The following is a 72,089-nucleotide window of genomic DNA, read 5'->3' on the forward strand; positions in this document are numbered from 1 at the left end:
TTTAGGGAGCTGCCCACTGTTACAGTGAATCAGCAGGTTTTTTTAATCAATCAGTCTTCTGTTTGATCTTTTATAAAGAACACTGGGAAAATTCTGGCATCTTTCCACTTCTTTAATTTATGCCTTTTTTTCCAAGGACAAATTTGGAAATGCATTGAAGTTGTTAGAGAAAGAAGAGGAGTAACATTTGTGGAGATATTTTATTGACTATTTAATTCTTTTTTTTTTTTTTTAATTGGAAATGAATAAAAAGGAGTCAGTGGGAGAAATATTTGAAACATTGCTTTCCAGGAGGAAAAATACAAAAAGCTTTGGGGGCAGGGGGGAAGCTTGAAAACTGTTGTGTTTTGGTTTTTTTTTTTTCAGATTTACAGACATTGGGTTTTTTTAAAGTTTCTTCTTTCCTATGTTTGCATATGTTCCTTTCTTTTGACAAAAGAAAAAAAAAAAATCTATGAAAAGTTAGAAGACCAAACCCCAATCATCCTTATTATAGAAAGGATTTCCATTTCTATTTTATCATTGTTGAAAGTGAGGACAAAAATGTACAAATTATCTGGTCATAAACCTTTGGAATTACTTATGAACATTGTCCACTGATGGCAACGCACTACTCCATCAAGGGAAGTCAAAGTCCTTGAGTTCTGCACAATTTTCCATGGTCAAAGTTTCTGTGTTTTTGCAGTGCAGGAAAGTTGCACAGCTATTCCTGCTGCCTCAGACAGTCAGAAAAGGGTTAAACCCTAAAAGCTTATTCAATACTATTAGCACAGCTAAATCCTACAGAAGAAAGCAAACTCCAGCACAAATTCAAGTTCAGAAAAATACATATAACCACAAAATGGGCAACAGTGGTGACATACAGGGACCAAGATTTCCTCTCATGTACTGCCCAGAGAAGTATTGTCCCCTTATTTTCAATGATAGTTCAACCCTTGGCTGTTGCTGTCTTTTTCTATCTTCCGTAGCCTTGGTCAAGACATGACTTCTATACAAAATACTGTGAGAGTACTCTGGTGAACTTTGATGTTTCTTCAACTATAAGAAAGAATTACAGGATTTATGCTTCCATAATGGTGAAACCTACTTGAAAATGCCCTGGCACATATAGGAATAATTTATTTTGTTCCAGTTAACATGTGGAGCTATTTGCATTATACTGCATATTCATTTAGCTGTCATCACTGTGGGTGGGTTTCCATTTTCCACTGTATGTCTGAGTAATGAGTTGCTAGAAGACAGGTACTTTGGGAACACAGGAAAAAGTGATCTACAGTAGCCATAAAAACAGGCTAGGTGGAAAACCATCTTACCTACTGTTATTGATATTTCATTGCACACTTCAATCCCTATTGATCAATCACTCATAAAAATAAAATGCTCTGGTTAAGCTGGCAAGGACTAGAAATGCCATATATATTGCAGACTGCAGTCCCGGGGAAGTAACAGTCCACTGCTCAATTACAGTCCCATTGTGCATGAGATGTAGGTCTTACACGCCCCAGATAGCATTCCTGGCCTGGAATGTGGGTTTCTGCAAATGGTAAATATGATACAGGAAATAGATAACAGAAAAATCAGAGATGTGAGGATCCCATATCCTGAAATGGAAGTAAAGATGGTATTTCTTACTGAGAGGTTTCTATTACCAGAGGGAGAAGAAAACCAACCCTCCAAGCCCCTATTGCCAATATTGCAATGAATCCTTTGCCTACGTGGTGTTCTCTGTTGAATTCATTACTGCTAATAGAGATGGAACAGAACCAAAATAGTTGTTGCCTATGCAAAGATTTATTTTTCGATATTCCTTAACAGTACAAAGTTAAGTATATGCATTTAGTTGATTTGAATGATATTTATGTTGCCATTTCTTTTGCTGCGCTTGTTGTTTATTGTCTGTGCACACAATGCTTAGTGCACGTGCAATGCCTATCCCTTATTCTGCCTGTGCCACTTGGGCAGTACCACTATACAAACAAATAAGCATTCATCCAGAGTGAAATTTTTGTAGTAACAGATTGAAATATGACAACAAAGCACTGAAACAATAAATTTTTCTGAAGGTTCAGAGAGTTTTCTGCTTCAGATTTTATTTTAGCTGTGATATTTTAGAGGTCCAGAAAATTGCAGGACAAAGGTTTCTAGTTTTCATGTGGGTTTTGTTGTGTTTTTGGTTTTGGAATAGGTATTCTGAACAACATGAAGAATTATTCGCTAAAGCCGTATGTGGCCAAGAGAGCCCTACAGGATATTTGGATTCCTCCCATAATTACATCACTTCTCGGTAAGCCTTCTATATAAACATCTTGCTGTTTGGAAAAGCATTTATTTTGGTCTTCTTTATTCTTTGCCTGTACACTACTTGCGTGACTGAAAATCTTTCCTGAACAAAGCAAATTACAAAGTGTCATTGGAATGTCTAAATTCCATGGAAAAGGCCCCCAAATAACAGACTTAGAACAACCACAAAATGTTGAAAAAAAAATTGCACAAAAGTAGTACCTTTTCTATTCCGGAATAAACCCTACTGTGCTAAGGAAAGAAGGTGGAAAGCAGAGAAATGTAACAAATTCATTCTACAATCAAACAATCTTCTGTCTCAATGTTAAACCCTGTTCCATAAATGTATTACTTTGTTAAAAAATATTTTTCTCATCGGCTTGACATTCAGAGCAAGATAAAGTTGAGAAGTAATATTGTTGAGTTAAACCTACTAATTGGGAATAGACAGTCTTGGGTAGGCAAGCTCACTTAGCTGTGTTAGGTCACGTACAATCCTCATAAAGAGTGGTGCAGACCAAGACAAGAGCATTTGCAAGCACTCACTGCTCTTTCTGAAGCCTAAAGGCTTTCCCTCTGAGTGGGTTTGAGCTCTCTTACAAAACCTTACCAGTCTAATAACAGTGAGTATTGAGAGATGTACAAGAACAAAAAAACCTCCCCAAACAAACAAACAAAACCATCAACCCCCCCCAAATCCTCTTACAGAGAAAATATTAGAAAAGCTTGTATGTATTAAACTACATTTAACAAACATATTAGAACAGTAATCATGGAAGTAAATGGCATTTTTACTTTTTCAGGAAAATACTGTTTTCAAATTCAGCCACACAGGAGGTGCTGGCCTCTCTCTTTTTGTTTAGCTGTATAGGTTTGAAAAATACAAGCTACACATTGAAAATGATATGCCATGTTGAACAGTTGTTTGATTTCACTTTGTCTTACCAAAAGATCAACTTAAGCCAGAATTGTATTTTATGTTAGATCCCTGTGGCCAGTTTCAGACATATGAGATTTTTTTGTTAATGACGGTGATTATTTATGCAAAACCAGCACATTGCCTCGTAGCAGAAGGCATTGGAAGCCGTGCACTAGAAATGGAGACCCAGACAACATGCAGACATAGTAGCCCCATGCATTTACCTCACACAGCAAAAGATGTTCATGGGTATCCAGAAATTATAAGTGGGACATACAACATAGGGCTGTGGTTTCCTTGGCAATGCTGAGACTTATTTAACTTACGTGATGGATGGTTTTATTATAAGCGAAGAGAGAAAGAAAGGGATCCAAAGTGTAGCCTTGAGTTTGATTCGGAGTTATCCAAACTAGTAGTAAAACAATTGCTTTCTATGTCTAATTTGAAATAGGTTTCACTGGTTTTGGCAAAGTATACAACTAAGAAATGCTCTTCTTGCAATACTCCACTAGCTTACTTTCAGGGAAATTCCTAAAGCTTGTACTCTTATGAAATAATTTTCTTATATAAAAACTGTATGTAGATGAAAATACTGGGTGCTCTGCTCCAGCCTATACATTTTCACCTAAAAATAAATTAAATTGCAGCAAGAAGTCTATAAATTTTTATTTTACAACCCAATAAAAACATTATTAGTTTAACAGTAGATGTTTATTTTGAACAATAGTGAGTACTACATGCATTTTTGTTAAAAATATCCTCCAAGTGGACTGGCTAAAAATTACCTGATTATAATGCTAAATGCTTTATATTTGTGAAAGGTGTGAGCTGCTTGTGATGCAAACCCTGCAAAGGGCAGGCGGTGGCCCTGACGTGGTCCCTACGGCAGCTGGTCTGGCTTGGTGTCAGAAGGACGACTCATCCTTACAGGGTTTCTGTTCTTGCTTAAGGAGAACTGAACCATGGGTAAATGTCGTGGTTTAACCCCAGCTGGCAACTAAGCACCACACAGCTGCCCGCTCACTTCAACTCCCAGCAGGATGGGGGGAAAAGAATTGGAAGGGTAAAAGTGAGAAAACTTGTGGGTTGAGATGGGAACAGTTTAATAAATGAAATAAAATAAAACAATAATAAAAATTGTAATGAAAAGGAAAATAACAAAGAGTGAGAAATAGAACTGAAGGAAGACAAGTGATGCAAATGAAAGCAATTGCTCACCACCAACAGACCGATGTCCAGCCTGTCCCCGACCAGCAGCCCCCGGCCAACCTTCCCCCAGCTTTATAGGCTGAGCGTGACGTCCTTTGGTCTGGACTGTCCCTTGGGTCAGTCGGGGTCAGCTGTCCCGGCTGTGTCCCCTCCCAACTCCTTGTGCCCCCCCAGCCTGCTCGCTGGTGGGGTGGGGTGAGACGCAGAAAAGGCCTCGGCTCTGTGTGAGCACTGCTCAGCAATAACGAAAACATCCCTGTGTTATCAACAGTGTTTTCAGCACAAATCCAAAACATAGCCCCACACTAGCTACTGTGAAGAAAATTAACTCTATCCCAGCCAAACCTAGCACAACAACCCATAATTTAGGTATCAAGACCAATGTCCATTTATACTTTTTGGAGGCCTACTGGTTGTGTGGTTTTGCATCAGATATGAGTCAAAAAGTATGTTGAGTTTAGCCAAATTGCTTCACTTCTGCACACCCTTGGGTAAATGTTTAAAAGATATCTTTCATTTGCCTATTCTTCCTTCTTTATTCTCTCATGTATCCCTTCCTCCTCTCGAAGTCAGGGTTTCCTTTTCTCATTGGAACCGTTTCTTCCCATCAACAAATACTTTCTCACTGGTTTTTATGCTCTTTCTGCTGGTATTTTATCATTATGCAGACCATTAAAATACACAATCTCTCCTCTATCCTTTTGTCTTCAATTAAACCGAGTCATGTTAGTTATAAATTAAAAAATGTGGCAAATGGAAGTACATTAAAAAAAAATCTATGCTTCAAATTTCCTGTAAAAAAGAGAAGAATCATTTTGCTTCTCCTATGGAAAGCAAGATATCATAGACAGCTATTTATTTTCCACCTATTTAAAACTTCTAAAAATTAATAACAATTTTATTTCATGGAACTTCAATATTTAAGCAGGCACATATTTTCCTGTTGAAAGGCTATGCCACATTCGGGTGTATACTACAGCTAATATTTAACAGAAAACAAAGGAAAACATGTTTTATCAAGAACTTTTTAGCAGAGCCTTAGCTAATGGACAAACTCTTTTTGATAAGTACAGGCCTGAAGCTGCATCACTTCTTGATGTCTAGCTCTAATCCCTCCCCCTCCTGAAATATTTTCAATGGAAGTTCAGTTAAGAGCCCATTGTATTCAGGAACCAGGTGTGTTGTGAAATTGAGCCATGGAACAATTTCTGTCTCTTTAAGGACTTTTTCCACCAAAACGTTGGAAGAGATGCAGGGGAAGAGCACGTCAGACTTTCAGGAAGGCATGCAGGCTTTTTCAGCTGTGCGAGAACACCTACCCCGATTGTTCAACAACCAGAGTCAGTCTGATCTTGTCCCCCTTGTAATGCAAACCTGGAGCAGCATCGCTATATGAACTAAGACATGTAAAACACATAAGAAACAGGATCAGTCAGTGTGATTATTTTCACTAATTTGTGTTATTTTCACTAATCTTCACTTCTTTCTCAATATATGTAAATCACTAAATACATTGACCAATTGCATATTTTTGTAAGAATAAGATACATAACTTGAACATCTGAGCTGTGGAAGGGGATGAAGTCCCATGGGAAGTGAGTATACCTTAATACCTTTTATTTTCTGTCCAGGTCCCACATATTTTTAACTAGTGTCTGTATGTCAGCTAATATCTGTCTGTCTGAAGTTGTGCATATGCTAACAAAGTCAATAATTTCAAAAGTAGAAGTTTTCAGTAGGACTTTGTTTTCCCAAAGCAATTCGACAAAAAATTTTCTCTTTTCTGTAATTAGTCCATGGTCGTTTCCATGCTCTTTTACTATGGAGTGAAGTAACACAGCCTCATGCTGTGGCAGAATAATAATGCTCAGATGGCCAGTTAGGTTCTAAGATTGTTGTAACTGGGATATATATCCAGTATTTGCATTGCTTAGTTTGTAAGAACAAGTCACTAAAATATCTTTAACCACTCTTCAGACATGACCTTGGAGATTAACCTCGGATTAGTTTACTGACCTCTGTAATTTAACTTTGTGTTCCTTGTTATTGAATTTATCTAAATCCCATCAGAAAGGGCTGGTTTGAGATCTGAGGCTGTTGAAAGACCTGCAGCTTGATTGTACCTCTGTTCTTTTTTCTGATGCGTGCATTTTCCAACAATTGGAGGGTATTGCAGATGGGTACGTAAGTCTGCATAGACACGATTAAGGATATAGCAATTGGGTGACGTCGTCCTGGCTTCCCTTTACAATGGCAGACCCAAAGGACACAGTCACAGATGCAAGGCTGAGCAGATGCACACACATTTGCAGTCTGATATTGCTACAAGTTCTACTGAAGAAGTGGGACCTGTAAGTGCTGTGTATACCTCGTAAACCCCATCTAAGATTATAAATTCAAATACTTTGGGGATGACAATAAGGTATGTGTACAAAACCTAAATGTCTGGAGTAAGCGAAACGTAGAATTCTCTCTTCTGTCCTTAAAATCTATGAAATTCTCTGATGCTTAAGAAATAGTAGCCACCCAGTGGGATGGTGAGGGAAGGATTCAATGAGGACAGAAGAGCCGAATGTTGCGGCTGAAGAGCAGCAGAGCTGAGGGACTGCCCTGAAGGCAAGTAAAGTTGTGCTGACTCTGGTTACTCTTTCAAGAGGCCTGAATCAGACCTTGTCACACATCCCACAGGCCACCAGCTGCCTTCCTCCACCTGCCTGGGGAGCCATGCTGGAGAGACAATCCCATTAAAAGTAATACAATTTTTAAAACATATTTTAGTTGTAATCAACTCATCGCTGTGAGCAGATCAGCACTGGCATGGCACAAGGAAGGGCTCAGTAATAAGAGGCTGAGCGGGAATGAGGGGCAGGCAATGCCATTGGTAACATGACAGATCTAGATCAGCCCAAAATAGTAATGAAGCTTCGTCCTGCCAGTGTCTGTGTCCATCTCAGAAGAAACTGTGCACTTAAAGACTTCTGAGGTATGTGGGCTTTGACAAGGTAAAGCTAGTTTGTTCAAGTGCAGAGGGACATAGATAAGTAACAGAAAAGCTGTGCCTCATTTAGAATAGCATAAGTCAAAAGAAAAAAAATACATCTCAAAGGCCAAGGGAAGATAGAGAATAACTTGGCAAAAGCCAAGGTAGACCCTGATTTATTATACAGATAATGTGCTTTGGTAACCTACAGTAAAGTGATGAAGAAATTTTCTAGGCTGGGACCTTATTTTATACCAATTTTTCAATTTGTTTAATTTTGAGCTGGGCATAGGAGCAACAGAAGAAGGACACTGCTTGAAGGAGCCCAATTTTCTGTATGAATTGCATCTAATAAAAAATTTATGATTTTTATGAGTCTTTATATGCTTGTATCTTTCCCCTATCAAACTTTATTTTAATTATTTGCCACTCTCAATAAGCTGTTCCTAGCATATTTGCAAAAGATGCATGCAATGCATTATGCTGTGCAAATTTCTTCCAAGGTAGCTGATGAGAAAAACTAACTTACCTAGAAACAATATTTTTTTTACTTTCTGTTTCAGTGGTCCAGTCCTCATTCCAATCTTATTGTGAAATATATTACCATAAAGGTATATTATGACAACTCTTCTGAAGATGTGTAGAGAATAATTAAAAAGAATAGCAATTAACCTGTCTTAGGGAAAGCATCGTAGTGTAAGTGCTGCTTCAGGGAAATTTCTATCATCATAAAATCAAAAGGATACACAGGGAGCAAAATAATATTTAAGGCAAGCTGCCAGTCAAATTAGGTTCAGACAAGTTCAGTACAGTTGATTTAATGTTCCTTGGCCTTCCTAGTCAGAGCCATGGTTTTGAGGAATATATTAGGAGCATTTGAGGAGAGAAATATGGGGGATATAAGATGGAATAAAAACAACATTGCAATTTAGGATTAGAAAAATGAAATAGATTGGAAAAAAAAATAGGAAATCAAAACAAGCCTGATGTACTTAGGCTTAGTTATATTATTTATGGAAGTCTGTTTTTTATCCTTTTTACTGAAGAAATTGCTTACTTCTCTGAGTCATGTTGGTAAAAACATTAAAAATGGCTATACTGGGTAAGACCAAAGGTGCCAGTATACTGTCTCTAGTAATGACCAAAAGCAGATGCCTAGGACAGACCAAACATGAAATCAGAAACCACCTCAGTCAGAGAAAGTTTTCTTTTTTTTTTTTTTTTTTTTCCCTATTCTTAATAGTTCCTAACATTTGGCTTTATTTTTCTACTCTCTGAGTTGATGTTCTCATGGATTGTGTTTTACTCTGCAAGACACATTCTGCAGTACTTTAGAGCCCATCATGTTATATGTGAATTAGCATTTTTCTTTCCCTCATCTATATCATTTCACATTTACTTTGTTGAATTTTATCTGCCACTTCAATGACCAGTTGCCCATTTCAAAGGTGGTTTTTTTTGTATTTCTTTATTGAAGCCTCAATCTTTACTCCTACTCTGTTTTAAGCTCTTTAATCCTTCCCTTTTGGTGAGGAAGATTTTGAGGGTGTTTTGGAAAGCCAAATAGGTTATATCAAATGGATCTCCTTTATCACATACTTTTTGATCCTTCAAAGAAAACAAAGAATAAAGACTCACATCTATATTCTAGTTTATCTAGAATCTCTATTTCCATTTTTATTGTACTTTCTAATGATTTTTAATGTATGGACATCAGATTTACTGGCTTGTAATGCTGTGGCTTTCCCATGACACACATTTGTCCTATTTTCTGTCTTTCAGCCCTCAAGTACCAAGGTGGTTTTGAGCTAGAGGTCATAAAACAGACATGATTCAGTTATTGCAACCCAGAGTAACTTTAGAATGGCTGGGGATGGTCCTGGCAAATCTCTCTTGCATAGAATAGCCCGTTGTCTGGACTGTAACTGTTTTTACTGATGCTTATGTTAATATGTTCTTAACTATCCTTAGATATCTCATATGTATTGTACACTTGAGTTTTCACTGCCCTGACTCCACAGACAGGCAGTGGACATAGGAAGCGCCATAGTTCCCTCCCGCTGGGCTGTTATTGCTTCCTTTAGTGAGCAGAATGGGAGCTGAACTGCGCTGTAAAGCAGGAAGGCCCTCTCGTGCTCTTGAGGGGAAGTCTGGCCTCTGCTAAGCTGACTGGAAGTTTTGCTGCTCATTTCAATGGATATAAGTTGCCAAATTCCAGAAGTTACTTTTCCAACTCAGTGGCCAACGAATAAAAGCAATAGGAAAATCACTTTTACAGACAGAGGAGCAGCAAAGTGTTCTTTCCATTTCTCTTTCTGCTCGTTGAGAAAAAAATTGCCTGCACCCACAAGCACAAATATTGAGGAAGTTTAGTACTGAAAATCCAGTCTTTTCCACTGAAGAATATGGACTCTTCTCCCAAGAAACTCTGGAATTGTTGACAAGAACAAGAGTACCCATTTCTCATTCATCTGCCTTACTTGAACAGTAACAGAAAGAATACAGTAGAGCTCTGATCTAGCAGAATCTGTCACTGTATCTCCTTTAATCAAGAAAACCCTTCTGTACATCTTAAACACAGAATGGTTTTCCAACACTCAGACAGAAAATACTCATAATACCACAGCCTACAGCTGCACAAGCTGCATGAAATATTACAAAGGGTCCTTGCTAATATAAAAAATACTATCGTTCAGCAGCAGAGACCATGAGCTACTTAGCTGTAATGACACACAATTAGGTTTAAGGAGAAAGGAATAACTGCAATGTTTTTTCAGTAAAAAAAAAAAAAACCAAGATAAAAAAACCTCAGGAGAGTAAAAGAGGAATTAGAATTTCTGCTGCAGGATGAGTCAGCTATCGTAGGGACAGTGAAACAGCTACCATGACCAAGACATAGGCAGATGGTATACACTGTTTCGGAATTTATCTGGAGCCAAAGCACTTTGGAGAATTACTGTAGATTAATTTCTGTTGGTGTTGAAAGGTGCATTTGTCCTAAATCCTTCATCTGTTATGCCTCTCTTTTACTCAAGCAGACTGGAAAGGGATAAAGTTAAAAAGACAAATATTACTAGAGAGATAAATACTGCTGGGATCTGTATCATCATGAGATAATTTAACTTCCCAAACGCAGACTGGAGAACAGGTATTGCCAACAGGTTCAGTCACTGCAGGTTGTGACAGGTGAAAGAGTTCTTCACCATTTCCAGAGCAAAAGGTGCTGTTCATTCAGCCATGAATTTCAGTGAAGGGATTAGTTTGAAACTGATGGCTGCAGAAGTGATGTAAATTGAGAGCTCACACATTAATTTTGTTTAAATAACAGCAAATAGTAAGCTTCAGTTTCAAAAGGGCAAGCTTTTAGAAAGTAAGAGAAATGGTTAATAAAATCAGGAGGGATGGAGAGGTTAGGTTATTTTTAAAATAAAGGCAAAAGTTGTCTGAAACCTGTATCTCAGTAAGATGTGAAAATTAGTAGTTGAAAGATTGTTGGACAAATAACCTCCTTCAGTAGGACAGCAAAGAGCAATCAAAACACCTACATGGAATGGAAAAAGAGATTTATTTGCAACAATGGCCAAATCTTGAAGATTTAGGCAGAGAAAGGGTGATCTAGGGAGAAGGAGTGAGGAAGTGAAAGTTGCCAGACTTTGCAATGGAAATTAAGAATACAATAAAAACCTTGGATAGCCAAATGAAAGAGAACAACATAAGATGGGAGATTTAAGGCAATGCAGAGGGCCGCTACAGGGTACGAGGACATTACATTATCAGTAGGAATATGAACGTAGTTTATGGATGTGAAGATAGGCTAGCTAATACAAGGGTAGATTAGCTAGAAAGTGTGACAGCGGAGTTGGCAGTCAAATACAAGGCCCTCAATACACTCATACTGAAGGACTTGCTATTCCACCCCCACAGCACTGAAAAAGCTGGCATGTAATGTTGCAAGACTATAAAAAGGAGTTTAATAATTCTTTCAGATGTGGGTGTAAGAGGGAGATGATACCTCGTAGCTGCAAATATAAAATATGGCAATGACACTGAATGGAAGGAGACAGGGAAATGGGTGGAGGAGAAAGTTATGTGATGACTGTCCCAGCCAGGAGGGCAGTGAAACAAAAGGCGAAGGAAACAGAAACTGAAGACCTAGCGGGAAGAGGGCTTGAAAAGCAACACTGAGAATGCCAGAGCAATCCACTCCTCTCTTTTAGACACGCGGTAACTGTACATTACCTAGATTTTAAATAAGGCTTTGATATGTAGCTGCGCTGGAGCTGGGAGTTAAGGAAGGGGAGGTGAGCTGAATGTAGGTGCTGTATGCCCAGCCAGGAGGAGGGAGGTGGCCGATCTGCTTCGGTTTGGGATGTTTGCTGAAGTCATGAGCGGTCTTGCCTGCAGCACCAGGAGCTGGATCCAGTGACTGTTCAGCCCTTCGCCTTTGCTTTTGGGTGGATTTCTGAGTTGTATCTCAGGTCAGGAAACTATTCTAGTGTGGAGTGTGAGCTCTTCTTTTCCACGTATTAAAGAACTGCACCCGTTCCCACACTACGTGTTACCATGCACCTTTAAATATGTATTCACGTGGACCAGATGGTCATAGATATTTAGGTGCTGACAGGCCGCAGCTAGTATGATTTCTAAAAAGTAATGAGGAAAGTTTGGTGCCTAATCTCATAACAACATTGGCCCACTAAGATGGAGTGCTAACGTTTATAGCCAGTTATGGTGTAAGGCATTCTTTTTGGACTAGACAGATATCTATTACATTTGTCTATTTAATGTAGACATTGTGTTGCCAAGCAAATATGTACAAACGACAGTAGCAAGTTTAGCAATTATTTTCACTTTAATCTGTGGATTTTGATCTATTTGACATTTCCCATTCTGTGGTCAGCAGGACCCAATCATTTTTATCAGCACTTCAAGTGCTACAATATGCCACCAAGACTGGAGAAAAATGGGCATATAAAAGCAATCTGTGCAACAAGTAGGGGTGTTTACATATAGATAGCATGTTTAGTTTGATAAATAATTCTTCATGTAGTCAGATATTTTTCTAAATATCTGCTATCAAGAAAACACCTGGAAGGTGCCAAGTTCCATTTCTGTTTTCTAGATACAGCAAAATGGACTGAATTTATAAATGCCATTTGTATGCCACTCGTTTACTGACATTAAGTTCTGAAAATTTTGAAGAAGCATAGCAAATGAGAGGCTATTTCATTTTAATATAGAAGTGACAGTCTGTGACCTTTCTATGTCATTTCTCATATGATCTCACCAAGCAGCATGAGTGAAAATGACATTTGGAATGAGAGTCCAGCACGGTGAATGTAGCGACAGCTTGTTGTTTTCTGTTTTTCCCAGACATCTGTTTTGAAAAAAAGGGAAATCTGAAAGTCAAAAAACTGAGTAAAGCTTTATGACAGATTTTACTGTACTAGTTCACCCTGCCAAAAAAAGTAAGTGGGTTTTTGATTTCTTTGTTCTTGGTGTTATTTTGCATTTCTGTGATGACCTTAATTTAAAATAGGAAAAGATATAGTTTGTTCTGCTAAAAGAAAATGTATAAATACGTAGACACAGTGTTAGCATGATAACAAATCCAGACTCCTAAATTTACCGTTGCATTTTTACATTTTTTTTCCCAATACAGATTAATATTATTCCAGGTTAGGAAAAAAACAAAGACTACAGCAAATATCATGTAGAAGACATAGAAGAGTGTTTCAAGATTGTTTTCAAAGCATAGTGTTGGGACATGGTATGCAAACTACATGGGTAGGATATACCTGCTACACTGTGTTTGTCTGATTCCTTGTAAATCCGGATCTGATCCTCTACCTGTAGCAGCGATGATCCAGCTAAAGCCTAGGAGGGAGCTCACGCTTGATCAGCATCTGTCCCCAAGTTCCAGCTTTAGAGATGTGATACTGCAAGCAGGTCAGCAGAGTTTTCATAGCTTCACCCCGGGGTAGCCATGGGCCTGTCCAATGTTACGTGGTGCACAAAAAGCAAATACTCAGTGAGCAGCAGCCCTGCTTTTCTGGGCAGCAAGGAGCACGATGCTCGGTCCCTTATGCTCACACTGCGTTGGAATGAGTGTTCGCCCTCCCCCCAACATAACATTTTTCAAAATGCAAGAAAGAATTGATCGGGCCCTACAGCCTTTTTTATTGCTGGTCTTTCTCTTCTTGCTAGTTATTTTATTTGGCAGATCTTTTCCTTTTCTTTTTTTTCCCTTTCTCTTCTTCCATCAGATCCTGCCCCATATTGGTTGCAGGCCTTTGCAATTTATACAAGTAGCCAATGTTAGGCTGAAGCACATTATAACTGACAGCTATAGTTTCCTCCCAGATCTCAGTTTTTCTGCATTATATATATATCTATAAATACATACGTAAAATACATACATATGTGTGTATGTTACATATAGAGAGATACATATGAATATGTAAGCAAGCATTTATATACGTACATACAAGAAACCTTCAAAAGAAATTTTACCTTCTGGATTTCTTTCCTGGAGATTAAACTGATCTGAGTGCATTCTGATTTATAACAAGATACTCTGCCAAAATCAACAGTACAGTAATTGATTATCTTCAGCCAGTTGTAGTTTTTGGCACTTTACCACTTTATACTATTGATGGTCTAGTTTATTCCATTTTAAAGATGAAATATCTACCATTCTAGTTTGCAATAGGATCCACAGAGAATATCCCTTTCCATAGCAGGAACATTTTTGCAAAACTGATGCAGACTTTTCTTTTTTCCTATTTTTCATAATAAAAAAAGACTGTCTTTGCTAGAGGGACTTAGGGGAGGGAAAAAAATCTTTCCCTATTGGTTGCTTTTTTGTTTTACTTTTTAATAATCTATTTATTAACTGTATCCAAAGAAGCGTATTTGTGTCTTTATTTCAGTATCTTCCCTTAGCCTCCACGGTTGTTACAAGACTGAATGGCATTTTTTTGGGTGTAGCATTTAGATGAACCTCAGAACAACTTTTTGGACCAGTCATTGGGGTAAAGTACTAGGGAGGGAAGGAGGAGGAACTCGACTTTCCCTCACACTCTCTCTGCCATCATTTACATAGGAAGGAGCGAGGTCCCAGGATTTGGAAGAACTGCAGGGGCTTCTAAGCTCCCTCTGGGCCCAGTTCCACCACCCTCCCGCCCTGGCACATTCACACGCCTGGGCAGGGGAGAGGGAAGCAGGGGGCAGGAAGGGTCAGCAGACCAGAGCAGTATTTCCCCAGCAGGCAAGTCCCCTCCTTGCCTTTTGCAGCAATTCCCATCATCATGGTGCCACAAATGTACTATAACCCAATAGAAAAACTGACAATTTTTTTTTTTAATGAAACCATATAGGTTATTTTCTCAATTAATCCTTTCCAAGAAAGGATTAATTGAGGTATCTATTTTAACTGATCATAGCCTGCTAGTACAGGCTACAGCTGCAAAAAGGTTTTAGCAGCCTTCCCAAGCTAAATCTTATTTTTCACGGCTCATTAACTTTCGTGAAGTCTGCTCCAGGCTGAAATTTTACAAGATTCTAGCTCTAAAATATTTTCTTTAAAAACTGATAAGAAAAAATGGTTGGCAAGTTCAATGTTATATAAAAATAAATAAGTTATTAGTGTTAGAAACTACTTATTTACAGGGCTTGAAAAAGTCTGACTAAGAAGAAGGTGGCAAACAATTATCACCGCTATTACCTTTCAGCTCTTTTCTGTATACATTCATCGTAGCTTTGAATGAAGTGGTACTCTTCAATGCATATGAAATAGGCTAATATTATTTTGTAAAAATTTCAGTAATAATGTCTTTGTCAAAGGTAAAGGGTATTCAAATTTCAAGCAGAGAATTATCTTAGCAGTCAGAAAACTGTCTTTTCCCTCACCCCCTCCCAGCGCTGCGCAAGAAAAGAAGTCAGAGGAACACCCGGCAAGCTTTCCTCTTCCCTTGGCCAGCTCATTGAAGGCAATGGTCACACTAGGGTGTTCACAGCCTTCGCAGCAAGCCTTCACAGCTCACCACGCCTGCCCCAGAGAGCAGCAGAGCCCTGCCCTGTCCTTCTCCTCCCAGGGCAGCGAGGCCAGGGCAGAGCCCAGGGAAATGCCCCGCAGCGTGCCCAGGCCTGTCGCCGGCTAACTGCGCTCCCCGTCACAGCGAGCGGCAAAACACAGCAGTGACTTTTCAATCCCGGAATCAGAAATCATTCACCAGTCTGGGCTGCATGACTTTTCTCAGCTCCTCACTCAAAGGTAGAACAAAATAACTTTCTAGTCATGCAATAATAATTAATAAAATGAAGACTCAGTGGTGCAAAACATCTCTAAATCATCATTGAGTATATAGTGGGACCCTGCCCATATATGACCACTATTGCAGATGGAGATCGCTAGATTATTTAATGCAAAGGGTGTGTTCTCCCACCACCTCTCCCATCACCTCCAAATGTGCAATTGCAACGTTGCTCCTCAAATAACCCTGGCTCTCCTGACAGACCACAGTCTAATACTTGTGGGGCAGGGAAGGGCGTGTATTTGACAACGCTTAAATTATTGCCACATACTAAGTGTGACAATCCGCATGGCTGGGTATAGGCCAGGGCTACTGAAAAAAAAAAGTCAAGAATACAATTAACAAGATTTGTTTCTGCCACTATGCTTTTACTTTCCATTTTTCAGATACTGACAGAGCTTGGCCTTATATTTTCTCCCCCAAATTATTAATAGTTGGATTTTTTTTGTACTCCCTTTCAAAAAATGATTTGGGATTTGTCTTTTGAAGGGGGTGGGGAACTAACTGCTTCACGTAAAGAAACAAGGACCTTTATTTTCAGACAATAAGGGAAATGCTTCTACTATCAGTTTGAAAAAAAGCTTTGAGAGGAATGTTGCCACAGAATCCAAATCCAAGTCAATACGTTGTCGTATCACAATCAAATTATGTTGTAAAAGTAATACCCATTTCACAGAAATTGAATTTATTGATGAATAGATGGGAGGAAGGATGTTCCCCAGAGGAAATATTTTTTAAATTTTTTAGATTTTTTTCTTCTAGGTTTTTTATTTTGGAGCTGCTTTTTATGCTATACTATATATCATACGACTGAAACTGCTTGAAAGAAAGTAAAATGGTTTCAATACGTATGAGGAATTTCTTTCGATATGTCATCAGAAAAAAAAATGTTTTGAGAACTGTTTTCTCATGGGACAAGATTTGCATCTTCTGAGATGCAGTAACATAACACCAACTAAGCTGTGAACGGCAGCAGTGTTAAGTAGCCAGTGAGGATGACTGGTCCAAAAGACTTTCTTTTCTTAAAAGCCAGCTGTAATGCCATTTCTCATTTTGCTCGTGACTGCCAGTCAACATTTCTCTTAGATTTGAATAAATATGATCTATATAATGATTTCTTAGCATTTTAGCGTCCTTTCTTCCTCTCTTGTCTAGCAATTCTGTGCTTTGTTATGTTCCTGACTGTGATGTTTGGGACCTGGTTTTCTTCCTTTCCATTTTTAAAGATGACCTTGCCGGTAAATCTGCTTTCAAAGGTCCTTCAGCTCCATTTAAAATCCAGACCTTTAAATGTGGTCTTTAATAGTTGTAAAATGTTCTCATAAATTCCAAACTATGTATTTTCTATATTGTTTCTTTATGGTTCATTTAGTGTGACATTATATAAAAATTTTAAAAAGGCATTTCCTTCTCAATCATTTTTGAGTGAAGTGTCTGGAAAAATTACTCTCATAACTTTCTGCTTGAGCCATTAATTAGCACATCACTTGTTAACTGCTGCTGTAGCTTTTGATTCACTGGCACCAGCACACTTCTGGTGTGATGGATGTGCTGGAAATGCTTAGATAGATAGGCTGAAATGTATTTACATGTCAAAGTAAAATGAGATATGACATTCACTTTCAAAATGATCTTTATGGGATAATACTTCATAGAAGTGATGATGTCATCCTGGATACTGCAGTTTTGTGAGTAAATACAAATAACACTCCATGTGTTTTATCAGCCTTTGTCAGTGTAACCTTTAACATAAAATCAAGACAAATTCAGTGCAGTATTTTAAGATGAAAGGGGCATTATCACAGATAGCATAAATAACAAGCCGAGAATTTATGTAGGCAGCTATGAATAAAGATATAAAGGTTTCCTGAACATAAGAAAGAGTCTGCTGTGAGGGAAAAATCAAAAAGCCATGTGGAAGTGGAAGGAGCTACTGGAAATCAGACTTCTTGAGATGGAGAGAAATTTAATGGATCCGATTTTATTTTGACTCTTCTCCTATAAAATAAAAAATGTTTCAATATTGACCAACAATTTTCTATGTGAAGTGTATAACAAACTGTGGTGTAGAAAGCTTTTTGTCTAATTAGCAACAAAGAAAAAGAAAAAAAAAAAAACCACAGCGGGAAGTACGTCATGTTACCACAGCACTGGCCACCACCCTCTTTCTTGTCCTGGTGAAATGTCAGGCCTTAAGACACTTGTCTTGTCTCCCAAATGTCCTGTAGCACTGTCATGGTTAATACAGTGTGGACGCAAGGCTTCTGGTTACCATAAGCATATCCACCTGCGCAAACTCATCAGGAAAGTGGCTATGGTGAGCTGAAGGGCCATGTCTACCAGAACAGTACTGAGTACCGACCATGGTCCAAGCACGGCACTACAGACACAAAACAGAGTGCAAAGCTTACCCAAGAAGGTGGCTGAGCAAGCTCATGCTGAGCTCTGAGCTGTCAGCATGTGCATTAACCCTTTTTGAAGATCTCGATGTGCCATGTTGGTGCTTGAGATGGCCTGCTGCAGATGCGACACTGGATACGGCTTTGAAGCTTCTGAGAGATTAAAGGCAATAAGGTGCTCAGATGCCACTGTAACGAAAGGGCTACAAAAGTACCTCGGAGAGGAAAAGCAGCCCATGAACAACAGAAAAACCATAACTGATTACTGTCCTCGGTTTTGTTGGTCACCAGGAGCTATAACACAGCAGCAAACAGTAAGGCTTAGGCAACATCTGTTGTTTGGCCATAATAAATGGGCTTTGAAAGCAGTGCTACTGCTGGAGTGAAAAGCCACCCTGGTGCTGTGATTTAGCATGGAGGAAGAAGGCTAAACGAGTAGCTGGCTCAGCCCGGGCAATGCCGGCAGTGCCCTCCTGCTGGAAGAGAGCTGTTCCCGCAGGGCTGCTCCTGCAAACCCTCCTTCTCACAGAGCGACAAGAAATACAAACGACATTAGTAAGGCTAGAACTAGATTTCTCAGAGAATTACTGGGGACATTGATGAATCACATAGGCACTTAGACCTTGCTCCATGGGAGCTGAAAAGTGAAAAAGCAATTTCATTCTGTAGCAGGTTTTCAAAATACCTGGGGGCAGACATTTCCCTGGGTCAAGGCCCAGTCTTGCTAACTTGCCTTTGCAAACTCTTTCTCTTTTTGGTTCTTATGTCTGGTGCTCTTGTATGGGCATAATAGTAACACATTTGGGGTAAAGAAAGCTTCCACTGACAGTAATAGCACCAAGCCTCAGTTATGGGACAATTGTGCAGGATTTTCTTTTGGTTGTTACAAGTAGAATTAATGAAAGGCCAAAAGGACAGTGTTGAAAGAAATACAAAATGCTTTTGAAAGCTAGATGAATCTAGTGCATAATTTCAGCCAGAAAAAAAAGGAGAAAATGTTGTCAATGCCACATCTACCTTCTACAAAACTTTAATTTTATATTTTTAAGAAAACTCAGACGGCTGGGTTTTGGCAGTCAGCATTAAATGTAACTTTGTTGCTGTGCATCATCTCAGGACAGAAAAGTATTATACAATGCTTGACTTAAAATGTATTCTACTTATGTCAGTCAGTAAGTGATAGCATGCCCTATCTAATTAAATCCAGATTGCATGCACATCTCTTCATTTACTTACTGTGCAAATAATGAAAGCTAACATTAAAGTATTAAAATCAGATAAAATTGCATTTCATATTAATACAGTGCGTGAAATTGTATAATTTAAAATATATCTTATGAAATGTAATCTCTTTTACATATTGCATACAGCTCTGATATTGATCAAGAAATTCCTGGGAGTGTATGATGAGAGAAGAAAATGAGTACGTTCCCCTTCCTCTAGGGATCAGTCAGCTGCTTGTTGGCTTCTTTGTTTTCTTCTTTTTGTTGTTTAAGGAAGGTTAGTTTCAAAAGAGAGTACCAGAATTTAGTCGGCTTCTCTCTAGTCAGATATTTTGCAGAGCAGTAGGTGAGCAATCCATGGCCTCTTCAGCTCTGTCCATTTTCTGATCCCACTGGAAATGAAACACTCTACATCTGGTATATAGTTTCCTAAGACTAACTTTGCTTTATTTTCCTGCTTTCAGACAAACAAAGGTCCAGGCCAGCCAACACTGTCTCCCTGACAAAGGCACAGACAGTGGCTGGACTCTCGGTTTGAAAGCAGTCCTTGGCAAGGGGAGGGCACTTTGGCGTGCTGCAAAACAGACAAACTGCAGTTAGTGCCTTCAGGTAAGGAGCACGTGGACACCTTGAATTGACAGGTCAACGTATTGCAGAAGGCAGCTGCACTTTAACTTTGCTTCCAGTTTGAAAATTCAGCCTGTTTAGAGACAGAAAGGCTTTAAATTACTTTCCTCAACACTTCAGGACAGCGTGTTTAAGCAGGCTAGACCCAACCATTTTTATTGCTTTGGTTCTCATGTCATTCACGCTGATGTAAATCCTCCGGGGTCAATGGAAATTGTGCTGGGCACAAATGCAGTAAGATTCAGGTCCTGTACATTCATGTGCAGGATCTTCTCTTTTCCAGAGTCTGCCATACCAATGATACTTATTTGTGACTAAGGATTTGGTTTTTAAATCATAGTTTTTATTTGTAACAGAATCATTCAAATATAACCACACTGTGCTAAATACATACACATTTGTAATTAAAGTTCTTTAAAATAATTCTCTCTTGTTCCTTATGGAAATATGTCTAATAATAAATTCTGTAAAACTTCCATATAGGTAGACTTGAGGTAGACACTCAATACTATTAAAATTAAGAAGGGCTTTCAAATTTAGGAGACATTATAATATTACAGCCTTATATTTTAATATCCAACATCAATGCTCCAAAGAAATTTATTCAAACTGGTACACCAGCAATAGGGAATGTGACAAGTGTCCTCCTACCTTGGTATCTTCTGTCTGGGGACCAAAAGCAAAAATTATTGATGCAGGAGTCTGAAAACTTAAATAAAAAAATGAACCAATAGAATGATGACATTAACATTGCTTATATCTCTGGAACAATAATTGTTACAGTTGTTCAGATTTTTTAGCTTTTTTATGAAACAGTTGAAAATGTTCAAAGAACAAGATTATCGAGAAAAAGGAGACCTTAACTCTTTTCACTCAGTGTTATGTTTTCCCTTGGAGAAGCAAAATTATCTGCCAAATGTGGGATGATTCTTTTGGTTAAATCCTGACTGGCAGGAAAAAAAAAGTCTGGTCTCTGCTAAAATTGTCTAATTTTGTAGCTGTCTAGATATGTCTGCTTTTATCAAGTGATGCCCTTTCTTCCTTGCTGGTGGAATACTTACTGTGCTCCAAAAACAGTCACTTTGCATTATGTAGATTATTTCACGAGAAAAGTGAAGAAGTGGGCTTTTGACAATGACGGAAACAATGAAGCGTGAAGAAATCAGAGAAGATCAAAGATGCTCATTAGTTTAGATGGTAAGAAATAGAGCCATTAACAATAACACAGTATCTTTCTTGTTACTGTTTCATACTCTATGAAATCCCATAATTGTTGCATCAGAAAAAGCCTCATTTACTTTTCAATAATCAAATATTTAAAAGAAATCCTTATGCTTTATATCACATGTAGTAGAGGGACCTCCTCATTTATTGTATTACTTTGATGTATTTTTTTATTACTTGAAAGGCCAATTCAAATTGCAGAGGTTTTATGAATATTTTATAGACTCTGTTCTGAGTGATCAGAAATATCGCTCTCTGATATGCTCTGGGCTTACATTTCTGCTGTGCTCAAACTAAACCCAGCACAGGAATAGACCGAGGAAGCAAAAGCCCAGTTAAATCATCTTGCATATTCCTATATTTCTAGTCAGAGCATTTATCGAACAGCTTCAGGTGCCTCCCATATGTATATAGCTGAGCACATCAACAGTGCAAAGTCATTTCTTTTTCACATCTCTTCTCTGGTAAGACATACTTTTGTTAAGGGAGAACTTAATTTGGGCAACTTCATGTTATAACCTTTGACTTAGTTCAACCTAAAACGAGTCTTGATCTTATTTATTTTCTTGCATTAAATTATAAATATCTGTAAATTTCCTAGTATGTGGTTTAACAGTTTTAATATTACCCTTTCTCTGCTTCATTTGAGTTTGAAGGATAACAATAATACAACTGGCTTAATTAAATTTTTACTACTTCTTTATGTCTGCCTATGATTACAAGACTGGTGCTGTATAGATACTGAATTGTTTTTATTCAGTGGTATATCAATAGTTATTAAATTTTATTCACTATGGGCTTTCTCCCTAGATATCCTGCTAAAGAAAAAGAGAGCAGTGTATTTAGGATATTGTGAGGAAATATTCTAGGCAAAGCAGTGGCTATACATTAAAATTACATTAAAATATAACCTCAGCATCCACAGCAAGCAAAAACGCATACTAAAAAAACTAGTCAGAGTGCCACTAAAACCCACGATACATATATTAATCGCTTGTTAGTATTATAATGGATACAGTCTGTTCCTTTCTATTTTCTAATAGTGACAAAAACCTCATCAAGCCATTTCTGCTAGCTCATACAAGGTCTGTGTTGTCCACATTGCTCAGAAGACTTGGCGTGAACCACTTCAGGTATTAGGTCTCAACTACATCGTAACAGCGTTGAGAAACTAGTCTGCAGTCCTGTTACACAGCCAATGCTCCACCTGCTCATACCAATTTTGTATGTACTAACCAGTAAATCACTATAAACGGTTTAATGACATTTTGCATTTACTTGAACCACAAACTTACCAATGTTATTGGGTTTGCACAGCAACGGCTTCCCATCATCTGAGCTTTAGTGAACGCCAGAAGCAGAGAAATTGGTGTCGATGCTTTAGGAAGACACCGTGTTTTCTTCTTAATGAACAGACTGGAGGCTAACGCTACTCTGAAGTTATGGGAAACATCCATACCAAAGAGGCATGGGAGGGTTTCTGCAGTTCCTCTCCTTCATATTCTGCTGTTGCAGAGTCTACAAATAGCTGCCGATGTGGTTAACCATTAAAACCAGCAAAATATCAACACTGGTAAATGTATGCAATAATATGGGTGCACTGTGAGACAGAGGGAGAGAGGGAGAGAAACAGAAGGCAGATTTTAATTACCTGTGTCTACTCCCAAGGTAGAGACATACCCAATGTCATTCAGCAGCAGGAAGATGATATGTTTTAACAATAATCTTTAAAATGGTGGTAAGAAATATAAATTAAATACTGCTTGTCTGTGCTCCAGAGTTTGATAAGAAAATTAGCTCCTGCATCATTTGCTAGGAAGCCTTAGCTTACTCAAGACAAGGGGATATGAAGCCACAGTATTGCATTGTTAAATAGAGTTAGTATTCCAGTTAGGTACTAAATTTCCTTTAATAAATGTTAATACTTGGAAGAATTCTACACTGTGTTAAAAAAACACAATTTCAAATTCCTTTCTAGCCTTTTAGCTTACCCAAGACTGACACAGAAAGGAACCTCTGAAGCACATAAAGGCTAGGGGATTTAACTCCTGTTTACATTTTTCCTAAAAAAATTATTAAAACCATGCTTGAGTAACCATTTTTAATGAAAGAAAGTATCTCTGTGAGTTAAACGCTCATCATAAGCCTGATGTTGTGAAAGAAGTGCATCTCAAGACTATCATGTCTAATTACTGCATTTTTCAAGACATCATTATTAAGGCAAGCAGATTTTAGTGCTGGTTAACTGTCACACTGCTGATTTGCAAGTGTATGCAACTCCTTTATATTTTTCTCATCCTGTCTTCTGATACTTCTTTCTCACTGTACCTCAGTACATGGGACAGGATCCTATTTTCAGTAGGGTTTATTGTCTCCTATCCTTGCAACTCCATTAGCTAATGTAAAAAAATGGTGAGGGACCTATGTATGTATCATGCCCTGAAACACACATGTAAAATACCACACTTTTTTCTGTTAGAGTTTTCATTCATTCAACACACATATAAAGACCATGCTGAAAGGTGAGATTCTAATATGCAAGCCAGCTATGAAATAGCAAACATACTGGTATTTTCTCTTCTCCACATATTGGCTCAAATATTGAGGGGGTAGGGGAGGGAAGGGAAATCTGCTCCATAATAAAGATTCTCCCAACTCAACCTAAGGGCAGAGACGTTTTTGTGATTCTGCGATCCAGTTCAGTCACGGGCAAGATCAGAACTAGACAGACGGATCAGACTGAGCCAGAACAAGCCCAGCAATAAAAACCACAAAGAAATCTTCCAATCTGTATGTCCCAGGCTCTTCAGTATGCTCAGGGCATCATTACTCTGTAAGTTTTAAAAAGGAAAGCACAAGAAACAAAGCCATTTGACTGCCTTTTTACTGAACCCTGCATCATGCTTTCTTTTATACAAAGCAGCCTCCATCTAATGACTGTAGCCATCTTACAACCTGCAGGCCATTTTCCGCCTGCAAGCTGTGATGAATTTATAAAGTACCCAGGAAGAAAAAGTCAGCCCAGAGCAGGATGCAAAAGCTGCTGTAGCTGCCAGCCCTCTCCCAGGTGCCCCCTTTTTTGGGCAGCAGTGCCTCCATACTCATGACAGGGAGTGAAAAAAATACCTGAAATAAAGTCATCTCTTTAGATAACAGTAATGTCATCACTAAAACTTTTATGAAAAGTGTTACACTTCACTGATTTCAGGGCAGTCAAAATTAACTTACAGCACATCTGAATTTAAATACAAAACTCAAACTGTGTCACCTTTTAAATAATTTCTTGTTCTTCGAGATACTGGCAACCTGATACCAGAAATTCCACATCCCTTTATCTGTCTTAAGAAAAGCTTACAGACCTAGAAGTCATTTTCCCGCTCTGTCACAATTCTACAAAGGACATGAGAAAGGTCAGAAGAAAAGCTCCCATTTCTCTGACTTTGACCACACAGCCCTCCAAAAAGCATATTGAATATCACTGCACCCAAACAGAGAAACATCATACCATCATCTATTTGTCTATGATGGGTGGCATTATATGGCAATAACAGAGCAATACAATGGCAACCTTGTCTTTTTCTGGGCTTCATGTAAACCTAATCCCCCAAATAAAGCCCAATTTATAAAGAAAAACAAAGAGAGTTGAACTTTAAATACCACTATTATATAAGCGTGCCAGTTAATTAGAGTCCTTCAAGGAGTTCCTTTTTATCTGAAAGCACATGCAAGTTCAAAATCCAAATTCAGATAACCATATGTTTTTCTCGGGGTGGTCTGTGTGCTTTGGTGTGTCTCAGGCTCCTAATCATGCAGATCAGGAATCGCACCAGAGAGGCAATGTTGGAGCCTGCATGGGCCTGGCTTCATTTCCCCTGGAAACCAAAGTGCAGGGAGCAGAATGAAAGATCTTAATAGTTTGCACCAGGGTCTCACCTGTGTAGATTGAGGCCTTGTGAACCAGTACTTCTGACAGGCAAACACATATCCTTCTAGAACATAGTGCAATAATCTTGCTGTAAAGCGTAATATCCTGAAGCTATTTTTAAATTTGGCAACTAGTCATAACAAAAAATTATGAAAATATTATCTATCTATAATTACACCTCTGCAGATTTTCCTTAAAGGAAAATTTAAGGACTGAGCCATGCTTATTTTATAATGACACTACGAAAGTCTTAAATGTCTCTATACTACATTGAAAGCACAACGTGAAGGTATGTATGGTGAGGTTTAGGGGTGCCATGTAGACGTGTGTTCTGTCCTGAACAATTACAATCCTTTACAGAAGAAATTGTGAGTTAAATTAATTGGTATGTTCTATGTGTATTTGGTGTTTTGTGATTTGCAAATGGGTGGAAGCACAATAACACACTGCTTATTAGTGGCTTAGCAGGCAGTAGTTACCTGTATGTGAGATGAAGTGTGCCTGGGAGAGAGGGAACTTTCCTGTGAGTCTGCAAGGTAAGATGGAGACGAGCTGTGGGTTAGAGGAAGTTTAGTATCAGAGTAACTGATGCTATTAAAAAAAAAATAAAGTTTTAAGTCATAAAACATGAGAAAAAGAATGAACTGCATTTCTGAGCAGTTTAGAAGAGAAAGAAAAATTAATCCAACCCCTTAAAGCGAGGCACTTAGAAATGGTTTATAGTTTTAATACTCAAGACTGGCAATGACAGTAAAAATTAAAAACAAACTAGACACTATGTGCTTTATCATTCTCCCTGCTTACAGTCATGGAAGATATTTGTGCCTATTGTGTGTTTACCAACACCCAATTTTCTGAAGGCTGTAAATATTGATAACTAAAATGCAGATGTTAAATCATAACAGCACTGTTAAGCGAAGTATATTCATCAGGCTCTCACCTCAGAAAACAAGCACTCCCTACAGATGGCCGCAGCCCATTCATGGTGCTATTGGTGTGGGATTTCTCAGTTTGGCGGAAAGGGACAGGTTGTGGACTTTGCAGTTTTCCTAAAGACACGTTAAAGGACGTATTGACAGATAGCTCTCCACAGACTTCGGGAACTCAAATCTTTATTCCCTCCACCACGCAAATTGAATGCAATGCACTCAAAAACTGAACTTTTTACATGGCAGGTTCAGTAATCAACAGAAAACCAGCTGTTTTTTTTGGTTGTCTTAAAGTAGTAACCAGCAAACTCCCAAATCTCTACATAAGTACTCAAAAGTTGAAACAGTTGTGTCTAGGTATAAAACACTCAAAGTCTTGGACTTGTACAGAGTAATTGCTTAGTCCTACATAGTACCCATTTATTTCTTTCCTCATGAACAGTAACGCCTGTCAGATATGCATTATCATAGCGCTAGAAGCAAGAAGCTTTATTGTTGCTTTCTTTTTAGGCAATAAATGAAGTGGTGCCATTCACATTTTACAGATAAGGATGTTAGCTATAGAGAACTGAAGTGTCTTGCCTAAGGTCGCAGAGGAATTACTTAGTCTGATCTGGTGATCACTTATCTTAGCCGCATAAAATAATTTGAAGCAAAGAATACTCAGCAACACTGTCATCATTCAACAGAAAGACATCTCGGGGGGTGAGTCATCACAAACTGGAGTTCTGCAACAACAGGGCCTTTTAGCAAAAGCAAGGCCAGAGGCTAAATATTTGAGTTACAGAAAGCATGTTATAAAAGGGAGGTTACTGAGAACGTACCTAGTTTCAACAAGAAGTGGATATGGTATGAATCACATCACAGGTTTCAGATTCTTATGGCTGCCTTGGTATCAGGCTTAGGAAAAACAGTTCTGATTTATGGCTTTATGTTGAAACCATGTGAAACTACCCCTTTTGTATTTTGATGTGAATACCAGACTTATGTATTTCAAATGTTTCAAGGCTTTTAAATTCCCAGACTCAAATAAAAACTCAGGACAGCTAAAACTGCAACACTTAAGACCAAACCAAAATTTTACAGGAGACCCTGTGTGTCAAAAGATGGCTGAACTCAGCAAACTTCCACTGAATATACAAACTTGAGTATGTAGTCTTAAAGGTTTCTACTTCTGTAGAAACCATCGTTTGTACTGCTACAGTAAGTACACCTTATCACCCAAGCTGAGCTGTAGAACTGACCTAGCAACATTACTTATTGCTACTTCATTGGGGTTTTTTTGTCACTGGCAAATTTTACTAGCAATGATTTTATATCACTTTTCAGATACTTGTTATACTTGTTATTCAAGAGATTTAGTTACTCTGAACCAAGTGTGTTTCTGTGGAAGGCTTGTTATAAATTATGCCAGTGAAGATTTCTTATTTAAGGTAACAATTTGTAATCTAATAGTTGATCATTCTTAAGCTACTTATATTGAGATATATTAACTTTGTATAGACTTGTTTGAAATATGTTGTTTTCTATGTCATTAATTTCAAGTATCTTGAAATTTTAGATGGTTTGGTCATTCAGACATGAGTGTTTGCTTTGAACTTCATTATTCTAACTAATGGGCAAGTTTGCAATTTGATGGTCAGATGCACAGAAATAACTGACATTTTTATTCTCCCATAAAATTTTAATATGAACAGTAATAAACAGCTCAACTAGAAAACGTATTGTTATTTTTAAACTATTTATGCCCTTTTTATTACTATGGTTTTAGTGCCCTCTTTAATTTTTACAGTTATGGTATTTTTCGGTACTAGAGGTTAATTCCTCTGATAAGAAAAAATAGCACATGCAATAGAAAGTATACACAAAGATTAATTTTATTGCAGAAATGCTTCATCTTCTAATCTTTAGGATGAAAAAAATCCAGATATAAATTGCCATGAAACAGTTTATTTCCTAGACTTGCAGAAATTCTTAGAATGAGAAGAAATGGGAACTCCATTGACAATGAGTACTTGGTGATGCACAGGAATACCTACACTTTTCCAAGCACCTCCAAACTCTGAGTTTGCATAGCCACTACTGGTTTTTCTGCCAAGGCAACAGCAAGGCTGAGCAGAGCCTCTAAGCCCACCCAACACCGACTCTGAGCCCACAGGAGAGCAGAAATGGCAATTGCATACATTTGCTTTACACCCTGTCCTTCTGCCCCTTCTCGGATAACGGAATGTTTATCGAGTCAATCAGAGAAGGTAGTATATTTTTCTTCAAAAGATTCTTCTGAGGAACAAATACATAAACCAATTTACTCTGACTGGAGATATGTGAGCTATGTGAGAGTCTACAACAGGCAGACAAATTGGCAGGCTACAAGTATTTAGGCTGGCTATCCGTATTTGCTGACGGCATGTTCTTTCAGTGCTCCTCTGGCTATTCCTTTCAACTGCTGCATCTGGAGCCTCATCCAGTGCTTCTTAGATTGAAATGTTTACATTACCTAAGGAGGAAGAAAGGTGACTGAAGAAAGGAAATTACAGGAGGAACACTGCAAGAGAAAAAATATACTTTAAATGCCACTTACTTAAATATTATGTTATTTTCATGATAAGAACTTTTTGATGCCTATGAAAAGAATTTTATCAGGATCCAGAAGGAGATTGGTAGACAACACCAACATTGCAAAGCAATGCATGAGAACTCAGCTAAAGTCAGAACTAAATACTACTCTGCAGAGCTCCCATCGTCATAAATGTGACGACAAGAGCTGGAATCCTTTCAAATTATATTCAGAAAAATAAGGAAAGCTCTTCAAAGTGTTTAATAGCAAATTAAGTTATTTGGTACAGGTAATTACACATTAGTTTACATCTATCAAACACCTAACTATTCATTTTGATTTATTCTCAGAATTCTGATTTGAGTCACAAAGTTCTGGTCTTACAGTGTATGCTTTTATCTTCCATCTCTTTCAGTGTGTAAATGCATGCAACACTTTTGTAACCTGGTCTCATAACTCTAAATAGCACTGAAGGGGTTTTGTGGCTTTTATTTGTTTATTCATTTGTTTGGTTTTTTTTTCCTGGCTGTTCTCTTCAGGAAGAAAATAAGTTTTGTTAAACCAGTTAATTTAAAAATGGGCTGGGAAGCTGCTGAATTGACAGTAATAGTGTATTGTTGCATTTGCTTATTTGAATAACAAACTATTTTGATTTCTTTGTAATGAACAAATGATCATAGATTATTTTAAGTCAATGTCGCAGCTCAGAGAAAACTATAGAGCTTGCTGAGTACGAGTTGACAGAAAACTTCAGTCTGTTATCTTTGTTAGCTCAGGCTACTAGTGATTTTTCACTGAGTTTTTGGTAGGTCAAGTACAGTTCAAAGGCAGAATGATTTTTACTCACCACGTTATCCTACAGTATGTTATTTTTGAGCAGATTTGAAGCTTAAAGCATGTAAGTGGAAATATAAAGAAGAGCAGTCACATCTGGATTATATTGATCACCGTAAATAAAAAAATTGTTTCTGAATCTAGCAGAAAATAATATCTAAAAGTATTCAGAAAAGACTTCAAATTATTCATCGTAGCATTTTTAGATACAGTCAGAGAGCTCAGCCTTGGTGAGCTGTATTCAGCCTAAGATTGAACAGGTATTAAGAAGACTCAAGGTGGCTTTATACCAATTGTGTCTTCTATGAATCCAAGGTGTTAGAAAAGGGCAATTTGGCTTCCTTGCAAGTGTTGTGTAAAAGCGAGTTCTGAGCTGCCTAAATCACATCTGTGGGATCTAAGAAGCTGTACAAGCCAGAAACCAGTAGTGACATTTGGCTGCTTCCTACTTACCACATTGGGATTTCCAAGAGACTCTTATAGGTCATTGGTTTCCAAATGTTGAGCAAAGACGACAGCAAAGAGGGAGAGGTGGAGGCAGTTTTTCTGCCCATCACTTTCAACAAAGTCTAACCTTGTTATATAATAATGTACTTGCTTTAAGTAACAACTCAATATAGCTCGTTATTTATGACCCAGGCAAGTATGAATTAAAAGTAATGCATTTATGATTTGTCTCTGGTTCTTTTTGTTAATATAAAAGAAAATAAACTAACCTCAAAGAGTCATGGAAGGAAACTTCTGTGTAAGTGACTTGCATGGGTTCATCAGCAGAAAGCTCTACAATAATAAAAGTGAGGTAATGTCAAAAACATCTACCAGCTTCTTCAAAGAAATTACTTGTTTCATTGCCATCTCACTTTTTCAAAACAGCCTCAAAAAAAATTTCCTTCTAGCCAGGGTATAATGCAAAGTATCATTCATGAGAATGCCACAGAAAGGATTACTGTCTTTTACAACATGGGCAGCTTACGAAGCATCCTGGTATGCATACTGAATCAAGCAAACCCTTTTTTTTTTTTTTTTATATTTCTGGTGGTTTTATCAAGCAAATGAGGAAAAAATGTTATAAATCCTTTTTTATAATGCTCTATTTGTGCAGATTCAATACAGTGAAAATCTTACATTCTTTAATATTTAAAAACTTTTTCTAATGCCTTTGTTATAACAGACACCAAGACCACTGTACAATAAAGGAATTTAGAGTATTCTATTTTTGCCAGTGATGCACCACCTGTGGGAGGACCAGGAGGAGGTAATCTGTGTTCAGTCACTGCTTTAGCCTAAAAATAATTGAAATTGAAATTAGAAAATACTTCTTCAGCCTCTGTAACAATATGAAGGCGTAGGAAAAGTAAGACATGGTTTTGCAAATCCTCATCTACTTATGAGAGCAGGAGTCACAAGTAAATCAGTGTATCACTTAAAAATGTATCCCTACAAAAAAGGGATAGCAAGAGAGCAAAGGTGACTAAGCAAAATCAAATTGAGCATAGCAGGGAAGAAGCAGCTTACCGGAACCAATAAGTAGCCCATGCAGGATAAATACAGTATATCAATATTAACGTTTTGTCTCACCTTATTTTACCAGCTTTCAATGTATTTGTAGTTACTTACACTCACTTTACAACACCATATCTGAATTTACTTTATTTTTCCATTTACTCATTTCTTGTACTCCCTTTTTGTACAGCTTCTCTGAAATGGAATACAATCCCAAACCAAATAGTTAAATGACTATTGAATTATTTCTAACCAAATAACTTCTTATTCAAACTCAGGTTTCCAGCTAAATTATTTCCTCTCCCTCACTTACTGTATGTTAGGAGAAAATTGGCTGCTTGAGCTCCACTTACGTTCCTCTGCTTAAGAAAGATCTATTCAATTTATATACTTGCTAAGACAGCACAATAGTGGCTTAGTCTCTGAAATGTCTCAATTCAATTAGTGTCTCAAATGTCTCTTATTCAATTAATATTTTCCAGAAGAATGGTATTATCACCAGTGAATAGGGATTTCCAGTGTTGTTTTGAAAAAGTACATGCCTGGCACTTAGATTCTCAAACTGAGAAAGTTACCTGTGCTCAGCAAGGCCCATGGAATTGTAACATTTGCAATTAATGTTGAGATTAATCTAAGATCAGAAGAGTCCCTCCTCCTGCCAAAACAGCCTCCTGCAAGAGAACCTCAAATTTCTTCATCCAAACCAGTTTAAAATGACTCCAAGCACCTACCTGTTCCCTAGTGACCTTTTATGTAATTTAACAGGATGGAACGTGAAGAGTTTGTTTTTCCCTAAGAGTCAGCATAAATTTCCCTCTGCTTGCTTTCTTCCTATTACTTATCCTTAGACTACTTCAGATCAGCCTGAACGTTTCCATGGTTACTACCAGCAACGTACCTTCTGATAACAACACCCCCAGTGAAACTTCCCATTGGTATTCATTCCTTTTCAGCATCTTCAGTGCAATCACAGTGGACAATGTGTGTGTTTGAATTATCGCAGTAATAAGCCAGAAATTAATAAGGTAAAAATGTTGCAAGAACCAGAAAGATTAAAACAAAAAAACAAAAAAACCAAAAAAACACTTGAAGAAGAACATAATATTTGTGCCTGGAAAAAAAAAAATAATTACTAGACCAGACACATATCCTTCCAAGTTTTTATGGAGACAATAAACGAAGAACTGGGTAATATGTTCTGATCATCTGTTTTAGGCAGACTCAAAGGACTTGTCTGGTAAAATTATTGCTTTATATAACAGTTTGTTCTTTTTGTTTTGATTAATGACTATGCTAGTTTCTAAGTAGCAACAGTTCTTACAGCTACATTGGAGAAAGCACATTTTTTGGAACTGCTGTTACCTGCTGGTGAGAAAATGACTGTCCTGCCAGGGCATTTTACGGAATGCAATTAAATATTGTCCTAAAATAGAAAGTGCCTAGTACAGCTTTTAAATAGGTAAGAATTTTTGAGCATCCTGTTCTGTTTTTCTAGTTGAATTGCATTACATACCATGTGAATCTCCAGACAAGATAAATTGCTTTTGTTTGAAATTAATTTACTATATAAATGCATACTCTTTCTAAATATCTTTGGAAGCACTCCTACTTCTTCACAACTCCTTTTGGTAGCTCAGACAGTTTTTACAGCTTGGTTTTTCTTTTCAGGCTCAGTGCAGTAGAAGTACATGGTGCGCATGTCTTTTAGTGTTTGATCTTTTTCATTTACAGAGTTTGGTCACAGAAGAAGGATGCATGAAAATACAGCTTCATTTCATAGGCATATAAACCAAGATGGTAGTCTTCAGATAAGGAAACTGAATAGACTTTCACTGCTGTGCTTTCTTCTGTCTAAAACAAAAGCGAAAAAACGGCAGAGCTAATTTTGATGCAGAAGATGAGCTGCTTTGAAATGTGATGGACAAACACAACACGCAACCCACTGCTTCCACTTCTTCAGCAGTCTCAGGTAGCTTAGCAAGTAAGAGGCAGAACAACATCTGCAACCAAGTACAAGCTGCTGATCCAGTCTGTGCTTCAAAGAAATTGGATTAGGACAGAGGAACATTAGGCAAAATGCTGAAGTTTCCATACTTTTTTAAGAAATGCCTTCAAATCATTAGCTTTACTTTGGAAAACAGGAAGGACTAAGAAAACAGAACAGCTAGTTTCCAGGTCACTGTGCTTTGAATGCAAAAATTGGGAACCAAGTCTTTAAGAAAGTGTTTGAAATCTATAGCAGGAAAGAAGGTGCCTTTATTTCCAATTGCCAAAAGTTAAAGCTGCATGTGCAAAAATCTCTTAAAAACTGCATGAGATGAAAAATGCTAAAGTGCTAGCCAGATTTTGAGAGAGCATCTGCCAGAGATTTGTGTTCAATTGTATGAATTGGACATATGGATTTAGTTACATTATGTGAAAAGAGTTTTGGCACACAGAAGTTGTACTTCTGTAAAAAGCCAAGGAATATAGTGCAGAGGATCCAGGAGAAAAAAGTCTTTCAAACTAAGGTAGAAAGTGAAAGGAAAGAAGATCAGAGAGTTGTGGGATCTTGTGTCCTGTAATAAAGGGAAAGTAAATTTCTCAGAGCATTTATGAATAAATCTAGAGCTTAGTGCCATATTCCAAAAATAAATCAGAACAATTGGTGTACAGGAAAGGTTAACAGCCAGTCTGCTACTACAAACTTATTTGATTTTGTTTCTAAATCCTATTATTGTGGGGCTTAGTTGTTTTTTTGCTTGTTTCTTGGTTTTGCCTTTTTCTTTTTTAAGAAGAAACTTTTTACTGCATAGGTCCAGAGACAACTCTATTAGCACAAAGGACGTTCCGGAAATGAGTAAAGCTCTCTACAGCAAACACCAGAGGCTTTTCCAGTGAACGTAAGGTGGAGAGGAGACAGCCTGCCCACCAGAGAGCCAGCCAACACCGAGTAGCTTCCCCTCTCAGTTCCATATCAGCCATGTGATAGGTAGGGAGTCCGGTTTTCACTTTTAACCTCTTGCTTGCTGAGCCTTCAGTTTGACTTATATGCTTTGTGCCAACATTGTCCTCTCTTTCCCAGCTTCTGGCTGCTGTTGCACATCCATGGATGTCTCCTTATGCTTGCTCTTTCCCAAGCTTTCTGGCTCTGGAGGGAGGTGAGAGGTCTCCTCCATTACTTTTCTCTTGTGCAGAGCTTACTAAGAGAGTGATTACTTGCTGTATTAGTTGATTATTGTTGCGAATGATGCAGGCCAGAAAACACCTTTACCTGGAGATTTAAACTTGCTTAGGAGTTTCTACACTCATTATCATTCTAATTCCTTGCTAAAGACCCTGAATTGCTTTTTGTCAATCCACATAATCTTCAGATGCTACTAGATGAGGTAATTTATATAACCAATGACTTTCTGACATGTGCTTGGTCTGATCAGAATGATAAAAATCTTTGCTGATGCTTTTCTTATTTCAGTAAACTCTCATCCAGATTCTTCCTGCAGTTAGATCTTCACTGTATTTCTTTATCAATGGAGTTGAAAAACATAAAGGGCAATACAAATGTAATGTTATCTTGTCACGAGCTTATTGTGCAACCACTAGCCACTTCAGTCATAACCAAATTCCTATGTGTCAAAGCCTAAACATTCCTACACAGATCTTTTTGTACTAGCTGCTAAATTACTCTTATGATCCTCCAGTCACATCACCTCTGTCAGCGGTACAGAAACTGCAGTTTCTCAATAATTTCACGCTTGCCTTTTTTCCTGGAATCATTGTCAAAGAACAAGTTAAAAATGGTAAAAATATCAGGATCCTAAAAATGGCACTGTAAGACAAATCTGAGAAGAACTGGACGTTTTAAGCTCTCAGTCTGATTACTTCAGCCTAACAGAGGATTGAAAACAACCTTGTGTTTAATATAAAGATTGTCTGTATGTTATTTCTTCATGCAGCTGTGGGCTCTGGACTTCTAAAAAAAGACTGAGACATGGAGAAAGACAGTCAAGCAAACAGGACTGGCAGTGCCCAGCATAAGTTTGAGGAGCTGTGACGCACCACAGGAAAACTACAGAGCAAGTTTGGGTGATGACTTTGACCAACCTATCTTTGACCTTTACTCTGTCTTTGTAATTATTGTGATTTTCTTTCATTTTATTGTGGTTTTTCAAAATGTATCTGGACTTTACAAATGCTCTGTTTGCTTCAGTAGAAAGAATCCAAACAAACAAGCAAAAAACCAAGCCAAAAGCACAACCCCAAAGCTTGAAACTATATATTAGAAGTAGGAATGGCCAAATTCTGCATGCTTAGACATCTCTCTTGTTCCCAGCCATGTGTTCAGAAGGGAGAAAGCAAACAAAGCAGGCCATGTTTCTACGGTGCTACATCCAACCCTGCCAACCCAACCAATGCCTGTTACTGTCTACACATATACCCAGGCAATCATGCACCAGCCTCTACAGCTGGACGGGTCTGCCAATAAGCCTGTGTTCCTTGGGAGCTGATGAAAGTGCTGTGCAAACTGGGTCTGGACACCCAGGCTGCCTTCCCCCAGGAAAGGGTCTAGTTCATGCTGAAGTGAAAGACAAACTACTATTAAACAGAGGCCATAAAATTTCACCTTTCAAACAAGCATCATAATATTTCTGTATTATCTATAAAAAAGATATAAGATTTATAGTACTTTCTTCAGAAGTAAAACACAGATGGGGACTGAACAGCCATTTTTTGTCCCTGTAGTGGAACATTGCTTTATGATCTGAAACTAGCATCTGCCAAAGAGGTTATCATTCACATGTACAAATGAACTATACTGCAAGATTGAAAAATTAATTAAGCCATTGTTTATTCAATTACATGCTGTGTCCCTGCTCTATCTAGATAAACAAGCTGAATAAACTTCTGAAAGCTCTCAGCCTGAAGAGCCTGAATCCTATTATCAGCTGTTAAATTAAACATTTAGAAGGCTACATTCCATGAAAGGATATTTCCAAGGACCTGTGGTACTTCTAAGACAGCACATTTAAAACACTCTGGCATTTTAAACAAACTTACCTTGAAATTTTTAAGAGCCTAAATATACCTGCAAATGAATTATCTTCCATTTAATGTTTTTGCAACAATTTTTATGTGGTATAATATTTTGTTTACATAAATCAAAGGGAATCATCCAATAAATATGAGATAGAGTGTCTGACAATGTAAGATTTTCTTACCTGAAATCACAGACAATACAAAACAGTGTGAAATTCGTCTCTACCTCACCCAGAGCACTGTCACTAGGTGTAATTTCAGAGCAGACTACAGAAACTTCACACTTCCGGGCTGCCACCACAGTCGCCTTAATTACGTAGAGACTACTCCTGTGATAGTACTTCCGTGACACTGACAGGGCCATAATTAATTTTATTTGTAAGGAGATACTACAACATGTCAATGGTAAAAGTAAGAGGGAGACTCAGGCCCAGGACCAACAGCATTTACAGTTAGAAAAAGTTACAACGACAGGCAGAGCAGATGTACTCGAGCACAGAAACCACCTGGCAAGTGTCACTTTACAGTCCAGCATGTGCAGAAATGCTTTCAGAAGTGATGAAGTTTACAGCACCACTGGAATTATATACTTTTAGTACATGAGAAACTGGCAGCGATAGCAGCTGCAGGACAAAACTTCTTCCATTGGCCAACTACACCCTTTGGGAGGGCGTGCGGGGAAAAGCTCATGCATTCAGAAATTGAAACCAGAATATGATATGCATGTGTCATAGGGACACCCACTGGTTTAGCAGCTTCAATCATCAGCACTGAAGCAAGTGCTTCATATTTATGTTTGGCTCTTGGACAGAGATTTTATTAAAAAGATTAGCCAAAAAGAAATAGTGAGAAAAAATGTATCCCATATAAATTTCCATCTTCCTTTAAGTGACACAGAGCATAAAGCCTATGGACCAGTTCTAACCCTAAAAAAACAGAACAAGGAAAAAAATATTGTCCCAGCTGAGTGACAAAACAAAGGTGGAAGAACTTCAAAACCAGACAGACTACTTACTCTTTCTGAGTAAGCAAAGAGTCAGTATGGGAAGTTTTACACTCATCCCATTACACTCTTGTGTATTTTCTTTACTTGTATACAAACTCTCAGATTTATTTTACACACTGCTCAAAAAAGACCAGCAATTTTCCCCTGACTGGATAAAGGTCTCAGAATCAGAAACCTGAATCCTATGTGAGCCTGTTTCCAGTTTTCCTTATTTATTATTTACATGGTTTTGCCATGAGGGGTAACACAGCGTGGGTCTGTCCCACAAACAGGCTGGAGGCTGACTTGGGAGGGTTCAATAAGGTTACTTATGCAAAATAACATTTTTCCAGTGAAATGCATCCCTTGATTTACCACTGGATGCAATAACCTTTGCTCAGCAGTGAGAGTGGCAAGGCATCATACAGCTGCTAATGTAGGCTGAAAATTTATGGGGCAGAAATGAGAGGTGGCTTTTGCAACAGCAATGACAATACAAAGGCAAGTCAGGACCCCCAACCTAGAGCGAGTCACAGGGTTTTTCTCCTGTGCTTTGTAACAAGAGGACAGATCCTGCTAATAGCAGAGGTCAACTTGTTTAGTGGGGACTATTTAAAGCAGCAGCTTCAGGCTGAGCCTGTGCCAGGGGAACTCTGCGGCTGGGCGAGCAGGGAGATCCCCAGAGCCATCGTTGTTCCCTGGTCCTATTGGTGGCAGTGGCCAAAATCTTGCCTTGCACTGTTAGGCCAAGGGACAAACTTGTATTCAGCACAGTATGTTTGCCATCAACAGAGATATTCTCAATTTTTGAGAGTGAGTAGGTCTCTAGCAAAGTCATTGCTATCTTCGACTTGTTTCACACATGTGTACAATGCTGGTGTGCTTTGTGATACATGATTCAAAGGCTTTCTGGTGAATGTGGGAGAGAGAATGGATTTGACACTGGAGTCTCAGGAGGGAAAGGATCATGGGTTAAGCTCAGATGGACAGAGATATTTATTCGGATGCTTGAAATTAGAGCTCTTATTTAGATTACAGCTCAGGTTTCACAGCATCAAAATCCTTTAGTCATTCTTGAATGAAAACAGAGCAGGCAGAAATCTGATTTGGGTGATTAACTCTTAAAATTTCAATCTTATAAGTTTAGAGAAGCAAATAAGTACAACCCAAATGACAAACCTCTGGCTGTAACTGAAACCAAGAATTCAAACATGTCACCGCTCTGCAAACTGAGCGACCAGAGCTGAGCCCCAGTGAGCCATCCGAGGCAGCAGTGATGAGCTCCGCTTGCACTTGTTGGAGGCACTGTAAATCTAGTCTGCCTGGGGGAATATTGTACCGAGCTCAGTAGACCAGATTAGCCCTTACTGTCTTCAAAGCAGATTTACTAGGGGACTAATGGGTTTTTAGCCCTTCCATCTCACTCAGTGACACTTCCCCATACAGTCTATGTGGGATTTCTGGATAACTGACATACCAGTCAGAGAGGTAACTGTTGTGCAGTGGATCTGGACTTCTACAAAAAGCCTGGTTTTCCTGTTTCTCTGCAGGCGTACTACAGAGATCAACAACAGCACATGTAAAAGGTGTCCTTACATTACTGGTTGCTGCCCATGAAACCAGATTTCAGTCTTGCTGGGAGTTGGGCAGCACCTCTCCTGAGAAGCCGAATCTCTTCAGACATGCCCTTTAATTTTCCCATTCAGTACAGAGGGAAATAAAGTGCAAAATAGGCATGGATTTCTAACTAAGCAGGTTTGCAGCCTCAGGTCTGTAATGACTGAAATTTCTACAGTTCACATTAAGACAGACATGGACACATATTCTAGAGAGCCAAAGAGCCACTAACTCTAAAACAAGATCTGTTTTGGAAGGGGGAAGATGTAGAAAGAGCAATTTTGCAAGCCACCTGCCCCAAAACAGAGAGCCAGTGTTTCCCTGCTCTCTGCTCTACTGCGTGATCACCCTGGCAACATCAGCACTCTAGAGAGATGCACTAAAATTGCTTAAGAGAAAGGATTTTTTTTCAGTGTTTTAGGTAGTTTAGAATCTTAACTACAAATTCATTGCAGCTTTGCAAGCTGAGATGAAAGGTGCAAAAAGCTTTAATCCAAATACAAAAGTCCCAAAGGAAATTTCTCTGTCAGCCGCAAAGTACTTGCTGGCAGAGGTGGTTCACCAGCACTGCAGAACTGTAGCTCCCACGGCCCTGGCAGGGGAGGCAGCTGGGCCAGAGCTGCCTGCGCAGGGGTGCACAGGCAGCCTCGTGCCACAGCCATCCTCCAATGGCCCTGGAGCCTTTTGGGCCAGCTTTACACTGAATGGTTTGGAGGTTGCCACTCTCCTCCTGTTCTTTCCATGCTCCGTTATTTTTTGAAGAAATTCAGTGATGCTGCTTTCCACGCCACACTGTGGAGCAGTGCCGACCCAGTGATGGCGTCATCTTTTCCAAAAGTGTAACCTTTGGGACCCTTTCTGGGTCTTTAATAACCTTTACCACTACCAGAACAGCATAAAGGAGGCTGTATGGTACAGGCTACTGACCTATTTCTAATATTTATTTCTACAGAATGACCTTTTCTTTCTTTCGCTTGAAGTTTTACACTGATTATTCCAATTATTCTCAAAGTATTGGGCTAGAGCTGGAAATAAAAATGGAGGGTGATAACATAAATGAAGATCTGGCATCCCTAAGTCTAACAAGGCAAAAAAAGCTCATTTGTTAGTCCTCTCTCTTCCTGAAGAAAGAAGATGCTCTCTCCTCTTTTTTCCACCTCTGACTGCTTTAAAAGACAGGTTAGAAGGAAGACAGCTAGCAATGGATATAGCTACCTACCTACTCCCTTCAATCTACTGCTGTGGGCATTCATCCAAATGTCAGGCTTGGTCCTATCTCTGCAATAGATACAAAATTGCTTTTGTTGAATGTATCAGTAGATCTCACACTATTTATGAACAAGGTTTTTTTCATAACCACTGTTTAAAGAAACAGCAGAACTCTCCAAATGTGCATGCTCAGCTTCTGAAGTCAACAATATCATATCTCTTCATGAATAGATTTACCTGACTGTATTTGAGGTCAGTCCAGTCCTCCTCTTTATAACTCCACTATATTCTTGGAAAGCTTATAGGAACTCTTCAACTCTTTCACATTTTCCCTTGTGATTTAACTTTCATATAACTTGTTATTTTCTTGGGTTTGCTTTTTTTATTTTCACAAAGCCCCTACATGAATATTCTTGAAAAAGCAACCAAAGTTGACCCCAATTTCATTTACTTCTGAGGTTCATATAGTACAAAGAAGCCATACTCGGGAATTAATTTTTCCCTATTTGATAGCAATTGCAGCACATCCAGAGACTACATCTATCTGATAGCCTAACCTGCAAAAATAATGATTAAACATCAAAATACTTACCAAACCAACATATTTAAGCACTTGTCCATTGTTTACAGAACAACATGAGAGAAGTGACAAAATAATTCTTTGCTGTCTTATCTCTGTTTCTTTAAACTTGTTTGAGGTATATCTTTGCCCTGTGGAATATAAAGTATGTTTTTCACATAAGCCCTTAAAATTGGAAACTAGTTATAAGCAGGCATTTTGGTGATGAATGCTAATGCCAATCAGGGCTTTCAGCATCAATCCCTTTTCAGCACCTGTTTAGCCAGCAAGCAGCTTTCAGTACCACAGCACTTACCGTCTCTCTTGCAGCGAGCGTGACTCAAAATGGCTACAGTGATTCAGATATTTCTTTTGAGAGATTCTCTCCAGGTCTGATTGCAGCACATGAAGCTACAAAATAGTCCCTCTACTTAAATTAAGCTGCCAACACTGGCTCAAGTCAAAGGGGAGGCTGTCTTAGAAAGTTATATGTGCACGGGCTGCCTATGAACTATGGCTACATTACTCTGTCTTTCTTGTTCAATTCAACTGTACTAGTCTGATGTAAAACAGGGCAGAAGGAGGCAATGATCCATCAGAGCATTTAAGCACTTCTTCAGTTTGCAGACCCTGCACTGTTCCATAGGAATTAATGTTACTCTTCTCCATATTTGGACCTCACAGGTATGCAGTTTGTCAGTTTGTCCTTATCTTGAGTTTAAAGAGTTTTGACACCTCCTTCAATAGTCATGTAAATTGACAGAATTTTAACATACAGTCATAAAATCCAGCCTGCTCTAGATGGTATTTCTGAGTACAAAGATAAAGCAAAGAATATACAGGGACCTTGATTTGGACAGAATGGCTGTATCCTTTCTTAAGGAAACACGTGAGATCAGAGTCTGACATTTTTTCTCCTCCCAGTATCCATTCTAACCAATTTTTACATTGCTTTTGTTTTGCAGTCTAATAAATCACAGTTAGCTATGTAGGCTGATGTAACGTCGCCGTAATGCTCTGAGACAAGTGCTGCTGTGTTGGTTACGAAGATGAGAGTGTGTAGGCAAGCACTCATTAGCGTTAACTAATGAATCCTCTAACAAAGTCACACACAATTGAGAGGAGTATAAGTTACTGAAACCTTGAGGCTTATTGAACTGATACAGTGGGCTTTCAGGGAAGGTTTTTTTTGTTTGGTTGGTTTTGTTTTGATTGAGTGAAACTATTCACTGCCTTCCTTGCTTTGTAAGAGGCAAAAGTCCCTGAGTATGTTTCTAAACTGAGCTATGGTTTATGGCAGACCTTACTTTTATGTGGAACAAATGCCAGATTTGCCTGGGAGTGATCTGAAACGCAGTCTCACTGTGCTGTAGCAGTAATAAAACAATGTGATCCTGCAGAGATATACAGGTGTACTTTTCTGAATATATGAGTGACTTCATAGCACCATTGAAAGCCCCTAAAAGCTAAATGAAGTAGGTCTTTGTACTTTGAAAAACAATCAGTCCCTTGAAGACCTCAGGGAAAGCACAGATGAGCTTTGGTTTCTGCAGAGGCTGGGAAACACAATAGGTTACAGGGAGTGAAAGTACTATGGAAAGCTGGCATGAGCCACTCTCTTGTCTTGTGAAGACTGTTTCCCCTCCATTTCATACTTTCCCTATAGCTATAGAGAGCTCTTCTCGCTGTTTGTTTAGCGAGCATTTTTTTCTTTAGATACAGTGATCGTCTCTAAAGGCCACTTGAAAAATGGCCTCTACAAGGGGAGGATCGTGGGTATTTAATTTTTGCATTCTTCATTACATGCTGTATTCCTTTCAGAAATCGGTGGGTTGGGGAGGAAGAGAGGAGGCAGCATCTCTTCTCAAAAGCTGCTGAGCAAACTCAGGGTAAGAAGCTTCAAGAGACTTTAGGGACAAGGGAGGCAAAGCTGGAAGCTGGAATCTGCACACTTTGATGCAGCTCAGAAAGTTGTGGAGAGTCAAAAACTAATCCTAGAAGCAATAGGCAGCTTGCAAAGACTGTCATAGCCATATACCACTAGTTTACAAGCCCATTTTATTTCCAGTTCCTCTTACTTTGTTGTTTTGAGTTTCCCTTATTTAAAGAGTTTGACGTTTTAGTCTAAGCAGATCTCCTTCAAAGCTCTGCTTGAATCTGTCTCCCAGGGCTATAAAGACCTGGCCAAGCATGCAAGGTTACAAAGCATTTCCAGGGAACACTGTCCTGGCAATGAAAGAAGAGGAAAGCTGAGGATGGCTCATAACATCAATAATTTCAAAAGGAGCAAAAGAGAGAGGCCTCATGGAGTAGGATTTGGACACAAGAGAGCTGGATACAATTTCTAACGTCACCATGTGGCAATTCACTTAATCAATCTCACAGCCTATGCCTCCACCTATACACTGGGGATGTATGCTCTACTTCCTTGGACTTTTTTGTTACTAACATGAATAACGTTGTTAATTTACTGACTGATATTCCTCAGAAGCACTAAGAAAAGGGGGCTAACTGTTTGAAACCTTTTCAGAAATCCAACCTCCCTTCCCATGCAGCTTCAGTTCGAAGCCATGCAGTTAGCAGAAGTCATCACCAAGGCATGGTGAACTGTCCCTGCTTAACTCATCTTCAACACAACTGGAGGAAAGAGCAGGTTCCCTGCCAAGCACACAAGGACGTGTAAGGAGAGGATGCATCTTTCTCTTTCTGTCTTATTAAGTCATAGCTACACACCTAAAATAACATATTTTTCCTGCCAAAATAGTCTTGCTCTTCTTTCAGGAATAGGATAGCAATACCCGTTTTGTCCATGGGGGAGTAAGAACACTGGCAAGCTCTGAGGGAACAAACACAAGCATTACAGAGTGCACATTATGCACAAAATGAGCTACCTTCAGAAAATTGGCTGACTTAGCATTAGCCAATGTATATATACAATAATTATGATAAAACATTGCCAGTATACATGGAGTAACATACCAAGTAAATCACATACCAGCATAAATAAATGAGTCCAACATTAATAAAGTACATAAAGAAGCATACCTCTAGCATTAGCAAGCAAATGTTATGTTCAATCTGGATTTCATTGAGGATTCATCTAAGAATTTAAGTTAGACAGCTAATTCTGACATCTCATCTTGATTGAATACAATTTTCTCCATGTTTCGCTTTATGTGAGCAGAAAGTTATATGTTTTCATTAAAAGTCCTTCCTAACTCAGAGAGTTTGGAGTAGAAAAGAAGAATTTAAAATAAAGTTGATTCTTGGAAGAACAGTTCTCATGAAAGCAGATCCTTCATTGTCCTACACTTTAAACCATTTATAAAACCACAAAGTAGATCATGGCACAACTGGGTTGACATTCTGCTCTAAGGAACCATTACGATCAACATTCATCAGTGGGCAATGTGTCCATAGTGTGAAAAGTATAGGAAGACTGTCCCCTCTGCCAGCGATATGCCTGGTATGGCAAACTGCACCATTTTTATCAAAATACCAGGATATATTTCTTACAAAAATGTAAAATAAATATAAAACATTAAAATCTCCCCTTTCCTTTAAGGAGCAAAGGGAATGAATACAACAGCTTGCTGTCAAAGAGGAAAGCAACAAAATCAGTATGGAAATAAAATAATTCATAATTTGCTTGACTTTAGACATCATCCTCTTGTTTTATAAACCAACAGAACTGGAACATAATGTGGAAGTTGTGAAATGGCCAAAGAAAAACTGAATACCAACTCTCCAGTAGTTTCAATTTGGGGAACAACAACAACAAAAGTCTCCTGGTGAGGACACACCTCCCTAGGCTAGCAAAGAGCTCCACTTACTGGCAGATGCAGCCCCTGAGTTATTACTTCCCACTTAATTACTGAGCCAAAAGTAAGCAGCGATAAATCAATTACCCAGTCGATCAACCCAGAATAAAAAAATTACATTGCTTAAAAGTACCCGGTGACAGCTCACATCCTCTCAAATATACTTCCTGGTTTGAAATGAAACTTCTACCATGAACAAGTACATGGACAAAATGTAAAGTGGCACTTAGGCAAAGTGGTAAAGCAGAGTGAAGAATGATACAAAGCCCACTGAAGTCTTTCCCCTACCATCAGTAGTTCTTGGCTCATCTCCAATACAAAAGTAAGGCTGAGATTTTGACATCACCAGTACTTTCTGTGAACCCCCGACTATTAAAGTCTGGCATACTGACATTTTGTGGTCAGAAAATTAATCCAGATTATGCATAATGTGCCTGTGTTTTGGCATATTGTCATGCATGATATATGCAAGTTACAGATTTTTTCCGAGGCAGCATAATGCTGCACAAAAAGATGCTGCTCTTTCTAAATTCTTTTGTAAATTGCCTTTATGAGTATTCTCCCACATCTTTATCTTTCATTATAACATTATGCTTTTCACCTTTACAACAAAGTTGAGTATGGCCAGTAATTTTACCCAACACTTCTTCAAAAGCACCTCATCAGTGTTCACTCATGTGGATGAAATTACATTTCATGGTGTACAACAGGATATTTTGCACGTAATGAATGATCAAAAACTATTTTGCTCCATGCCAGAAGTAAGTATAAAAGTATACCACTCTTCACATTCATTTCATTAAAAAATAAAAATTGTTTTTCAAATACCTGGGAGGATCCTGTGGAATAACACATTGATAGAAGACTGTAACACTTTGCTAGGAAGGAGATAAGAATGATAAATGTTCAGGAGAAACAGAACAAGGACCAGAGATGAACCACAAATATTTTGAAGGACATTAATCATAAACTATTTATATACCATCAACTCAAATTACACAAAGTGCATATACAACTGGCAGCAAAGTTAATGCAATGAATTTTACCAAGATCACTATGAAAACATTCTGATTTTTTCAATTAGCTGTCTAAATTGATTTGGCTTTTTTTTGTGGCTAGGTTTTTCAATCAATCAATGAAGGACAGATTGTGACACATTGCTAGTGCTTCATACACTGTATTCAGTCTGCTGTGTCACAGGGACTGCTGATGAACCAGTGTTATCTCTATCCTTTAAGTCAATGCATACACCCCAATAAGCAGATTGTCCTGAATGAGCCATTGGAATAGGCCCAGGAAGCATTTAATGTGGAAAATTTATTGCAGGCAGTGTTCAACAGGCGTGAACTTAATCAAAACTTAGGTGCTCTCTTAAATTTGGGCTTTAATTGTTTTTATCCCAGAAGCAATGTGAAGAGTTTAAAAAGCTCTGTTCTTCCCCTTGCTGTGTTGAGCACTGTTCCTTTCCAATCAAACTGCTCACACTTCGGCTAACTGCTTGTAGTTTTCCACCACCATTATGGCCTGTCTTGTCTTTTACAGGGATTTAAGTTTTGCCTTTTCACACATACTTGTGAGTAATGTCGCTATACTTGAGATCAGAGTCAGGCCCCCAGAGGTATTTGCTTAAAATGCACACAGACGGGAAAGTAATAGTATCCCTTTTGTCTGGCCTGTTAATTAGCTCCTTGGCAATACTACTACAAACGGAAACCTATCTTTCTGGTGCCTCGATTAGCATCTGACATAAAACACTCACTTTCTAAAAACAATCTTCAAGGAAACATGCATATAGGAATCAATTTAAGACTCTGAATTAATGCATACAGAAACTCCTGCTGCATTACTCAGTTCTAAGCATGAACTTGTTTAAGGGAGAGAAAGTAGAATAATTATGCAGCTTTCACAACCAACAGAAGCATGCTGGCAAGATAATAAGCAACAACATGAGATAGATAAGCTTCCTTTATTTGTAGACAGAGAATTGGGAGACAAGTTCAATTCTTTTTCCCTACCAAATATTATACAAATGGCCTCTAGAGGGATCCAGGTTATTGCTTTTCTGCTGAAATCTCTTAAGCTCTCTTTTTTTTTTTTTTTATTGCTATTACTTTTTAACAAGTGAATCATTCATCTAGAAATAATGATGCAAACATTTTATATTAATGGGCAGTGGAACTAGAGAGTTCATGACCAGGAGGAAGCTTTGTGAAAATCCAGGAATTGCAAAATCTGGAGGGCAAGCTTCACATTCAGTAGAAGTCTGGTCTCAAACAAATCAGCTGTCAGCTTATATCAGATTAAATAAAATAATACAAACCCAAAGCAGTACCTAGACATTTAGCTGCCTGTCTGAAACTCAGCTGCACTGGAGAGTCTGCACAATTAGGTTAGGAATGTGGTAAGAATTAGGCTCATGTTTCTGGGGAATGAGTCAGTATTTCCCATTTCAGCTCCTAGAATACTCATGAAAAAGTGTATTGCTTCTAAATTATTGTCTCTGGCTTGGGCTTTGTTTGCCTGAATTATTTCACCTAGTTTGAATTTTTACAGCTATGTTTTTAATAAAGCAGGCATATACTTAGGAGCTCCAAGTTAAACAAAGCCCAAAAATTTCATTCTACTGTGTCTATATTCTATACATTCTATATTCTGGTTTGACCAAACAATGGATATGACAAGTAGCTTCAAGCCAGCTTCAAATTCAGTCCAGTAAGCTTTTTACTGAATGTGCACTTCACATGCAATCATATGTAAGTAAAGCAGATGTAATGACTGTAGGCATGTGGAAATGCCTGTGCGTACAGGTGTGATAGGAAGTCCTAGACATTCTCCCTCTCTGTATGCAGCTATATTTTCAAGTTCATATTCTGCAAAAAGAACATTTTCAGGGACTCTTGGGTGCCCACAAAAAATTATACTAAGTCACTCAGCTAACATCCTATTCTTCTATTTGGTGGAAGTGTGGTTTGGCTTGCGCAAACCAAGATAGAAAGTGAAAGGGATAACAAAAAGGTTATGCCAAGGCCTCCTTGGTCTACACCCTGTGATGGGAAGAACAGGTCACAATCCTGCCATTAGAGATGATTTGCTGAAAGTGGGCCCTGTAAGCAGACTCCATTACAGTTTGCAAAATACAACACAATACCAAGCCAGATCAAAACCAATTTGGTCCACTGAATTTAAATTTTCACTGAATTGTACTCCTTCTGTTAGAGTACTAATAGATGTCCTGATAGCACATCAAGACAGAACAACAGTTCTGTGGCACGGGCATTTGGCTGGGGTGCAGGAGTTCATACAACACTGAACATAGCAGCAGATCCGCAAAGATGTTTACTGTTTCTGATGTGCCTTGTTCCAACCTATAAAGTGCAAATAAATTATCTTCTCCCTGACAATAATTTTGTGAAATAATTTGTATCTGGAAGGGCTTACTGAAGTGACTAGACCACAAACTCAGGTAGAAAAACTCAACAAATTAAAACAGACTTTAGATAAAAAAGGCAGACGCGATCCTTCTCCAGTGAAACCAATGAGAGCTTTTGTCTCCAACTCAAAAGGAATGTTGTGCAGTTAAAATCTCCTGCTACTGATTTTTGGTTTTAAATTTCAGTTCGCAATGAAAAGAAAAAGCATTTAATTAAAAATGCCAGTATAAACCAGGCAAAGTTGCCTTATGCTTTATTGTGTGCTTTGTATAATATTAGAAAAGCTGCAGAATTAAACATTTAAGCTCCTTCCTGAGGGTAAAATAACAAACCAAACAACTATAAACTGGAGTCTAAACAAACATTTCTCATTCTACCAAGTGTGCTGCTAGCTGAATTGCTTGATTAAACCTTCTATCATTTAATAATATAAACTGTGGAATATGTTCTGAACCAACTATTATTATAATGTACCAATAAAAAATAATATAAAGTGTTTTTCCATTCATAGATTAAGTAAAAGGACTCCTTCCTAAAGCAGGAATGTCTCCTTTGCTGTCCAGCTTGTTATTCCCATATGAACTTTTCTCTCCCTGTAGTTTTTAGATATTATTTATAAAAGCAAACATAATTGGTTTTCCTCGAGTTGGAATTCACAGAAATAGTTCAAAGGTTAGGGTTTTGTGGTGGTTTTTTGTTTTGGTTTGGTTTTTTTACCCTCTAGAACTTGAAAGGACATTTCTGCTGCTTAGCTAATGCTTTATTTACAATTATTTGGTGCTCTTGAATGGTTTTGATAAGCAAATTCCACCTATTCCCATTCGACTGGATTTTCTCTCAAGACCTCAGTAGGAAAAGAATGGGTCTTATGTGAATTTTTTTACTACTCAAACTCTACTTAATGAGGTTATCCAGTGAGACTCTTCTCACAGGTCAGGGCCACTTGTCCAAAATAAAAAAGAGAGAAGGGAAGGAATCCTCAGACATTAAAAGGAGCATTTCTGCTTTGAAAGTAACAGCATACCATTCGCAGAAGACCACCAAGTATTTTGCACATGCTTTATCACTTGTACGGCAGTTTACCTTACAGTGGGACTTGGAAGCCTCAGTCATGTTGGGTCTCTGCTATGTTCAGTTCAGAGTTACTGAAGATCACTCAAGCCAGTTATATTTTATTAGCTTCAGTGGGTTGTATCTCAGGCCCTACGCATGGCCAAAGATGCTGGACATCTGTCATTACAGACTACCACAAATCAACCTGGCTGGAGGCAAGACAGGATATCAGATCATTCCTGTTTAGGAAAAAAACCCACAAACCCTAAAGGTAGAGACCATTATTGCTGTGTATTCTCCAACCTGCAAAACCTAATCATGAAAAGAAAGGTAAAAGAAAATTAATGTGCTGGTATTGAAATAAAATTCAAATAACCATGACGTGAAAGAGTGAATAGAAGAAACAGATCAAGGACTTTGTGGTGGAACAGCAAAACCATTCCTCTCCAACCTCACAGCAAACCGAAGACAATTTTTAGTAGCACGTCTACTAATGACCATGCATTTTCACTAATGAAACTCTAAGTCTTTTGAAGGGCAAGAGCTGTTGGTAGTGTTTGCCTTTATTTTTTTCAAATAAACTATTGGCTCATTCATTTTTGGTTCACTATTTGATATGCACTGCTACACAGGTTAAAAAAAAAGACCTCCACAACATTACATGAAAAGAGAAAAATACCTGTTATAGTGTTACCTCACTTAGCAGTAGTACTTTTGGTAATTAAAGAGTATGTGCCCTATACTCTTAAAGATGTGAGAAGATATTTCTACATCCTCTTTACACATTAATAACGTTAGTAGCTCTGGCTGCTGGATGAAGTCTCTAGGAAGTAGGTGCTCATTTTCTGCAATATTTCAGCATATCTGCTTCTTTGTCTATATTTTACCTTGTCACTGCCCATTTTGTCTCCTTACCTGCTCTTTGTCACAGACTTTACAGATCTTTAACAGGATTCTGCCATGGAGTATAAAAATACCCATCTGAGAACAAATTATCTTTCTATTAAAAAAAAAAAATTTTCCATTATTTTGGGCTCACCTGGCATTGTGACTAATGAATTTCCTTTGTCACTTTTTATCCTCAGAATGGATGAAGTCAGAACATGTCAGGTGGTGTAGATGAGCAAATTGCTTCTTTTTAATTTGGTGTCAAGCCCTAACAAATCTACACTATTTTTTCCCATATCTACACATATTTCAAATTTGCTAAACAAGGAATTGGGTTAAAGGTTGAAGAGTAGGGATTAACTTCTGACATTTAATTTGAGCACAGCAGAAATACAGAATTTTTTTTCATTAAGAAGTTGGCACATGAAAAAATGCTTAGAGAAAGCTTCAAATGGAGGTCTCCAGTACTTAACATGTCATTAAACAGCCTTGTAGCTAACCATGAGGATAACTGTCTTCTGCACAATGAGAACTAGCGCACACAACCAGCAATATTTAAGGTCAACTTTAAGTTTGTTGCCAACCAGCTCAACCCAAATAATTCTGTATTACACCTTGCAGCCCACACTAGAACTCTATAGTTTCCTTATTTTAGCATTAATTGACTGGAAAGGTTTACATGTTACAGTTTTTTGGTATGGGCTTGAGAACAGTCTTACAGTTGCTGTTACTTGTCTAGCACTAGCAGGGAAGTCTTTTGGTATCTTAACAAACCTGGGCAGGGGCACAGCAACTGTGATAATGCTGAGAAAAATCTGGTGTTTCATCTCCTATGTAAGCTCCATCACCACTCTCTGACTGACAACTACCAGTCCCATGACTACCTCTATTCCATAGCAAGACTCAGTAGGAACGGTTCATTTTCTACAAGTTCACTCACTTTCTTTGTAGCTCCCTCACAAACACCTACAGGTTCAGGAAATTCAGCTGAAGTCTTGATTCTTGGGGTCTCCAGGTTGTTAGCTCTCTGCATATGGCATGGAATCACTTTTTTTTTATTTGAAAAAAATAGTGAGAATGTTTGATTTTTATTTTTTTTTTTTTTAGTGAAACAACAAATTCATATTCTGATCCTCCCTCCTCAGCTGGATACCCTCTTCTCATAGCCACCTTTGGTTTAGCTCAACTCTTTCCCAAGAAATATACAAGAGCCTGAAAAGAAAACATCCCAACCTTTTGTTGTACTCAGGCATTGGGCTTAGACAAGTATGACTATATTAATTTAAATGACTCTTTTTCAATTGCACTAAATTTTTAAGCAGGCTACCCTGTTCGGGAACTTTATTTATTCTGATCTGACTTTGTCTAGTCAAGTCACTTTATTTTTACGTTGTTGGAAGAAAGAAATTTAGACCCCCAGCCTCCTGCTGAGGCTTACACACCATCTTGACACCAAAGTTCCCCCTTTAGCAGAACTCTTGAATTAAGAAAAGAAGAAAAATATGCAACATGAAGTGATGTAAAACCTCCTTCTCTGTGTAAAAAGTTGTTTTGCTGAAGGAGAAACTAACATTTCTCAGGTTGAAATAGTACCTCTTGTATACATATGTGATTTAGCATCATAACGTTCTCTTCTCTTTTCATGATCCTGGGTGATTTCTTGCACAACTCCTTGGCTTTAATGTATTGAAAACTTAATTGCACTACAATTTCCATTTCACCTGCTGATATTTTGTTTTATTAGGCTTGTGAATCATAGGAAAACAAGAGACAGCATCTAGTAGACAAATCTCCCATTTTTACTAGGTAGGAATAGAAAGTTTTTTCTCCTAAGGAGTGTTCATGGAATTTTGCTGGAATCCAAGGAAGCCCCAGGAAAACATTCTTATTAACTTCAATAAGAGTTGCAGCCACAATGGCAGCCTTGGCACTTTCCAGTGAATTTCAGTCAAGAGCAGCTGAGAATTTACCTGACCCCATTATTTGGGTCAGATGTGAATGACAATGTGACTAGTTATTTTCCCATTGCACAGAAGAAAAAACACCTTTGCCTCCCCTAAAGCATAGTGTACCTTTGCGAAGGTACACTAAATCTCCCTTTTCTACCTGGCTATCTATTCATAAGATTTTGTCGTGGTTTAACCCCAGCCAGCAACTAAGCACCACGCAGCCGCTCACTCACTCCCCCCCCCACCCAGTGGGATGGGGGAGAAAATCGGGAAAAAGAAGCAAAACCCACGGGTTGAGATAAGAACAGTTTAATAGAACAGAAAAGAAGAAACGGATAATGATAATGATAACACTAATAAAATGACAACAGCAATAATGAAAGGATTGGAATGTACAAATGATGCGCAGTGCAATTGCTCACCACCCGCCGACCGGCACCCAGCTAGTCCCCCGAGCGGCGATTCCCCGCCCCCACTTCCCAGTTCCTATACTAGATGGGACGTCATATGGTATGGAATACCCTGTTGGCCAGTTTGGGTCAGGTGCCCTGGCTGTGTCCTGTGCCAACTTCTTGTGCCCCTCCAGCTTTCTCGCTGGCTGGGCATGAGAAGCTGAAAAATCCTTGACATTAGTCTAAACACTACTAGCAGCAACTGAAAACATCAGTGTTATCAACATTCTTCTCATACTGAACTCAAAACATAGCACCGTACCAGCTACTAGGAAGACAGTTAACTCTATCCCAGCTGAAACTAGGACAGATTTGTACTAATGACTTGCACAAATATCCGTAAGACTTCAGTTTAAACTAGTCAATCAATTCAAAAGTAGGGGAATATAGACAAACACACACTGAGGGACAGACTGAGGGACAAGGAACAAGACAGGAATCTCACCAGCATCAACACTGCTCAACAACGGCTTGTCTCAGAACAAAAAACAGCCGAATTTTTTTGCTTAAATTTCAAAAGCCTGATTCAGATAAGCTATTTTCTACAGCTACTAAATGACTGCAAGCACATTTTTACTGGTTTGCCAGCAAGACTTTTCTATTATTTCCTGTAATCAAGATGTACTGTAAAAAAACAGTAGACTTGCATCAAGTAACAGAGATCACGAAGCAGTTTGCTTCTAATGATTAAGTCATAAAAAGTGCATGGGAGCATATTAAGCCTTCAAGCCAGTCAAAATGCTTTCTTTCCCAATAGAAGAAAAAATAGGCTTAGAAATACTGTGCACAGAGTAGAATTGTGGATACTGAATTCAAAATAATGAGACTTCATTCTTTTCTTCACTAGGAAAACTGGCTAATTTCAATGGTGTTTTCCAAGAAGCAGCCACTCCATGTGTGACTGCCATGCATTTTGATAATAAAACAAGAATGAATAAATTAACATTGTTATATTAAGCAAAAATAAAGCAATCTACTCACGGTAGAATTTCCCACACAGCTTTTTGACACATTCCCTGGAGGGAATGAGTGCATTGATTTCTGTCTCTCTATAATGCACATTATACACATATACATGCAACATATTCTGGCAATTTGGCTAGAGGTATTTTCCTAATTACAAAAGCTCACTTGATTCTTACTCCATTCATAGAGGGAGTAAGGAAGCATGTAGTCTGCACTGTTGTTTTTGCCCTGCAACAATGGCAATTTGACCCTTAATATTACAATGGAAAAGGCTGCTGTAAAATTTTATATGCTTAGGGCTAGATCTGCAGCTACGCTACTTTATTGTTAATATTATTGCTCACAAGGTAGAATAAAAAGAATTATTCTCAGCTGAAATGTTTTCATGGGTATGTTTTCAGCTCCTGAACAGATGAATACATCAGCAGAGATTACTGCTGAGGTAATTTCACTGATATCAATCAATTCTTGTAAGATGGTAAAGCATCATGACAAAATGAAGTACCAACATAACCAATGGGATTTGTTTTGATGAGTACATGGATATTGAATAAAAAAAGGCATGATGCTGCAGCAAGTGTAAATGCAGCACACAAAAAAGACTTAAGTTCTTGTTCTTGAATAGTGGACAAGAATATTCTGAATACCATGATTTCTAAATCTTTTATTAAGCATTTAAGTGAATCTGCTATGGTTTCTATTTTTTCTAACTCAATGCATTTAATTTAAAGAGGACATCTGAATTCCTCCTTTAGGTGATATGACTTGACCTCAGGAGTTGTTTGCATTTTTATTATCTTCTAAAATTATACTGAATAAAATGTGTCCAACCTGAGTTTGAACCACTGTCTTGAAACCAAACTTAACCACTTGAACAAACTGTGAAAGGGACTTAAAAATTACCTAGATCCTTCTGCCCTAATAGTACTGTTCACTTGGGCACATACAAAAATAAACAGAACATTCTTAATTAGCTCATCTGAAAGAAGTGCCTCCAAAGCATATCTTCCCAAGCTCTGTTTATAATTGTGAAATTGTCATCCTAAGGGGAAAAACGTAACTGTTTTCCTGCTTCTGCTATGTAGTCTTAAGCTAATGAGTTTGCATTTGGATTTATTAATTAACGTGTTTTATATTCTTTGTATAAGAAGCTTGCCCAAGACTCTGTTAGTCAGAATCTAATATGTGAAGATATAATGCCATTAACTGTCTAAAACAGACTGTGGTGATTATTTGGCTAACATGTCCATATCTTGATGAATTTTGAATGCTGCTGCATTTCCCACTGAAAATGGACTATTTTAAGCAATCACACTGATTACCTCTACTTATATATTGAACATGAGAGTGAAGCATATAATTCTAAATTCATTTTAGTATTAAGGTAAATCACTACCCAAGTTTTAGTTGCATGACTCTTAAGAACATCTATTTCCGAGTTAAAAACAGAGCTGAACACTTTTTGCTTTTCAAGAAAAATAAGTCTTAAAATTAAGAAGTTGAAGATGGAGAAAAAAAGACAGTGTAGATAAGACACTTACACCTTTTCAGTAAGTAAAATACCTTTCAAAATGTGCTTGGTTGTAGAAATGCAACACAAATTATACCGGTCAAAAGACCCAATAAATCTTCTAGATGTCAATACACCTTGGATCAGTATTACTGTCACAGCAGAAGCAACAGAATTGTGTATGCAAGTGTATGTATCAGCTTATGTGGTCACTGGGTTGATCAGCTGCAAACGGTATATAGAGGTGGTAAGTCACAGAAAAGCCATACTGCTACACTGGAAATGGACACAGTTGTCAGCACTATAACATACGGAGTTAGGAGAAGCCAGATGAATGTGTCTTACTTATAAATATGAATTTTGGCAGGGTCTGAACACTCCCTGCATTAAAGTAAGTGAGAAAAGTCTCCACCGAATTTAGAGAACTTACTGAATTTCAGAGATGGGTTGCAGTAAATAATTGAATTCAAAAGAAACACTTCAGGTATTGCCTCTTTTTGAAATGTCTGTTTTGAGTTCTTTGTTTACATTATTACTGCATTTAAGAGGATTGAAAAAGAAAAACCAATGTTCACAGAATGTCTGAAATAACCACATATTTCTCAGCCATTTTCAAATGTTAAAAATAAAACTTAATACAAATACACCAGAAGGGAGAAAAAAACACCTAAGCATGATAAATATGTTTTTGCCAGTCCGCTTTTTTTCTCTGTGATGTGATGATTTCTCATAGAAATAATATGCCTGAAAAGCCATATCTGTGTAGCATTACATTTGATCAGTTTGATTGTTGTAGCATTACAGCTGAAGGCCGATCAATATCAAATTACCTTGAACAAAGTCAAGTCTACAGCGCAGTTGGACTATTGCATTGTGTTCAAGGTAAAGACATAATTTGCAAGTACAAATCAATCGCCTTTTTCATTTGCTACCTCATCATCAAACTTGTACTTGATTCTGAGATGTGGCTTCAAATTTTGATCTGTTATTCTGGAAAAAGGAAATACAAATCACAGACCCTCTTCACTATTGCCACATAACATGAATGTCACATGTATGAAGTAGTATTCTTTCAATTAATAATGTTGACCCTTGTCTGAGATATTTATAAGAGTAGTTCACCAGGTTACATTCAGGCCTCTGGAGCCTGCAGTATTCCCTGTGGCAATTGCATACTGGTCCAGCTGAAGGTAAATGCATGTACACCAAGTTTTTCCATTACTAATTCAGCTGCTTGAGCACTTCTCCTCTGGATGTTCCAGACTGGAACATCAAACAAAGGTAAGTCCATGCAGCTCTTATTTTCCCATTGAGCCCCTACTGTTGGGGTCAGGTGGAGTTCTCCCAGCTTAGGTTAGCCTTCTTATTTTAAGATTTAGATGTCTACAGTTAGTGAGATGAGACCAAACGCCTCTCTCTTCCATAATACCAACTCCCAAGCCAGAGCTTCAGGTATGAGACTTTTTGTCGCCAACAGTTCCTGATACAGATGAGAAATTCAGAGGTGCTCTGAAGAAATGGGTTGTCTTCTCTGGATCCACACCATGTGAAATATTGCAGACCTCCAAAAGTTACACATTACCCACCAAAGACTGTGCAGTGTCTGGAGTCCTTGGTAGCGACACAGAACATACAGCCCGTTTGATGATATGATACCACCTCTTCCCAATGTTCACACTTAAGAAATGAGGATGGCCTAACCAAAACCTTTTTAATCTCATTTCTCTGTATCTTGCCTCATACTTTTATATCACTTTTACTGCTCTGCACTTGCTTAATATGAGGATTTAATAAAGGCCCTAGGGGAGGCTGGCCACTGCAGATATTTCTTATCAGTATATTTCATCCCAGAGACAAAATAAATAAATAAATAAATGAAATGAGGCTCTGGAGTTGGCAATGTCATATCTGAAACCTGCTGTTATGATTAGGGTGTCTTTCTTCCTCAAGCAACCTGGAGTTTGTTATACACAGGTCAAGCTGTAAATCAGAAGATATTGGATGACTCAAAAGCTATAGAGAACATAAAATTATGTGGCTTCAGCTTAAAGAATCACAGGCAGACAGAAATTAGGGATGGAAGGCTTATTAAACTGTCTAGTTCAATCTCTGCCAGCATGGGATTATTCCCTGGAATGTATTTTACAGTATGTTATCAAAAATTGTTTCCATATGTGATTCTGCTCTGGAAAGTAGTCTGGTACAGTGCCATTCTGATTGAATCAATGATTTCTCTCTCCCTTGCACAAAGTTTAAAGAAATATTTTTTTCCTATCAGTTCAAGACATTCGCTTTTTCAATCATACACACTATCACTTATAATAGATGTTCCGTGCGGCACCCTCGCATTTATTTGCATTGTGTAACTCCACATTATGCCTCAGCTCACTTCTATTGCCTTAGGCATACTGTGATGCAGGAAAAAGGATGGAGGTAGCAGCAGAGGGAAATGCTTCATCAGAGATAAAGCGATACAGATTCTTTGTATTACATACATGTGCACTGAGACTTACAACATAATACTGTATCTTCCTTCCACAGCTGCTCCTCTCCTATTTCTGAGACCACAGATTCTGAATCCTGACCTAATGAAACCTTCATTATTCTCAGCTTCCTTCTGATATTACTACTGAAATTATTCAAATGTTACTACCACTATCCCCAAGAGACCTGCCTTTTAGCTTTAGGTGAAGGAACGGGTCAGTTACCTGAACCCTGAAGCTGCTGAGATTATTATACTGCCTCATAGTAAGCTGGTTTGCTATTAGTTTAGTGCCCCTTCATCTTCTCTTTGACTCTAAGCGTGACCTTTTCATTTTTCCCTTTGATTTTATTCATAGTTCTTTTCTTTTTCCATTTCACAGTTTTAAACTTAGAGTTCCTTCTAGGACTGGAACATAATTTTCATTTTCTTGACTAGAGTGACCAAACAGGCCACAGTTTTTTACTGGATAAGATTTATCTTTGTCAGTTCTATAGGGTTCATTCCAGGCTTTACGTAAGTAGTCCTCCTCACTTTACTATCAGAGTCTCCACGCTTGAGGTCAGATGCAGACTGGGTATGAGGGAATGACATTCACGCCTGCTGACTGTAAGGAACAGATGCATGCCCATCAGACCACTGACTGGAACAGCTCATCTGGGATCTTCTCAAGATTCTCAGCCAGTCAGCCATTTATTTTTTTAATCCCCCCCCATTATTCATCAGATTCCTGTACTTTGAAAGTTTTGCAGCTCTAATTTTTATGCTGATTCCAAAACAGTCCCAATTCTAATGCCATCAAGCTGCTTTTTAATTATTCGCAACCACAGGGTAGTGTTACATTCTCACCACTGCCAGGAGATGTCAGCAGCTCTGTCTCCATCACTTTAACACAAATCATGCTTTTTTTCTCAATCTTCTCCATGCCTGTCAACATTAGCTTTTCCGAGGCTCTTCACAATGTCCTTATGCTGTTTCCACACTGTGGCAGGCAGGCAAGCACAAAGCATAACACAGGCATCTTCTGGAAACCTGACTTGCCCTCTCAGCTTGAAGCCTTCTTGCAGACAGCCTGTTCAGGCACTCTGGTGCGGCAATATGGTACCAAATGTACGGATGTGGAGATCTGAGGGCCCTGAGAGGTGCACTTAAGCGTACCTATGTTTATGCTTGCTGGGTCTCTACTGCACAACCAGTCAGGCTTAAAAATGCAGTGTAGGTTTAATGGTCATTACATATAGATTCCCTGTCACCAAAGCAGAGTTACGCCTCTTTGGCTCAATGCAATCGTCTTTTCTCACAATCACAACAGCGTCTGTGGGGATGGAGTACTTACAGAAATCCCGCTTCACACTTTCCCATTGTGTTTTCGAGGCCAAAGCTCATCTTGAAAGCTGTAAATTCCTCTGCCTCGTCTTTTATATCTTACAAGAGAAAAATTAACTTTGTCAGTCCTTATTCTCGGTGCAGGCTGTACTGCAGCTTGAGGCTTCCAGGTGCATTTCAGAAAGAGAGAGGGCAGTGCTGACTGCAGCAGTTAAAGCATTAAGCAAGACACCCTGGGAACCTCAGCTGTATTTTTTACTCTGTCACAGTCTTGCTGAAAGACTGTGGCCAACTCCTGGGGCCTCTTTCTGCTTTGGTTTCACCATTTTTTCATATGAAGATAGAATAATAATATCATAGAATCATTTAGGTTGGAAAAGACCTTTAACATCATCGAGACCAGCCACAAACCTAACACTGCCAAGTCCACCACTAAACCATGTCCTTAAGTGCCACATCTACATGTCTTTTAAATACATCCAGGGATGGTGACTCAACCACTTCCCTGGGCAGCCTGTTCTAATGATTGACAACCCTTTTGGTGAGGAAATTTTTCCTAATATCCAATCTAAACCTCTCCTGCCACAACTTGAGGCCATTTCCTCTTGTCCTATCGCTTGTTACTTGGGAAAAGAGACTGACACCCACCTCGCTACAACCTCCTTTCAGATAGCTGTAGAGAGTGATAAGGTCTCCCGTCAGCCTCCTTTCCTCCAGACTAAACAAGCACAGTTCCCTCAGCCGCTCCTCAGAAGACTTGTGCTCCAGGCCCCTCACCAGCTTTGCTGCCCTTCTCTGGACACGCTCCAGCACCTCCATGTCTTTCCTGTAGCGAGGGGCCCAAAACTGAACACAGCACTCGAGGTGCGGCCTCACCAGGGCCGAGTACAGGGGGACGATCACTTCCCTGCTCCTGCTGGCCACACTAGTTCTGATACAGGCCAGGATGCTGTTGGCCACCTTGGCCACCTGGGCACACTGCTGGCTCATATTCAGCTGACTGTCGACCAATACTCCCAGGTCCTTTTCCATCAGGCAGCTTTCTGGCCACTTTTCCCCAGGCCTGTAGTGCTGCATGGGGTTGTTGTGACCCAAGTGCAGGACCCAGCAGTTAGCCTGTTGAACCTCACACAATTGGCCTTGGCCCATCGATCCAGCTTGTCCAGATCCCTCTGTAGAGCCTTCCTACCCTCAAGCTGATCAACACTCCTGCCTAACTTGGCGTCATCTGCAAACTTACTGAGGGTGCACTCGATCCCCTCGTTCAGATCATTGATAAAGATATTAAACACGACTGGCCCCAATAAGGAGCCCTGGGGAACACCACCTGTGACTGGCCGCCAACTGGATTTAATTCCATTCACCACCACCCTTTGGGCCTGGCCATCCCACCAGTTTTTTACCCAGCAAAGAGTACACCCATCCAAGCCATGAGCAGCCAGTTTTTCCAGGAGGATGCTGTGGGAAACAGTGTGAAATGCTTTACTAAAGTCTAGGTAGACAACATCCACAGCCTTTGCTCATCCACTAAGCCGGTCACCTTGTCATAGGAGGAGATCAAGTTAGTCAAGCAGGACCCGCCTTTCATAAACCCGTGCTGACAGGGCCTGATCCCCTGGTTGTCCTGTACATGCTATGGCACATCACGATGGCACTCAAGATGATCTGCTCCATAACTTTCCCTGGCACTGAGATCAGACTGACAGGCCTGTAGTTCCCCAGATCCTCCTTCTGGCCCTTCTTGTAGATGGGCGTCACGTTTGCTAACTTCCAGTCAACTGAGACCTCCCTGGTTAGCCAGGACTGCTGATAAATGATTGAAAGTGGCTTGGTGAGCATTTTCGCCAGCTCCCTCAGTACCCTTGGGTAGATCCCATCTGGCCCTATAGACTTGTATGTGTCTAAGTGGTGTAGCAGGTTGCTAACCATTTGCCCTTGGATTATGGGGGCTTCATTCTGCTCCCAGTCCCCGTCTTCCAGCTCAGGGGGCTGGGTACCCTGAGAACAACTGGTCTTACTATTAAAGACTGAGGCAAAGAAGGCATTAAGTACCTCAGCCTTTTCCTCATCCTTTATCACTAGGTTTCCCCCTCCATCCAATAAAGGATGGAGATTCTCCTTAGCCCTGCTTTTGTTGCTAATGTATTTATAGAAACATTTTTTATTGTCTTTTACAGCAGTAGCCAGATTAAGTTCCAGTTGGGCTTTGGCCCTTCTAATTTTCTCACTACATAACCTCATGACATCCCTGTAGTCCTCCTGAGTTGCCTGCCCCTTCTTCCAAAGGTCATAAACTCTCCTTTTTTTCCTGAGTTCCAGCCAAAGCTCTCTGTTCAGCCAGGCCGGTCTTCTTCCCTGCTGGCTCATCTTTCAGCAGATGGGGACAGTCTGCTCCTGCACCTTTAAGATTTCCTTCTTGAAGAATGCCCAGCCTCCCTGGACTCCATTGCCCTTCAGAACTGCTTTCCAAGGGACTCTGTCAACCAATGTCCTAAACAGGCCAAAGTCTGCCCTCTGGAACTCCAGGGTAGCAGTTCTGCTGACCCCCCTCCTTACTTCTCCAAGAATCGAAAACTATCATTTCATGATCACTATGCCCAAGACAGCCTCCAGCCATCACATCACCCACAAGTCCTTCTCTGTTCACAAACAACAGGTCCAGTGGTGCGCCTTCCCTAGTTGGCTCGCTCACCAGTTGTGTCAGGAAGTTATCTTCCACATACTCCAGGAATCTCCTAGACTGTTTCCTCTCTGCTGTACTGTATTTCCAGCAGACATCTGGTAAGTTGAAGTCCCCCATGAGAACAAGGGCTAGCGATTGTGAGACTTCTCCTAGCTGCTTATAGAATATTTCATCTGCCTCTTCATCCTGGTTCAGTGGTCTATAACAGACTCCCACGGTGATATCTGTCTTGTTGGCCTTCCCCTTGATTCTTACCCATAAACACTCAACCCTATCATCACCATCATTAACCTCTAGACAATCAAAACACTCCCTAACATACAAGGCTACCCCACCGCCCTTCCTTTCTTACCTATCCCTTCTGAAGAGTTTACAGCCATCCATTGCAACACTCCACTTGTGTGAGTTATCCCACCATGTTTCCGTGATAGCAACTATGTCATAGTTTTCCTGCTGCACAATGGCTTTTAGCTCCTCCTGTTTGTTGCCCATGCTGCATGCATTGGTGTAGATGCACTTCAGTTCCTACATGACCATTCTCAGGCACTTCTGTGGTTTCTAACACATCAATAACCCTCGTGTCTTTGCTGCTGCATGGATCTGCATCCCCTACTTCCACTGAGACAGCAGACTGAAGGACTTTGCTAGCACACCGTCCCTCAAATACTGGTGTGCTGCCCCCAGGCTTATCTCTAGTAAGCCTGGTTTTATCCCTTTCCCCCTTCAAATCTAGTTTAACGGTCTTTCAATGAGCCCTGCTAACTCCTGTGCAAAGATCCTTTTCCCTCTTTGAGACAGGTGTACCCCATCTGCTGCCAGCAGGCCTGGTGTCGTGTAAACCAACCCATGATCAAAAACCCCAAAATTCTGTCAGTGACACCAGGCTTGGAGCCAGGTATTGATCTGCTGGCTCTTCCTGTTTCTTCCTTCATCATTCCCTGCAACAGGAAGGACAGAGGAGAACACTACTTGTACTCCTGATCCCTGATGATACTGGCTTCCTTTATAAAAAGCTTTCAGGCCTACTAAAGAAAAAAATCCTGCAAGAGAAAAGCTATTATTGCTTGGCTGATGCAGCCTTTGCTATTTTCTCATCACAATCACAGGAACAGAAGTGTTATATAGCTACAGTGCCTATAAGCTCACCTACCTGATAGAGGTTCCTCCTAAGCACGAGAGTGAAGGGCTCAGAGCCCTCCCAGTGCCTCTGGCATTTGCACCAGAACTGCAGTGGCCAACACTGCAACTTTTTCAACTCTCAGCTTTCCAAAAACTTTCTAGTCCAATTATTTATTTATTTTTTATGCAAGGGGAATAAAGGAGAGAAAATAAAAGTTGGATAATTTTCATGTTGTACCATCTGTGATTTCTGTTTCTGATCTGGTTACAATAGTAAACTTCTCCCATTGTGCCACCCAAAAAGACTGGAAAGTGTCCATTCTAATTGTTTTCCCTAGGCTATGTTGAGTGAATGTTCATCTCCCTGAGGATGAAGTGTACTGATGTAAATTTACTGTGATAGAGCCACACTGCTGCTGACTGTTGCAGAACTACCACTGAGTAGTAAATGCTTCACTGCTCTGTTACCCAGGGGGCTGAGCATTAACTACACTATTGAACAGCAAATGCTTATCATCCCCTATAATTCAAACTATATAAATCACCAAAGAGAGACAATGTGCCTGCAGGGAACTCACATGGTCTATAAAAATGTAAAAATCTGAACTATATTTAGCTGACAGAGCTATACTTAAAAAAAAAAAAGTATTCAAAAGATAATCTTAGACATTAAACTCATCTTCATTTCAATCTACTGAAGCTTTGGTGGAGTTTAATCTTTTCTGTAAAAATTTTTATCTTTAACAATATTTAGAAAAAATAGGATTAAGAAATAAAAGCTATTACTCTTTGTATTCTTTCTCCTCCAACCACTCATGCAGCATATAGAATGACCTCTTTTAAGCCCATCCTTAGAGCGAAGCAAAACACCAGCATTTTTTCTTCACTGAGCAAAAGCATCTCTACTTTGCTTAAAAAAAACCCCCAAACAACTAGTAGAAGGTTTAAAATATCCTGGTTGTAAAACATGTATCCGCTGAAAGTAGAAGACACAGTTCCCTTTTGTTTGAAGACATAGTTCTTCAAATATAGGGCTTACGCAAACTCACTGCACTGAGAGAAGAAGGGCAAGTAAGATGTTCCTCCAAGGAACTCTACTGCGACTGAGGACATAAACTTTCATTCCTGGATAAGCAAACACTTAATCTGAAGTGGACACAGGTAGTTCCATTACTGTCAATGAATTACTCATGTCTGTGAAGTTAAATATACATAAGCATTTGAAGCATCAGAGGACTTCATAATAAACTAGTGCTGCATATTCCTTAATGTATACATAAAATCTGTTTCTTCTCTTAGCCTCAACCATGCAATAACCTCTGGATGGGCCTCACCAGCCCTCCTGTTATTATCATGGACTGATTATGCAATTTACTGCAGAGTGGCAGCCTTCAATACTGTTCTGCATTAGAAAACAAAACCATCCCCAAATGTCTATCAGTAGAGAAATAAAACATGGTAACATTTAATATACAAATGCAATTACACAAAAGACAAAGAACAAAACCAGATGAGAAAAGCCTCAGGAGAGAATTGGTATGGGACTTTCTGAGTGCTCCATGTAGCATTCAAAGAGCTGATGAAAGAGATGTTTGAGAGCAGAGTTGGAAAATGATCACAAGCAATCAATGTTTCAAAGGGGTCAGAATAAAATCGAGTAAGAATACTAAAGCTTTTGTTATTAATCCATGGACAGCTTAGTAGTTTCCCACTTTTATCCTTCATGAAGATGTTGTTCTAGTGAAACAAAGAAGATTTTGTGTTTTTTAATCTTATAAACAATGATGTCATCAATGATTTATGTTTGATTTTTTTTTTCCCTAGATGGAGAAAATACCTGTAGATGATTAGCATGTGTTTCCTACCATAGTTTGTGAGCCTGAACTAACCAAAAGTAATCAGGGTTTTTAAATGGAAATATAGTTAATCAGTGTAAATATGTTTGAAACACTGGAAGAAAAACATGAGGTATGGTTTTAAAACTGGACAATCAGAAAAGAGTTCTCCTGGCACAGAAAGCAACCTACATGTAGGATACACTTTGTAAGAATGTAGCAAATAATGCCAACATGCTTGGGATGCGCTATCTGGGCACCTCATTATCAGGCATGGAGATAAAGAGTCTTTCTGTATATATCTGTAATGTGGCTTGAAGGTGTTGCTTTGAGTTGTCTTCAGATGAAAAGCAGATAATTAAACAAAATCGAGGAAGCTCAGAGAAAACCAATAAAACCTCTGAAGGTCTGATCTTTTAAAGGCAACTGTTTCATACAGTCAGTGGCTTTATCTTCTATGGTCTATTATATGTTCATCAGGATGTCAACACTGAGAAGAGAGCAGAATATACTAAGAAATTGTAGCAAAAAATGCTTAATTTGGGATTAATGGCAGAAGAGTAATGTGATAGAGCAGTAGTTTAATATGCTGGCAAAACGAACACTTACAAGTAATCCTCCAAAATGTACGCCAGCTGCAGAATTCCAGATGAATTTAAGATGTTAGTCCCGCAGGACTATTCAAGTGAAAACGAGCTCATGCTTCAGTGTTTTCAGATCAGAGCCATATGCTGTACACTAGCACGTTTGCAGTATTAGTACCTTGCAGTAAATTTCTTAGAGCATTATTGAATCTGATTTCCAATGCCCACAGTCAGCAAACTTCTGTCATTTCCCTTTGGAGAGAACTCTGCAACCTGGATCAGCCCTACATGATACTATTCAGCTACTAAGATGAAAGTATCTTCCTCATTTGAATAAACATTGGACATCCATAACTGTAGGTGCCTGGAAAAAATCTGGTGATGAATAAGCTCATTGATTTTAAAAAATTTCTCCTGATGCTACTCATTAGTTGGTGCAAACTGCTGCAGTGCCACCAACAGAACTGGAGGGGTGATATTTCACACCAATGAGGATCTGCTGGGTATCCTACAGTGTTCAGCACGTGTGTGAATGCTGGCATAAGTGTGGTTCAGGTGTAAGCAGTCCCTTCCTGTCCTGACATATCACGAAGTCTTATGCATTATAATCAGACCTTTTAGTTTATTTTGCTCCTAAACATTTTTAGCTTCCTCTTGACAAAAAAAAACCCAACAAAAAAACCCCCACCAAAACCCAAAAAACTCTGAGTGAAAAAAAGAGACCTCTTAAAAATTAATCTCAATTGCATTATATTTGAGATCCACTATTACACACCATGCTCATTATGTTCGACCTAAAAAGAATATTAAAAATCTCATTATTTTGTTGCTGGCTTTTCTACTTAATTATTACCACAACAGGCAGGTAATCATTATGCTGATTACTCAAGACTGAGATGTAAATAGCTCACACAGGGGTTAATAATCAGATAATAACAGTAAGCACTGGTTCTGTATAATTAAGTCAAATGACATGATTTATAGTGGTGCAAATCTACCTCCAGAATGAAACATTTCATATATTACTGTCTTTCCAAACAGGCCTTGCTATCCTCCCAGCATCAGTATGCACAGTTCATTCTACCTGTATATTTGTTACAGCTGTGGTTGCCAGTGACATTAGGTTGGGACAATCTCCAGCAGCATGTTTCAGGTGATAAGCTGGAAATCCTTGAGGAACGAAAAGCAGAGATCAATGGTCACTGTAGGGGAGTGTCTTTATCCCTCTCCAGCATAGTGTCTAGGGGAATATGAGGAGTATAATATTTTTCCCTGACACTTGTTGTACTGCCAGGGTATCAAGGATCTGTGAGTTGGATGGTCAATATTCCTGGACATATATGATTAAATGAAGTCGTATCCAGATTCTAATGCATACTTGCATTAGTGTCAACCTTCCACCTGGCAATGAAGTCAAAAATTCACTTGCATAGCACAGCACCTCAGCAATGAGCATCATAAATTGTCCATCAGGACCTATGCCTCATAAGCTAAGGTTTTTCAGCAGTTTTACAAACTTGTCTCCTTTTTCTACTGTGCATTTTGCACTGTTTCCCCTTATTTTATTAACGTCAGCCTGATTGAAAAGGACAAGCGGAAAAGCAAGCATTCTGCAGGGTAAATGGGAAAAGAAATGGACAGTAGCTTTTCTTAAAATGTCACTGCTCATAAGGAGCTTGTGACAGCCCAGCATTATATAAGCTTGGCTTTTGAAAAGGTGTTGTTAAATATACACTAATTTCTCTCATATTTTTAGCTCGCTATTTTAATCACCTCCATACTGAATTTTTAAAAGTATTTTGCACTGCTACTTGTTACAATTCTTTGTCATGTTTTCTAGCCACTGGAGCAATGCTGTCCTGCATCAAGACAATCAAGACATAGGAATATTATGGCTGTCAAGTGAAGTTACTGGTATCTGACAGAACTAGTTATTACTTTAGCAAAAAAATTCAAAGCCCTCTGTGCACAATCTGACTCATTACAAGAACCCATTGTGATGGCATTTAGGATGCATGTGTGCATATGTTGTTAGAGTGCCTTTTAGTTTATTTGCACATACACTTTGACTGAATTATCCCTTGGGGTCAGCACTCATAGGTTCTGACCCCAGTTGCAACTGTCATCAGAGACATTACGTTTAATGTAGCGTTACTACATATCAAGGTGCCGCGATTAGATCACTGGTCGGCCCGGACCAGGGAAGAGACAGATAGCACACATGGTGTGAGAGCCAAACTCCGCCCTTTATTGCGCAGTTAATTCCTTTTATACTAACAACAGTAGGTGGGATCACTGATACGTCATAGGGAGGCGACGACTAGCCTTCTACCTTTCCGTGACATCGCGATATCTTCCGAACGCTGTACCCTACAGTTTAATGTGAATGTGGTTGTGGCATTAAACCAACCAGTAGGTTTATTTTAGATTTTATGTGAGAAACTGGTACTGAATATATTTAGAGACACATAAAATACAATTAATAGACACATATATTGCTTTTGATGTATTAACTCTAAAAATTATACAGAGGATCTACATCACAGCTTTTTTGAGGGTGTCTTCTCTATACACATTTTTAGCTAGTCAAGATTGTTTAGAAATTTTAAGACCATTAAGAATTAATAGAAACACAATTATCTGAAGTGTCATTAAGTAATTTATGCCTCACTATAAAGTTTCAAAAGAAAACAGTTTTCAAATTTTTTTCCCCTATAATGTATCTAAAATTTAACTGATCCATATGGAAATCAGTAGATAATAATCTTAGGAATCTTCCTACTTTAAATGGATGTCAGCTAACAGTAGGTGATTATTTTTCAGTAAATGTTTAGTATAATCAGCCATTTAACACCTTCCTTAACATCAGTGTGCTTAGATAGCATTTTCAAGCAGTCCTCAGGGCTGCATCTCTCTGGAGTCAAACACTCAGACTGTTCTGGGCCTCTCTGATCTCCTACTACAGGAGAAATACATAGGGACAGTTAAGGCTAGGGTTTCCTTAGTACAAACCCAAAAGGGTGAGAGGAAGAATGGATTCTAGAGTGGGGACGTTTGAAGTCTCAGTCCTTGCCTGCACTGCTGTGGTGTTGAAGGTTTCCTCCCTCCCTTTAAAAACTCAGCTAATTCTCATGTTTGGGTTAGGGCTTGGGTCTGTAAGTTGGGAGGAGAAGACATCCAGTGAGGCTTATTCTTTGAATTGTTAGTCAGGGAAAGCTGAGGGTCAACCTGCATGAAACTCACCTCCTCTGCAACTGCCTCCCGTCAGCCTGGGGCTGAGGCAGGGCTTGACTATGCATGAAGAGCTGATCCACGTTTCCAGAAAGGAGAGTTTACGGCTGTGACAAAATGGCAGCAGAAAGGAGTGCCTCTTCCCAGGCAACATTGCTATTCCCATGCCAGAAATATGCGGCGATGCCTAAGGTTACGGTTACAGACGGTGGTGAGTCATTCAGGAAACACAGCAATGTTTCTGGACTGCCTGGCAATGGCGAGGCAGGGATTTTCAGCTACACTGTATGGCTGCAGCACCTTATCTTGCTTTTTGGAAGAGTTTGGTGTTGCTGCTTCAGGCCCAACATATGGCCAGGCTGGGCCTTGGGCAAGGCTCGGGGCTGAGCAGCCCAGGATGAGGTGGCCATTTCTCTGGGGTGGATTTAGGAGCAACAATAAAAGAAAGCTTGGGGGCTCACAGGTTTCACAGCACTGCCTTGAGCCTTTTTTTGGGTGTGGTAAGTGCTAATTTTTTGAGCTGAAATATTTATTAAGGTTTAGATTTAAGGTGGTTTAAGGCTGGGAAGATATGGCAGTGTTACTTCAGCAGCTTTCTCTCTGTGTTTTCAGGCTGGAAAATTCAGAGAAAGAGACAACTCCAGCAGTAAGTACTGACAATGCTCTTGGGCTTTTCATTCCTGTGCTTTGTTCATCATTTACCTTCTCCAACCCTGACAGAAGCCCTGTTCTAATTGTAAATCTAAATCAGCTGAATATCGATCCCTGGGAGGACTGATTATATTTGTCCACAATAATAGAGATGAGTAGCTAACTCTAAAGACAACTCTAGACTTCCCCATCTAACAATTTAGATCTCAGATTAATGAGCTCTTAAGTAATTGGGTCAGCCATAAACACGGTTGTTTGCAAAGACAAGAATACGTTGATCTGTAACGGCCATGTGGCTAGTATCACTGAGAAGTATTACAATATTTATATCCCAGTTTTGAGTATCGATTGGTTTTAGTCAGATTGCATCTGTTCCTTTTAAAGATATTCAAACTAAAGAGTGCCCAGGAGGTTTCTTCCATGTAGTCCACAACACAGAGCAAATACTTAGGTTCAAGGCAGAAAAGATTTTGTTTAAGTAGTCATGCTATTGACATTAGTTTCTTTAAAGGGAATTGGGATAGAGTATATCTCCTATGAAGAGTTGCAAAAAACAGTATTGATTTCTGGATGTTTGCTTCAGGAAGGAAGAAAAGACTTTCCTGGTGTTGGAGGTCCAAGGGATTATTACAGACAAGGGAAAAAAACCCCAGGATGTGTTTGTTCAGTAGCTGTCTGATAAGAGATAAAATGTTCTCTACAACCTGGGTGCACCTTAGAGATATGTAGGGACCTCTGCATTGTATCCCATTATATTACAGTGGCCTTTCTTTTCTCAGCTTTTACAGGAACTCTTTTTGTACCATGCTGAGGAATAAATGATTTATTTGGGGACTTCTCTTCTGCCTTGTCTGACTGAACCTAATATCCCAATGGTCTTTGGGAAGTATAAACTATAGTAAAACTAAAAAAGATGTGATTTTACAACCTTCCTTGCCTGAGCTTGTCATGGGAATATAGGAAACATCAGCACTGTAACGCTGTGAATTGAAATTGCTCACTCCCTGTTTGCTTAGCTTTGTACATGTTCTTCACTCTGACTGTCTTGTCTCTTCCTGAGCTCCTCCATCAGGCTGTTAGAGAATGAGAATTGAAGTGGTTTTCTAAGCCATTAAATTAGAAATAAACTGCACAGTATACTGCTGTCTTCAGCAGATTTCTGGAGGATTTAAACCACATTGTTGCAGTACTTATTTAATCTATGCAAACAAAAAACTCTTAGCATAAAATGCAATTAAACTAGGAGAACTTATTCCATGAATCTTAATCTAAATCCAATCCTGCTCTGTCCTAGAAAAAGCTCAGAACAATTTACAGATTAAAGTTTCACATTAAAAGTCTCAAGTTTTGAGTTGGCATCACAGGGGAAACAGTACAGCATGAAAACAGTCAAGAAATCCAATGAAAAAGAACTGAGGTACTAAAATAGGCCAGAGTTAAAAAATGTCAGAGGAAAGAACTGATAGCTAAATCTGAGAAAACACCTCATAATGAATAATTTCATTATTTCTATCTAATTTTCCCTATTTATAAACTGTGCATGAACTGACTGGGAAATTCTCAAATGTAATCCTTATTTAAAATACATATGAATAAATTTCTGCAAAGTCCATACACATTACGAACTGCAAGGGAATTTTTACCAGAAAGCTCTGGGTGAGGCAGTTAGATCAATGGACAACTTCCATAAGACTACTTGGATTATATAAAAATAAACAATTTAAAATGCAAGAATTTTAAAATTTCCATTTCAAAATACCTGCACATTCAATATTGTTTGGAATATTTGAAATAGCATTTAAACAACTCTTGAATTATTACAGAACAGAAATGGACTAGATAAAGGAAAGCATTAAACTCATATTCAAACCCAGAAAATTCTGCCAAAAGGATAATCTAACTAATATAGAGCAAATGTCTTTAGTCAAATAGTTTAAATTCTGGAAAATGGAGTTTTGGGTTGATCAAATGTTATGAGTTTTCAATAGACTTCTGTGACTAATTCTACCAAAAAACTAGGGAAAGGGGTTATCTAAGCAATTCAATTTCTATCTAAAACCAATCAAACAACAACAAAAAATTGAGTAAGGAAAGTAAATACAAAATAAAGAAATGCCAAAATAACACAAAAATCCATTCGAACTGAGTCAACTCTGTTCAGCTTCACTTTGCAGGCAAAATGAACACATGCTCAGTTAGGGATAACATCTTACTTTTATGATTAGCTGCTTCCAAATATAATTATTAGTAGGAGGTAATATTACAATCCTGCCATTCATGTAACAACACAATATGTATTTGTTAGCTACACATAGTACTGTAACAAAACCAGGGAGGGTCAACAAATTGTGAGTTAATGAGAAGATAACACCACTTACTTGCTTAAGCCAGACAGCCCTGAAGGAGGATTGAACCAGGATGGAAGTAGCTGTATTCTTTTGTTCCATCTCAAATCTTCTCTCAAATCTTGTTGCATCCCCAAACCTCTCTTCACCAGTTCTTCCCCCCAAAACACCCTAAAGAACTTTGAGACAGAGCCACAAACAAAACTTTGTAAACTGCTTTCTAGCATAAGTTAGGACATGACTGAGATTTCAATAAAATTTATGAAATGAAATTTGCAAAAGCAGTATTACGAGGGTCAAATTTTTTTTTTAAAAGATTTTGCGGTTATGTTTGACTGTGAGACTTGCACACTCTGTGGAAATAAATTCTGTTAAGGAAATACCCAAACACTATCAGTTATTTTTGTTCTCTCTTGGTCATTCTTATTATCTGCTTCTGCTTGATAGAATTGTACTAGCATAACAGTTATTGTAGGATAACAGCCACAAGCTGAAGCATCAATATCTACATTAATAAATTATAGTTGTAGGAGAGTTTTGGAAAAGAATGCTCCTAAAATCAATTCACTAATGTAATTTATCTGCTGGCTTTCCTTGGGGAACTAATGCAGTCAGCTTTCTTGCATTTCAGAGACTGAAGTGGTCCACACCATTATAATTAAGAAACAATCATACCAAATGTCTTTAAACACTTTCTCTGAGTTCAGAGACAGCTGCGAACAGCATCACCTCATTTGCAGCAACTCTCTTCTGGAGGAACACTTGCTGTCTTTTTTTCATCTACCTTTTTGTGGCAGCATGTCCTTTCAAGTATATCTAGCATGTTGTTGTCTTTTTGCATTTGTTTTTTTGTTTGTTTGTTTTTTTCCTGGAATATTTATGCACAGAGATCCCCCTTACAGGGAGCAAGTGGTAAGAAATGAACTGCAATGGCAGTGCAGTGGGCACTAGGACACAATATGTTAGATCCGGTCAGGTTGAGAGGAGGTTCAAGGTCCTTTTATTTAATACCTGCAGTAGTAGAGCCCTGATTTCTAAGCTGGTAAATGCACAATGATGGTATTATTTTGCATTCCCAACAGCAAGCATTTACAATGGAAACTCAAGCGTCATCAGGACACAGACTGGCCATAAAATGGAAAATATCCAGCCAAAAAGGAAAACAGAAGTACATCAAAATGGTGCTTGGATGAAATCAGTAAGACCATAATATAACAGGTGACACACTGGCCAGGGCAAGTGAGCAGGCCAGCAGGAGATCAGTGCGGAGTAGTAGCTTTTTATTAAAAATAACAAGTTGTACATAGTGTGATGGTGAATGCTGAGGACTGTCTTCTGGTATACCCTATGACCACTAACTTCAAATCCAAGTATCTTTCAGGATACCAATATAAAAGTGTGTGTTACAAAATTATACTTTAATATCACTGTTGGTTTTACTTTGCATAAGCAA

The 72,089-nt window shown here is 38.8% G+C and overlaps 1 long non-coding RNA gene across 1 annotated transcript; it reads right to left on the bottom strand.

Moving 5' to 3' along the window:
* Window positions 1-22,516: 22,516 nt before the first annotated feature.
* On the bottom strand, window positions 22,517-30,203 carry LOC115347733. The gene is made up of 3 exons (XR_003925593.1): window positions 30,138-30,203; window positions 25,581-25,630; window positions 22,517-22,776 (listed from the first exon to the last, which is right to left on the bottom strand). It is a non-coding gene; the product is annotated as an uncharacterized LOC115347733 (long non-coding RNA).
* Window positions 30,204-72,089: the final 41,886 nt, after the last annotated feature.

Source organism: Aquila chrysaetos, chromosome 10, assembly GCF_900496995.4.
Source record: "Aquila chrysaetos chrysaetos chromosome 10, bAquChr1.4, whole genome shotgun sequence".
NCBI lineage: Eukaryota > Metazoa > Chordata > Aves > Accipitriformes > Accipitridae > Aquila > Aquila chrysaetos.